This window comes from Medicago truncatula, chromosome 6 (assembly GCF_003473485.1).
Source record: "Medicago truncatula cultivar Jemalong A17 chromosome 6, MtrunA17r5.0-ANR, whole genome shotgun sequence".
Classification (NCBI taxonomy): domain Eukaryota; kingdom Viridiplantae; phylum Streptophyta; class Magnoliopsida; order Fabales; family Fabaceae; genus Medicago; species Medicago truncatula.
In genome coordinates, this window is record NC_053047.1 from 39,206,663 (window position 1) to 39,278,751 (window position 72,089).

A 72,089-nucleotide genomic window follows, 5' to 3' on the forward strand; every position below is an offset into this window, starting at 1 on the left:
GTGCAAAACATAAGCAACTATGTCATCAAAACTATCATGGAAATGAGGCGCTACTTGCAACAAATCAAGCAACGGCTCACCTAGCCAATTGTCCGACCAAAAAAGAATATTTTCTCCCGTTTCGACAACCTAAAGGGAATTGGCAGCAACCGTACCAATATGCTCCTTTATACCACACCACACCACACCGACGATTTAACATAGTGTTGAATAGGTTTGCCATTAGATAAATACCTCTTTTGAAGCAACTGTGACCACAGAGAGTTTTCCGACATGAGCTTCCAAGCTAATTGTAACATGAGAGACTCATTTATAATGCGTGTAGACTTAAGATCAAGACCACCTACTGCCCAAGATCGACACATATTAGTGGTTAGATTCACACATATTACGTGTGAACGGGGAATCCGAAATTCAAACATCAATCCCTATATAAGATATCCATGGTACAACTTTCGTATAAATATTAGTGGCTAGATTCGCACATATTATATATGAAGGGGGAATCCGAAATTCAAACTTTAATCCTTATATAATTGTTTTTGTCGAGTTAAGTGACTAATTATAACGGTATAACTTGATGGATAGAGCAATTAGATTGAAGTTAGACATTTTTCCGAAGCTTTTGGTGTTCGTAAATTTGGGATCCCAATTTTAGGAACACTTAAAATTTTTGGATCCAAATAATGATTTACTCATTAATTTTACATGCACTATAATGTAAAGTTATTTTACACAACTTCTAAGTTTTAATAATGTGTTATACATAAAAAAAAAATAAAAAAAATTCAAATAATGTGTTGTCACGTCTCATATAATATGGTTGAAAATATTTAACTTGTCATATTCATTTTTCCATTTATAGGACTAAACGTGCTATGGGTGTGCGTATGTTGGAGAGAAAACATGAAGGGCTAAAATGGATAAGGCTTAAATTACATGGACTTTTAGGTTATGTTTGATTTGGAGAAGAAAGTTAAAGGAAATAAAGATAAATGATATATAGTAAAAGGAAAGATAAATAGAAGAAAGTGAGATAATTTTTTTTCATTATTTGGTATAAAAGAAAGTGAATAAATTGTAAGAGGAAAGAAAGATATGTATATTTGCAAAATGACAATTATAACCTTAAAAGATTTTCGATAAATATGTTTATTTTAAATTAATTACGTTACCTACACATTTAAATATATTTTATTAATAAATTTTAATTTACTTAACATTTGTCAAATTTTTTGTTAATGATTTTTTTTCCTTCAAAATATCACGCGGAGAGAAAAAATTGCGGAACATGTGTCGAAAACAGAATTTTTCTTACGGATGATGCTTGTTCAACATGGTAATTAATAATTATCGAAAGGGTATTTATGACTTTTATCAAAAAGTTGATGTTTCTTTATGTTTCCGTCCAAAGCAGCGAGGAAAGGTTTTGAGCGTGGGTCCCACCTCAAACTTTCTTTCCTCTTCCGTTTTGAAGTGATGCCAAAGGGCGGAAAGCTAATTTTTCCACGCACAATCTTTCTGCTTCTTTCTTTCCTTTATCTTTCTCCGGATCCAAACACAACATTAATGTTTGCATGCTAGCTAGACCATGACTTCATGTGAATTCAAGGATGGTTAGTGTTGATGTGAATTGGGTAGAAACGTATTAAATCGGAAATAGGGAAAATAGGCTGGTTATTTACATTAGCTCAAAAGACACTTTCTAACACAAAATTGTATGTGAGCCATTATCCACCTAATTTATAAAAAATTGGTGCGAAATATTAAATAAAATATTTTTTTTGAAGGATATTTTTTTAATAAGAATAAATTTATTGCATTTTATTCATAATAATAGCAGAGATACAAGATGAAATCCTAATATAGATATGAAAACTAGAATGATGTGAAGCCGTCATAGCAAATTTATGAGTAACTTCGTTAGCTTGTCTTCAAATAAACCTAACATCAGAGGTTACTAGATCAAAAGCTAACATATGTCTACAGTCTTGAATCACTGCACTAAAATTAGAGATGTCACATTTACCACCATAAAGACTATCCACTACAGTTTTTAAATCAAACTCAAAGTTCACAACACTCAGATGTAGATCATGAACCCAAAACACTGCAGATAATAAACATAAAGTCTCACTCAAATTACATCAAGGAACAAACTCTTTCATTAAAATATTACAAAAACTGATGCAAATTAAACTGAGATTTTAAATGAAGTTTTTCTTTTCGTCTTAAAAATATAATAAAACGGACATGTTACACCGATATTGACCATAATTCATTGAATATAAAGAAACTATAATTTATGAGAATTTTTATTATGATAAGTTTTTAAATTTTATAAAATGTGAATTACATTGAACCAAACCAAACAACATAAACAACCATATTTTTCATCGGTTTAATTTAGTTCAATTTCCGTACGAAAATATTTCAAAAATAAAATAAAACTAAATTGCATATTACAAGAAATTGAATTTTGACGTGGACTATGAGAAATTTGAAACATACAACAACAATTACGAAAATGTGAGATATCACGAAAGCAGGGTCTATTTGGTGCAATAAGATATAATCAAATAAAAAATTGAATAAGGATATGTCATGATTGTTGAAGTATAATTCATATTCTAATATTAGTAATTGTGGATAAATTCAACTATGTTTGTTGGTTAGTTAGTTATTTAGTAACTAACTAGTTAGTTTGTTTGTTAGTGGCTTGTAGTGCAAGTTACTCAATTTAGTCTTAGGGTGTGTTTGGATTGAGGGTTTAGGAGGATAAGAGAGGAGATGACTCGCTTTTATTTTTTAAATTACGAGCAATGTAAAATGTTTTTTTTTTTTAATAAAAAAAATGTTTTTGAAGTATTATATGATCATTTATCATGTTGTTAATTCAATTTTTAAAAAATTATTTTATAATATCCGTAATTTAAAAAAGAAAAGTAAACTCTCCCCTGACCCTCCCTTTCCCTCTTAAACTCTTCATCCAAACACACCCTAAAATACTTAGTGTTTGTATTCCGTTTATATCTCATATCTCTAATATCATTATATCTCTCACATTCAACAATAAAGAGTATTATTGTTCAATTGTAGTTTCCTCTCTAAAGTGTGATTGTGCGGAGATCATTCTAATCTCAGTACAGTACAGAACGTTCTAAAGTATCCCGAACATTCTAATTTTTCTCTCAACTTTGTATGTTCATGTTCTATCAATGCTAAGGATAGGATAGACACTTATCATATCATATGTTTTATGCACATATGATAAGAAATATGATAGTATTATTTTATCAAGATTATAAGAAATATGATTACATGATAATAGTAGTTTTAATTTTACAAGATTGCACAATTACTTTCAAAAACTATCCGGTAGGTAATTGACTAATTCACTTAAATAAATCAAACACAATTATATCGAATAGAGACAAAGAAATTGAAATTGAGAGACAGGATTGAAAAATCCATTGAATATAATCAGTGTGATGGAGATTTATTTTTAATCAATAGTTTTTTTCCCTATCAAAATCCTTAATTGGGTGTAATTAGGTTTCATCTTTAGTTTAATCGATGACTTTTTTTATTGAATAGTTTTTTCTTCTTCTTTCAATTGAAGCCTTAATTGAGATTGTATACATTTTTGAATAACCATGTGGTTTTTTTCAATCAATAGTTTAATATGGAGATGAAGCATGAGACACGAGAGAGAAGAGATTTTTAGGAGAGGTATACACGATGAAGATAAGAAGTTGTCAATAATCCACCAAAAGTTAAGAATTAGAAAAATAAAAGCGTGAGACAGGATTAGAAATAGTTTAATTTATTATTTTTTATTGATGCATCAAATAACAAATTGAATTAAGATAATATAATTTTATCACATCTTATCTTCTTATATTGTGCATCAAACGGACTCTAGAGGCTTTAGGGTGGATAAATTTGACATATTTAATTCACCATATGTGGAGATTGAGGTAAATAAAGAATTGATTCCCCTACTTTAAAGTTAGTGTTTGGTTTGAAAGTTCCTTGTCAAAGAGACATTAAATATTGATTCAATAAAGATTTTGAAAAGTTAAATAAGAAAGAAAGTAGCGGTGGGACGTTCAATTGTGGTCCTATTGAAAACGAGTTTAGCTTTTCTCCATTTATTTTCTACATTTAATATCCATTTACGATTACGAGAGAAATAGATACATGTGTAGATTAGTGATTAAGTAGAACTCACCAGTGGATCCACAAAGATAGACACTAAATCGAAGAAAGTAAATGGAGAAATGTCAAATCATTGAAAACAATTGGTATGTAGACATAATGACATATGTGATGTACGAAACTAATAATCAACTAATTCTTAGTGATTATTATGTTAAAAGGAAATTAATAATAAGACATAGATATTTTTTTTAATGAATTAAATTGTTTTATGATGAACAAAATAACAAGTGTATTATATCGTCATCAAGTAGTAAAATTTATAAAGTTTGTATCAACATAGATTACATTATTTCAACTAAACTAAGGGGGGTTGCACATGGCAAACTGATTGATAATTTCCTTAAGAAAGAAAGAGAAAAGTAATTACGTCGTGTTAGATTCTCTTTCCTGAAATATTAATGTAACTGCAAACTATGACTATACTGTCGACTGATTGCTAGATTTTAAGACTTTTGATCAAGTTAGTTAGGCGAAGGTCATGGTTTCTCATTATCTTCAATGATCACTATTCCCTAGTGTCTTAGGTGAACACGTAACAATTGAAGGTTTAAGTATGTCAAAATAAGTACACAATTATCAAGTTACGTGATTCAATAATCAAAGAAAGTTCCTCTTTCATGACCTGATCTAGAGAGGTTTAGCTACTCATGATGTCTAAACATATATTAATACATATGAATAAAAAAATGTAAGAAAAGAAATACCAGTTGATGAAGCAAAATTCATTGATTGAATTTGCACTTGATCAAAACTAATCTTTAAACTCGAAGCAAATAAACATCGTTTTAAGACGAGAAATAAAAAACACACCGCCCAAAGATGAAAAATCAAAATTAATAAAGTCGTGCTAGACGACGAAATCACAACAACAAACAAAAGAAAACTGAAAATATGTGAAATTCACTTATAGAGAAAGAAAAATAATTCGGAGGGGTAGCTACTCATGATGTCTAAACATATATTAATACATATGAATAAAAAAATGTAAGAAAAGAAATACCAGTTGATGAAGCAAAATTCATTGATTGAATTTGCACTTGATCAAAACTAATCTTTAAACTCGAAGCAAATAAACACCGCTTTAAGACGAGAAATAAAAAACACACCGCCCAAAGACGAAAAATCAAAATAAATAAAATCGTGCTAGACGACGAAATCACAACAACAAACAAAAGAAAACTGAAAATATGTGAAATTCACTTATAGAGAAAGAAAATTAATTCGGAGGGGTAGCTACTCATGATGTCTAAACATATATTAATACATATGAATAAAAAAATGTAAGAAAAGAAATACCAGTTGATGAAGCAAAATTCATTGATTGAATTTGCACTTGATCAAAACTAATCTTTAAACTCGAAGCAAATAAACACCGCTTTAAGACGAGAAATTAAAAACACACCGCCCAAAGACGAAAAATCAAAATAAATAAAGTCGTGCTAGACGACGAAATCACAACAACAAACAAAAGAAAACTGAAAATATGTGAAATTCACTTATAGAGAAAGAAAATTAATTCGGAGGGGTAGCTACTCATGATGTCTAAACATATATTAATACATATGAATAAAAAAATGTAAGAAAAGAAATACCAGTTGATGAAGCAAAATTCATTGATTGAATTTGCACTTGATCAAAACTAATCTTTAAACTCGAAGCAAATAAACACCGCTTTAAGACGATAAATAAAAAACACACCGCCCAAATACGAAAAATCAAAATAAATAAAGTCGTGCTAGACGACGAAATCACAACAACAAACAAAAGAAAACTGAAAATATGTGAAATATTTCTAGTCAAATTGAGAGAGAGAGAGAGAGAGAGAGAGAGAGAGAGAGAAGAGAGAGAGAGAGAGAGAGAGAGAGAGAGATGTAACTGAACTAGGCAACCAGTTAAACTTATGAAAAAAATGAGTAAACTTGAGGAAGTTTGTAAGTTTAATTTGATTGCACATAAGTGATGAGTTCGTGGGAATTTTACGTCCCTCTAACTATCAAGTTGCACTTGCTGATCACACTAAGGTTTTACGTCCCTCTTAAATCTAAAAGGGTATGTATGCCTACGTAAGGTTGTTAGAGTCGGGTCTCACTCTTTAAGAAGTAATTGAAATATAAAAGAATGAGTATTCCTAAATTATCATCAAAAGGCTTCAATTTCGTTTATGAATCTTAGAAGTACGTCATATAAACGTAGTGAACAACTAAGTAAATTTATATTTATTATGTCACCTTAATGACAAGAGGTTGTTTCATTTTCGTAGTGATATACACCTGAAAAATCTGTATCTAATAGCAAACAAGTCCTCTCCCATCAGAGCCAGTTATGTAACCAAGCTCGTCATGCTCGAACTGGTTGAGTTGGCCTTTTGACAACTCTACACACTCTTTGTGGCTTTAGAGGGTGTTGACTGTAAGTTGATTGAATAAAAATATCAAACTAATAAAATAAAAAAATTGCACAAAATTTAATTTTGTTGAATATATATATTAAATAGTAAATGTTAGGATGTTAATTGTTATTCCTTCAATAAAAAAAAAGTATGTTATCCCCGTGAGCTTAACTCAGTTGGTAGGGATATTGCATATTATATGCAGGAGCCGGGGTTCGAACCCCGGACACTCCACTTCTCCACAATTAAATTGTGTGAGCTCTAGCCACTAGACTACTTGACCAAAAAAAAAAAAAGTATGTTAATTGTTATGTTAATATTCCTTTTTTTGATATGATTCGATCAATGAATCTTTAACTCTTTTAATCCCTTAACTCAATAAAGAGATATGTCCATCTACCCAATTTATTGAATCTATTGAGATATTATTTAGTAAAAAATGTTCGACACATGTCATATATTAAACCAAAATGAATATTAAATATAAATAATTATTTATCAATATTATCATTGATATGAAAAACTATCTTGTGTGAGTAATTTTACAATATTAAGAATGTATTCACAAATGAAGTATTTTAAATAACATTATACGATATTAAAAATGTAATTATCTTTTCGTATAATTGAAAAATTATTTTGATCAATATATACAATTTCGACCACCAATTTCCCACGAACTCTAAAATGGACAAACACTCACCAGTCACCAACAAAGTTAGGTATTGATACGGAATAGGGACTTTACAAGTGATGAACTACTGGTCAAAAAAAGAAAAGAACTACAACCCTATTTTAGGTGGAAGTAGAACCCAACTAGGGTTGGGAATAGACCAGACCGGTCTATAGGGGCCTATGGCCTGATCTGTTTAAGTCTGGCCTGACCTAACCTGTTTATTAAAAAGGCTAAGTTTAGGCTTTTTAAAAAGTCTATTTAAGTAAATAGGTCAGACTTAAGCTATCAAAAAAGCTTATGAAGCCTAATAGGCCGGCCTGTTTATATATGTTAGGCTTCATAGTGGACTTTTTAAATATGCTTTAAAGCTTTAGAGTGAAATAAGCTTTTAAGGCCTAATAGTAGTGATAGACAAGTCTTACACTGAAATAGGCTTTGAGGCCTATTAAACCTATTTAAAAGTATATAAAATGGAATGTTTAGTGACTTTAATAGTAAGTAGGCCTGTAAATAGGCTTTCAGGCCAGGTTAGGCTTTTAAATAGGCCAGACAAGACCAAAAAAATAGGCCTATGAAAGGCCATAGGCCAGGCTCAGACCTGCAAATTTTTTCGTAGGTCAGGCTCAAGTCTATCAAAGCCTGACCTGGTCTGACCTATTCCCAACCTTAAACCCAACCCAACTACATACACCTCAAATAAGATTTCATGCAACAATAGAATGACAAAATATATGCATATGCACTCGGGTGCTAAAATAATTACACAAAAGGCAAATCAAATCCTCTAGTAATCTTGTTAAAAAAAAAAATCTTTGTAGCCCATATATAAATAAGCAACAAAAATAAAAATTTCTCTTTAATATAGTTATAAATGAGTGAGTCGTAGGGACATTATGTATTATATGCATATGTCGGGGTTCAAATTTTGGACATTCTATTTATTCATCTTTAAATGATAATTTTTTTTTTGGTCAAGTAGTCTAGTGGCTAGAGCTCACACAATTTAATTGTGGAGAAGTGAGGTGTCCAGGGTTCGAATCCCGGCCCCTACATATAAATATGCAATATCCCTACCAACTGAGCTAAACTATTTAAAAAAGAAAAGGAAATGTGTGAGTCAAACTCACCTCAACTTAACTCGATATCAATTGATTTATCTCACTCTCAAAACTCGACTCGCGTTTAATAAAAGCTTTTTTTTTTTTATCTTAAACTTGAATCGTTTCAAATTTACAAACAACTTGATTAAGCTGGAATTAAACAATTCAAAAGTTTTTTTTCTTTCTTTTTTACACTTTTGAATTAATTTTTCATTAACAACATAAATATTATATTAAAATAAAGGAGTAATAATCATTTTGGTCACTGTATGTGTAAATAGCCATTTAATGTATCAAAATTTTAAAATAATTTTTGATTGTTCATTTCGTTAGTCAAAACAGTCCCTGATGTTAAAATATTTAACTAATTTTGTCATGTCAGTCTGAAGTGACTATTACCAATTGTAACGAACACAAAAATTGCAAAATATTCAAAAAATAAATAAATAAATAAATCATATATAATTGAATCAACTCAGGAAAAAAGAAAAACAAGGTGAGATTTAATATATCTTTTGAATAGCTCTCTTCCCATTCTCGCTTGTGAGTCATCACAAAAACCATAGTTTTTTCTCCTTTATCCACTAAAGAGGGGTGATTTAGGATCAATTTGATTCAAAATCTTTTCGTTTTATTGAAATAAGTGATTTTCACATCTATTTCGTTTTTTCTTTCGTGATTTCGTCGTCTTAGTGCGACATTGTTTGTCTTTCTTGTTTCGCTCAAGTATTTGCTCAATTCAGATTGTCAGATCAGATTCGATCTAGTGCAGATCAAATGAATGACTTTGGAACCGTCAACGTTGCAGATTCGAAAACATGAGTATTTCAGAGACTTAAATATAATCATGTAGACTTTAGTACTTTGCCGTTTTATGCTATTAACATGGATGCTGTGAGTTTCTTCACATATTTATATCTTTTTTCTAGCGAATTTTTATTATATCGATGTACTCTATCAATTTAAATGAATAAATATCGTTTATTTTTGTAAAAAGTAAAATAAAAAATAAACCATACAGTCAAATTTATAAATCAAATTTAACTCATTTAATTTCATATCAAATTCAACTTAGTTGATTTATGAATCAAATTCAAAAAATTAATCATAAAATCAACATTTTAAACTACGACAAAGTTGATTGGGTTCATCTTATTATTAGTCGCCAATAATGGTGAGCACGACTAAACGAGGCACCGCGTTACCAACTGACCAAGCAACTAGATAGATCAACTTTCTTTCCACTCCCCACTTTCAACTCAAACACAAAAGCACTTCTTCATTCTTACACCCCCCACGATCTTCAAACAAACCCCTCTATCATTTTTCATCTCCAACCTCAAAAAACTTCCCCAGATTCCTCAAAAAACTCATCACCATGATGCAATCTTCTCACAGGGTACCCAAACTGGGTTCCTTCCGTCACAGTTTCCTTGAAAAAAAGGAAAAACTCATGTCAATGAAAGGTGGCGGTGGCGGTGGGTATTCACAAATCGGCATCCCTTTACCGGAATCCGACGATGATGATGACTACATTCAACGACGACGGTGGTGTTCGTTTCGAGGATTCTCAGATGGGATCGTAGAGTTTTGGAAGAAATCAAAGCGTGTGGCGGGTAGAGCATGGGAGATGGGTGTGTCTGATCCAAGGAAGTTTGTGTTTTCAGCTAAGATGGGTTTAGCTTTGATTTTGATTTCGTTGTTGATTTTTCTTAAACAACCGTTTCCGGATGTTGGGAAGTACTCTGTTTGGGCTATTCTTACTGTTGTTGTCGTCTTTGAGTTCAGTATAGGTAAATAATACTAATCTTTTACTACTTCACTTTAGCACCGATACTTCTGATCGAATGTCTATGTGTTCTCGTCTGACACTGTCGATTATAATGATTACATTCAATTATGTCATTTTATCATATTATTACACCGGTCAAATTATTTCAACCAACGACATTGTAGTGTCTTGTTCGATATACATGTAACCGTGTTTGTGTTGCTGCTTCGTAGGGACATTATATAATATAGGTAGGGGCGGAATTTGACAAAAAAAAAAAAAATTCAACAAAGTTGATGTATTAGATTAATAATTTAAATTTGATGCATCGACTAGAGGATCACTACTCCATACCAAATAGAGAAACATTCACAATCATTTTTTGTTTAGTTGTTTTATTTATATAAAGTCGTGTGTAATTTTGAATCTTTGATTTTAAAATAATTTGTGAGTCAATTTTACTGTAGTAAAGTTGTTGAAATTAGAAAATATATCCATGAACCGAAATTTGTTTCTATTTTTAGTAATTTTATGACAACACTAGATAGACAGTTTTCAAAATATAGAGTACCAAACAAACTAACTGACACAAGATATAGAGTACCAAACAATGGTCTAAGTCAAACTGACGAGTTATTTGTCAAAGTTGTTTTTGTTTTTTTCTATCAGCGATTATTTTTTAGTTTTCAAAATTACAAGTGGCAATTTTTTTATATAAAAATTGGGAAGGAGAAACTTTGTGGTTATAATAATGATCATTTTACAATCAAAATCATTGAGAATGATGTTTTTTTTTTATCCAATTGTAAGAATGATGGTGATGATATGATATCATTAAAACATGTGATTGTATAAAAGCAAATTTGAAACTTGTAATTTTATGAATAAATAAAGTAAATAAAGGAGTGTTAATTAGCACTCTAGTAAATAAATAAATAAGTAAAGGAGTGTTAATTAGCACTTCAGTAGATAAATAAATAAATAAATAAATAAATAAAGGAGTGTTAATTAGCAAATTTTCTGAAGAAATTTGATTACAAAATTTGACCATGGTCATGGGATATAGAATTGTTCATACCTATGTAAATGTTGTTAAATTTAGCAGAATTTCGCTGGTTATCCTAGAACCACTTGGTTGAAAATTTTCTCTTCTACCTTGGTGACCTAGGTTTGATACTATGGCACACCGAAGATAATTTAGCAGTATTTAAATTTAATAGTATTCAATTTGTGATAATGAAACCACATGTTATAAACATTTCTGCTGCATGTTCCAAAGTCACTGTTTTGCTTATTCAAGTCAATTGTATAATGTTCATAAACTCTCTGTTATTAAATTGAAATACAGTTGACTTAAGTACACTTTATAAATAAAAATCCATGTCCTGCGTTGACTATGGATATGACTTAAGTAGAACTCGTATAGCTTAGACAATCCTCACCTTACAAGTCGATTGTAAAGCTTAGACAGTCCTCAATTTACAAATCGATTTTGTAGACTTTAGTTTGACCTTAAACTTGAAATGGTATTATAATATATGCTAGATCTGTTGTTGAGCCACGATATGACAAGTCCGACATATGGCTTGAATAGATCTTATAAAATTTATACAACGCTTCAATATAAAGCGTTAGAAGTTCACACATTACATACTAGTTTTATTTTATTAGGTTGAGTTAGGTCCAAAACCTAAAAACCTATCATCGAGCTTTCCATTGGGTCAACAAGACAAGCATAAGTATAAACTTTTCACTTATGAACAATAATTAGTCACAATATATTTGTGCAGGAGCAACTCTTAGCAAAGGTCTAAACAGAGGATTAGGGACTTTATCAGCTGGAGGACTTGCTTTAGCATTGGGAATGCTATCAAAATTGGCTGGACCTGGACAGTGGGAAGAAATTGTAATCATGATTAGCATCTTCATTGTAGGTCTGATTTTTTAATCACTTTCATCTAATCTCCTTTTTCCTTAGCTTATACCTTGTTTTTCTGATAGTATGCTATGTGATTTGTAGGATTTTGTGCCACATATGCAAAACTATATCCAACAATGAAGGCTTATGAATATGGATTCCGTGTGTTCTTGATCACCTATTGTTACGTTATTGTATCTGGATATCGAACCGGAGACTTTCTTCATACAGCAACAAACAGATTTTTGCTCATTGCTCTTGGTGCTGCTGTATCTGTTGGCGTAAATGTGTGCATATATCCAATATGGGCCGGTGAAGATCTACATTATCTTGTCGCGAAAAATTTCACAGGCGTAGCAACATCATTAGAAGGTTGAACCCAATATACTTTTCTTGCTTATTAAAATTTACAACATTTAAGGCCCGTTTGGATACTGGCATAAACACTTGTGAGATTGGTTAGGCGAGCTTATGAAAACGACTTATGACATGGCCATTAACTATTTTCAGCTTATTGCCACAAGCTCACCAGGATAGCTTATGAAAACAGCTCTTATAATTTATATGAAACATTTTGACTTTATTTTATTTTTTGTTCTAGAAAGAGCTTATGCATATATACCATAAGCACTTAATTAAGTTGTTTATCCAAACAGAAGCTTAATTTGTAATAAACATCTACTCTAACATTTAGTTTTGCTGCTTCATAACCTTATTTCTTCTGTTGAATAACTTTTAAGTTTCTTTTCAGGTGTTGTAAATAACTACCTTAACTGTGTCGAATACGATAGGGTGCCATCGAAAATTCTTACGTATCAAGCTTCTGATGATGTGGTTTACAGCGGTTACAGATCAGCTGTTGAATCTACAAGCACAGAAGATGCATTGGTATTACCTTTTTCTACTTAAGTTCTCAGTCTATTTTATGAAGAAAAAATTGTTCATCTTTCTGACTTATCGTTGCGTTTGTGTGTTGTTGATTGGGAAGATGAGTTTTGCTATTTGGGAGCCACCTCATGGTCGTTACAAAATGTTTAGATATCCATGGAAAAATTATGTTAAAGTAAGTGGAGCACTCAGGCATTGTGCATTTATGGTGATGGCTATGCATGGATGTATACTTTCTGAAATACAGGTACTTATCTAGCAACTTTTTCTATGTAGCAACTTTTTCTGTTTGATATTAGCCTTTACTTCAGTTTTTTTGTGTCGGTGTCTGACACATACATGTGTCGAATACCAGACACAGCTTTAATATGAAGCGTCGGCGCTACATAGTTGATACATGTTTCCAGAAATGACTATTTGTTCAATTGTTGCGTTTGATTCTTGGAATGTAAGAGATGTTTCATCTAAACTGATATGAACCACAAAACTTAACCATTTTGCTTTATAGGAAAAACTTCCCAGTTCCCACTGATTGTAAAGTACAAATTTGTATTATAAACTATTTTGTCATTGTTGAACTCTCAAGTTTCCTCTTTCTGTTATCCTCTACCCCTTCATATCAAATTCAAGAATATTCTTATTGTTCCTAACTAGAGATGTTGCATGAGTCTTAGTCTTAATGGTTTCCTGTATAGGATTATGATAGTAGTTTGTAAGAAGACTCTCAATTATATCATTGTGGTATAAGTTAGCTTAATTATGTCCATATATGCTAATTGTTGCTTCTACATGTGTGTGATGTTATGGTTTCTTAATCATAATAAGTAACTAGAATACTGCTAGGTGGCGCCCTCTGCACAATGTTATCAATCACAGATCGCAGAAAATAGGTGTTTGTTCAAATTCTACTATGCCGCAGTCACTATTTGACAACGCTTGGTACTAACTCATGTATGGTGCAACAACAATAGCGCTTTGATTAAATTCCTCTACGCTATAGCGCTGATATATCTGCTATTTGACAACACTCCTCTGCACCACTTGATTAGCATTTAAATTTGTTCTTTTTCAACCTACTAAACCTCCTTTTTGTGAAATAGGCTCCAGCGGAGAAGAGACAAGTTTTCCGCAAAGAGCTTAAGAAGGTAAGTTCTGAAGCGACTAAAGTTCTACGTGAACTCGGTAACAAAGTTAAAAAGATGGAGAAACTAGGCGAAGAAGACATTCTTTTTGAAGTACATGAAGCAGTAGAAGAATTACAACAAAAGATCGACAAAAAATCTTTCATTCTTGTAAATGCCGAGCTGTGGGAAATCGGTAACAGGCCAAGAAACGAGAATGTTTCTCAAGACCTCTTACAAATGGATGAAGAAAGACATTTCTTGGAGTACAAGTCACTAAGTGAAGCTGTGCTTGATTTAAGATCAGTTAGAGTTCCAAAAAGTTGGGAAGAAAATCTTGTTACACCCGACAACATCATTAAACCTGCTAATGTTGTTACCGACGAAAACATGTTTAGGAAACCAGGAACTTTGTCTGCACATCTTTCATTTCAAGAAGATCCAACAACAAAAGTGGAAGAATCAAAAACCTATGAAAGTGCTAGTTCGTTAACTTTGGCAACATTCTCATCACTTCTGATTGAATTTGTGGCTAGGCTACAAAACCTTGTTGATTCTTTTGAAGAATTAGGTGAGAAAGCGAAGTTTAAGGACCCTCTTGAACAACAAGAACTTGTAACATCTGGTTGGACTAGGTTGTTTAATTGTTTCAAATCTAAGGATTGACATATACACTTACACTTTGTAACATGTATCAAGGAAAGATCTAAATGTTGGAGTAAAACAATTTTACACTCACATAATAAAGTTGCATCATTTTGCCACATCACTCCGCTTTTGTAAAAATAATTTGGGAGAGCATGATTTGGGAGTGCATTATAATGATATAACCCAATAACTTTGAATGAAAAAAAAATTGAAAGTATTAAGAAAAAAAATACACTTACTAATTTGAAATATCCAATCACAATTTTCTATCTTACATTATTCGGCAGAGCATGATAATGATGTAACCCAATAACTTTGAATGAAAATTCTCTCAATCTATAGTTGATTGTAAACTATTTTTCTTTTCTCGTATTAGTTTCATGTTTAAAAATAGGCAAGTACTAAGAAATACTCTAAAAACTTAAAGAACTAAATATAGAAATAATATTTTGAAAGGGGTGTATTCAACACTTAAAAAAGTTAAATTATAAATAAAATACTTAAAAATCCAATTTTTTTTTAATATTACATTTATACTTTTTAATTCCTTAACATGCAAGTCCCTTAAAATTAATCAATCAAGATAATTTTTTTGGTGATGTATGGGATTCGAATTCCGAACTTTACATATTTTAATGCATTGTCTTTACTAACTCTAACTGAACTAATTAAATAAGTGACCGGATTTAAAACAATAATTTTACAAAAATTATTTAAGTGAAAAAATCTTCTTCCGGGTCGGATCCACTCATTCCAGATCCAAAAAACCCAATTAAAAAAATCTCCACCCAAATAACAAATCAAACCAACTTTTACACCTTCAAGAAAATGGTGATTTTCTCGAGAAAATTCTAACAACACCAAAATTTTCTCTCCATTTCCAAACACATCAGATCCAATCCAATCCAAATTCCTCTCCACTCTTCAATCTCCTTCAGGTTCATCATCACTCCTTCATCCTCTTCCTCTTCCTTTTCCAATTTTTCCATTTTTTAAATAATTGTTCTTTAAATTCATTCTAATCACGCTATTTTTCTTCATAATTACAGATCAAGCATCGCATTGCAGATTCCAAGAATTTTCAATTTTTTCTTTAAATTTTTCACCAATCGAAAATCGTAGATTCCGTTAAATTCTGTTCGAATCCGTTAGATTCAGATCGAAATGGCGATGGTAGATCAACCTCTATATCCAATCGCGGTTCTAATCGACGAACTAAAGAACGAAGACATTCAACTCCGCTTAAACTCGATCCGTCGTCTTTCAACAATCGCACGCGCTCTCGGCGAAGAAAGAACAAGAAAGGAGTTGATTCCATTTCTGAGCGAGAATAACGACGATGATGATGAAGTGCTTCTTGCGACGGCGGAGGAATTAGGAGTTTTTGTGCCGTATGTTGGTGGTGTTGAACATGCTAGTGTTTTGCTTCCGCCGTTGGAGACTCTTTGCACTGTTGAGGAGACTTGTGTTAGGGATAAGTCGGTTGAGTCGCTTTGTAGAATTGGTGCTCAGATGAGGGAGCAAGATTTGGTTGAGCATTTCATTCCTTTGGTTAAGGTAGTATATAGTAGAATTGCATTATTACATTTTTAGTGTATTGTATTTTATTAGTGTTATTCGGCGTCTGTTTGGATTGACATATTTGAGTTTATCTACCGGCACCAGACACCAGACAAACACTGACACAATACACAACACTGATACGGACACGTTGACACCGCTGATACTTTTAGAAAATGAATTAACCGAATGCAATCACATGTGTCGATTTTACCTAGTGTCTGTTTGGATTGACACATTTGAGTTTATATGCTTTCATAAGCATTTGTGAGACCGTTTGAAAGCAACTTATTTTCTATGCAACACTGACACTCAGACATGACAATGACATTGACACATTGATACTAGTGATAATTTGAAAGAATGAATAAATTGAATGTGATCACATGTGTCAGTGTTGGAAACTAGTACATGTCGGACACTGGACATGCCTTTGATCAGAGGTGTCAGTGCTACAAAGCTTATTTTCATAAGCTCTCCAAGATAGCTTATGAAAACAACTTATATCTTATACAATAACAAATGAATTTTAATCTTTTGTTGTAGAAATAACTCATAAGTGCTTATCATGATAAGTGGGTATGTATAAGCTGCAAATTAAGTTGTATATCCATTTGGCCATAGCGTATGTTTGGTTTCACTTTTGGAGTAAGCAAAATTCATTATAGAGGTCTAGAATTGATTTTGACATGTTTGGTTGTAGTCGAGTAGAATTTATTTTGTATGTAGAATTGATTCTGACTTGAAGCTAGAATCTGTAGTTTCTCTAGATTTGATTTTTAGCATTGGATTTATTATTCAACTTAGTTTCACATGAGTTTATCCAAATATAATGTACTTAACCTTCAATTTCTATTAGCTAAAATCAATTTTACAGGATCAATTAATTCAAAATCAATTTTGTTGCATTTTATTTTTTATTGTATTATGTTTTGTCACTGTTCTCTAAGTTTTAAGTTGCAATTGCTATTAGGTTAGTTAAGATTGATCCATGATGCTATAGAAAATGGAAAATTTAGGTTTTAAGTTACAGTTGCTATTAGGTTAGATTGGATCGATCCATAATGCTATAGAAAATAGAAAATTGTAGACAAATGTAACTTTTGTAGGGATTCAACTTCCCTGCAGTCGGATTACACACATTCGGGACATCAGTAGTTTGATCAAGAATTGGCGTTGGTATTTTAGTTATATAATAAAAAATAAAATTTGCATTTTTTGGACTGTTGGATCAATGTCAGATGGTCGCCTATGTCTCGAATGTGTGCTCCCCTTGACCACAGGGAATCAAATTTCCTCTTGCAGCCACCCTCATGGTCCCGATTCGGTTATTGGGAAGTCAACAACGTTCTACATTGATTGAAGCAATGATTGTAGTTGCAGACTAATTTAAAACTAGTGTTGTAAAATAGAGGCTACAGCGTAGTTAAATTTGAACAAATTCTCATTGTTCCACAACACTCTATTTATTACCTAGTCCTTGTTTGGATAAATGACTTGTTTGCAGCTTATAGCATAAGCGCTTATGGATATGTTATTTATATTGCAAAGATAAAATAAAGTTAATTTTTTTCAGCATAAGTTAAAAGTATCTTCCATAAGCTATCTTGGAGAACATATGAAAATAAGCTGAAAACGGCTTATGAACAATCTCATAAGCAATTTTCATAAGTTCTCCCAAATAGTCTCACAAAACTTATGCCAGTAAATAAGCCAATTTTAAACAGGCCCCAACTATTGTCAACTAGAGGCTATAGCAACAATATAGTACTATACCATACTGGAATTTAAACAGACCATTATTTTATGCAATCCGTGATTGACATCACTATTTAAAACCATGGGTGTTAATAATTAGTTTAATCCTGATTTGATCGTGATTCATTGCACTTACAAATTATTTTTTGTTGTGATATCAACTATGTAGAGGCTGGCTTCTGGTGAGTGGTTCACAGCCCGGGTTTCTTCATGTGGCTTGTTTCATATTGCCTACCCTAGTGCACCGGAGGCGTTGAAAACTGAACTGAGGGCCATATATGGGCAGCTGTGCCAAGATGATATGCCTATGGTTAGGAGATCTGCTGCTACCAACCTGGGAAAATTTGCTGCAACTGTTGAAGCTGCTCACTTGAAATCTGACATCATGTCTGTGTTTGATGATCTCACACAGGATGGTATGTGAAGTTGATATAGTAATTTTTTCACCACTTTGTAGATCTGTTAAACAAAAGTAGGAAAAACATAATGATTACTTGATGTTTGTAGTTCAATAATTTTGACATAGGTAGGTGATATTCTATGGCTGTGAATGATGTTCTAAAATGTCTTTTTCATCTAGGGCTTTATGCAATTCAGATAACGAAATTCTAATATTTGACGTGACCACTTCATGTAGGTAGGGAATTAGGTCTATTTAAGTTCAGAAAATTGACAAGGGAACCTAGAGAGAACAAGAAGATTGGAATCTCATTAAAAATTTAAATATTTTTGGAGTCGTAGATAACTTTCACCCAGGTTGCGTATAATGTGAGTTTGATTGTTATTCACCAAAATACCTAAAATACAAGAATTCATCTTCACCAAAGTACCTAAATCATCAGCATCAAATAGGCTTCAACTGTTCATATTTAATCTCTGTTGATCTTAGTTTCCTCAACAACATTTTCATTTGTGCAGACTTTGTCTGATGATCTTACTCTGTTATCGATCGTTTTTTTATAAGGGAAATACTGCACATATATTTAATCCCAGTGAGGCAAATGAATGCAACTGTAACTAAATGAAAGAAATTCTCAAGGGTGCATTTACATTACTGTTGCATATAATCTTATTCAAGAAATTGACATTCTGATAAATTTTATCTGTTCAATGATTTATAGATTGTGTTGCCTTGAAAGCTACACATCATTTGTGGTTCAGATGAAAGTTTTAAGTTTCTTATAATCTTGAAGTTTACTTATTTTCCTTATCAGAAACTGAAGACATTGCCAATTTATCAGTGTGTTTCACTAACCAATTTGTTGTGACTATAGTTTTTGTTTTGTCATTGCTCATTTATTGAATAATACAATGTTTTTTTATGTAATCCACCAGATGCGTGTGTGTATATTCATATATAAATAATCACCTTCTGACTCTTGTTCTTGTAGATCAAGATTCTGTTCGTCTTCTTGCTGTTGAGGGTTGTGCAGCTCTTGGAAAATTGTTGGAGCCTCAAGATTGTGTGGCACATATTCTTCCTGTTATAGTTAACTTTTCTCAGGTATATTGAGCAATAATAATATTATGTGGGAAGATATGTATTTTGTACTGTAGGACTTGCTGATTAGCTAACATTTAATATACCAAAATCGAATAAAACATCTTTGTTCAACAATTATAAGAAGTCCACACTTGAGCTACATCTCTTTCAAGTTTTCATGCCGGTGACTCTGCTAGTATAGATTTAGGCACCCTTTCACATGAACATATGTATGGGATTTGTGTTTTTACGTGCTGAGATGTATCTTTCTAGTATAGCTTCTGACAATGCTTTATGGTATGTTGGGTCAGAGAGTGCCAACTAGAGCATAAGCTAAATTTTGCATAGCTGAGAGAATATTGTGTGATAAGTGGACATAGACGAACAGTTAAGATTAGGAAAAAACGTGTTAAGAGTGTGAAATAAGAGAGAACTGTAACCAATATGGGTAAAACTTCGAATGAGTAATTACTTCATTCATTTGCTTAATACACTACTCAGTAAATTCCTCGTCATGTTCAGTAAAATCACCCTCAAGCACATGTTAATCATGCTTAAGTTGGGATGAGTGAGACTACTGCATTTGAAGCTATTCAATAATTGAGTGAATTTAAACCTTGGCTGTAGGTCTGTTTGAAAGTGTATTCTCTTCCAGTGTCACTTTAGTTGGTTCTCACGATGACACCATTGTCTTCATATTCATATTAGCATCTTCTTTTCATTTTAGATTTAGGAAATCTAAGTGTTCTTAATAAGAAAAACAAAAATGTTTTTGATGGCTTGTGTTGTTGTAGAATGATGTTCTACATGCTTTATTACATATTTGAATTACTTATTGTGCAGGATAAGTCATGGCGTGTTCGTTACATGGTTGCCAATCAACTCTATGAGCTCTGTGAAGCTGTTGGTCCTGATTCCACCAAGTAATCTCTCTTATCCGTTTATAATATTAATAATTAGACATTCTTCAGCTAGTCAAAAACCTCATGCTTCTTGATCAAATCTATAAAAGTTATAACTGCGTATTAATTTGTTCAAGATCAATGGCATGATTTAAAAATGTACTTGTTTCTCAGATTCTAATTTACTGTTTATAATGATGATGTATATTTAGGACGGAATTGGTACCTGCATATGTTCGGCTGCTGCGTGATAATGAGGCTGAAGTACGTATTGCTGCTGCTGGGAAAGTGACCAAGTTCTCCCGCATATTAAGTCCTGAACTAGCCATTCAGCATATTCTACCATGTGTAAAGGTATGGATTACCAATTTACCGTAAAAAACTTGTTATTCTCCCAGGTTAACATTTTTGGTACTTTTGATCTGTATAGATTATTAAATTGTTATGACTGATCAAGTTTACTTATTTAGGAATTATCGACAGATTCATCTCAACATGTTCGCTCTGCACTGGCTTCAGTTATAATGGGAATGGCACCAGTCTTGGGGAAGGTATGGACCTCCATCTAAGCACATAAGTTGTACTGGCATTAATTAACACATTTGAAAACGTATCTGCGTAAATAAAGGAGAGGATGCATGTGTGATCTTGCTTTTAATATATTTTTGTGGTTGTTGCAGGATGCGACAATTGAGCAACTTCTCCCTATTTTCCTCTCTCTTTTGAAAGACGAGTTTCCTGATGTCAGGCTAAATATCATCAGCAAGCTTGATCAAGTGAACCAGGTTTGTAAAATTGAAAATTCTTTCAGATTGGCAATGTACATCTCAAACGCTATTACTCTTCATACATTCCCTCTATTGAGGCTATGGTAATGTATATGCATGTGTTCATTGCAGGTTATTGGTATTGATCTGTTATCTCAGTCGCTATTACCAGCTATTGTTGAGCTCGCTGAGGATCGGCACTGGAGAGTTAGACTTGCAATCATAGAATATATACCCTTGTTAGCAAGTCAGTTAGGTGTAGGCTTTTTTGATGATAAGCTTGGAGCTCTTTGCATGCAATGGCTTAAGGACAAGGTTTGCGAAGCTAAACTTTTAATAAAAAATGAATTCTACTTCTTTCCACTCTTATTTTGTAAGTCTATTTAATTTGGAGACTTGCTTTATACTAAAGCTGTAATGAACTTAATATTTTTTAATTGCTATAACACTCAACAAGAACACAAACGTGCACTATTTGGAGGGACAAACACTGCCCGCTAAAAACAATTCAAAGATCTAAAAACAAAGCAAAAAGCCCAGCAGCTCCAACCAAGGAGAGAACAGAAAACTCCCAAAAAACTGATACCTCCTAAAGTTAGGAACGTGCAATCCGAAACTACAAACACCCGGAGCTTTAATGAACTTATGATTATTGTAATATAAAGTATTCCCATTTTCCATCGTAGATTCTCCATGCTGATCTTTTGTTTACTGTGGTGTGGTGTCTGCTTGGTTTCTCTGTGTTGCTTAAAATATGGTTCTTTGGCTAATTGGAAGCAGAAAAGAAGAAAATATGTAGTAGACTTTCACTCATTTTTAATTCAATGATTGTTTGAATTAAGTTTGTTAAGTTTACTGATTGCTTGGTTTTAATTCAAATATTATATGAAGGCCTTAGGATTGTGGTCTTATCATAATGACAAATACTAAACATTCCCTATCTATTTCTCTATTTTATGTTAAACTCACTTCTAAAGACAGGGTATTCTTTTGTATTTCATGTTTCCTTTCAAAATTCATGTGTATCTCAATAATAATCAAGCCTATTCTCATGGTTGATTATCATTGAGACCCTTTAAGTATAAATCTTATTTTGTCTCAAGATTAACAAAACTATTCTCATGTTTTGCTTATCTTCTCTAATCTCATTTGTTCTAATATCAAACTTCACCTTTCGGTCCTTCGTTTGATATTTGATATATAGCTTTAAAATGATAAGATTAGATTAGAAAATGAATTTTATAAAATAGAGTCTCGACTTGGGTTGAATAGGATTAGATCATTCCAACAATCCCAAGACTAAACAAGTCTACTCACCTACGACATTGTAGATGAAGGATTAAAATTAAAAGACATAAAAATAAAATGCATAAAAGTAAATGACTGAATATAAAGTGATGGAATTATAAAGAACAGAAAAGTAAAGAGCAAGAACAATATATTGCAGGAAAATAAGAACAAAATAAACTTAGAACAAATGTAGAACTTTGATTTCAATATAGTAAGTTTACAAGCATTCCAAATTTGAAATAAAATGTTGAATGGCATAGTTATTTTACTGCTTAATATGCATTTTTGTTATGTCCTTTTAAAAAAATGCAGTTCGATATTTTTATTGGTTATTTAGGCTGTGAAATGAAGTTTCATAGCGTAATATAAAGCTTACAAGTCATTATAATTCTCCGATTACTAGTTGTAAAAAATGTTTTAAAACTTCTATTGCTATGTATGTTGCTATTCGGTTTTGATGTTATTTACATTGAAGACGTCATATTGACTTCAACTATATTGGTTATGGTTGTAGGTATACTCAATCCGCGATGCAGCTGCTACTAATATTAAACGCTTAGCAGAAGAATTTGGACCAGAATGGGCAATGCAACACATTATTCCCCAGGTATTTTTATCATATCTATTTACTTTTTGATGTACATTGGCATTTTATCAACATGAGAATAAAATAAGTGTAGCAGAGATGAGAATGTTGCATTGGATATGTGTTAAGATTAGATGAGATAAGATTAGAAATGAAATTATTAGAGTCGGGGTAGCACCTATAGTACAAAAAATGGTGGAAAATAGACTTAGGTGGTTTTGCATGATGAGAGAAGACCTGTTGATTCTGCAGTAAGGAAAGTAGATCATATGGAGGGTAGTGAGATCACTAAAGGTAGGAGAAGACCTAGAAAAACTATAAGAGAAACTATTAGGAAAGGTTTGGAGATTAATGAGTTGGATCAAAGTATGGTTTATGATAGAACATTATGTCGTAATTTGATCCATGTAGCCGACCCCACTTAGCGGGAAAAAGCTTGGTTGTTGTTGTACATGGGCATTTCACCTTAAGGCTTAAACTACCTGAAAAAGATCTTAATAAAAGGGATATCATGGAACATCGTCTAACCAATGCTTTGAAAATGTTTTCTTAAACTTGTATGGCCTTGATCTCCCAATTTTTATTTGCCCCTGCCATGAAAAATAATCGAAGAAAAATTCAACATATAATGCAAGAAGGGTTTAGAGGTCAATGAGTTGGATCCAAATTTGGTGTATGATAGAACACTATGGCGTCATTTGATCCATGTAGCCGACCCCACTTAGTGGGATAATGCTTGGTTGTGGTTGTTGTATAATGCAAGAAGGGTTTGGGTTTCTTGATGCGTTTCATAATTCTAATAATTTAGCCTTTGGAATCTTTTCTTAGGTATGACGTTCATAATTGACTATTACCTAATGCATAGAAACAAAATAATTATAAAAGGATGGTAATTTTGGAAAGAAAAAAGGAAAGAAAAAGAATGTAAATGGAAAGAAATGACTTGAAATGAAATATGGGAAGGGGTCGTAATTTGCCAAAGTTGTTAAGGCTGAAACTTGAAGAAAACGAAATAAGGCATGTGCTGAAACTTGAAGAAAACGAAATAAAATGTATCAATTTGAATAATCTTTCCGGAAGATTTTCTTGTGTTAAAGTAGACACTTCTCTAACTAGGTATTTCCAAATATTCCCCAATGCTTATGTTACATATGATTGGTGTGCTGTTCACTATCAAGCTAAGCAAGTATCTTTGCAGGTTTTGGACATGGTTAATGATCCACATTATCTGTATCGAATGACGATTCTTCATGCAATTTCTCTGTTAGCTCCTGTTCTGGGATCAGAAATTACTACTACAAACCTGCTGCCTCTAGTCGTTAATGCAGCAAAAGATAGGTAAAATTGCATAGTCCTCACTTTGCATGTCTTTATTTGAGCCAGTGCTGATAGCATGTCTGTTGGGTACCCAATATCAAATTCATTGTTGCTAAAGTATTGCAGTTTCTTATTCCAATTGTTGACGAGTTTGTATGTCTTGCAGGGTACCCAATATCAAATTCAATGTTGCTAAAGTATTGCAGTCTCTCATTCCAATTGTTGATGAATCTGTAAGTTACTTCCATTTAAGATTTCATCTTTGACGCACTTCTTACATTTGCTCAAATTTTCTTTGAACTTATTTAAGTAGTCTTATCAGAAATTTAGATCTTGCTTCATGTGGATCGGAATTCATTTTAGAGGAGTGCTAGTAACACTCTTCGAACACACTCTTGTTGGGTGAAATTTTAACAAGTCCCACCATTTTGGGAATGTGTCCACATAAAATAGTGGGCCCTACATGGAATTTAGTCAATAAGAAATGTTAAAGTGAGTGTTGCTAGCACTTTTCTTCATCTTATGCTACTTGAGTTGGTTGTTTGTTCAAATCTTCTCTAAAAGGAGTGTGGTAAAACCTCAATTCACTTACTTAGTTTGCCTAACAAAACCAGCTAATTAGATACTAAGTTGGTTGTTTGATAATGATTTCACTTGGAAAACTTTGTCGCAGCACTTGTCACCAGACTTGTTTGTTGAAATCATTATTATTTGATAGAATTAGGTCATCGGAATGCAACATTTTTTACTGTCTCACAATTCAATGCATTTGAACAATGAAGGTTGTGGAGAGCACCATCAAACCATGTCTGGTTGAGCTCAGTGAGGATCCAGATGTTGATGTGAGGTTTTTCGCCTCTCAAGCGCTACAATCTAGTGATCAAGTGAAGATGTCCAGCTAGATCAATCTGCATATTGTCTTTAGTCATATTTTTTTTGTAATATTTGCAATTTCTTATGTAATTGGCCTCAAGCCAACTTGCTCAATCCTTTGTATTACATACCGTTGTTGAGATCCTGCTTTGCTTTCTTTCTATCTGATATATCTATGCCACTCAGGTCCTTTTGTAGTTATAAAAACATTATCCGGAAGTGGGATGATTTTTGACGTACAATCACTAATTCTATGATTAACAATTGTGAACATTTTGTTTTATAGTTTGCTTTAGCTAAAAGAAAGAATTTGTAAGCCTTGTTTGTGCAACTAGAGATATCCATGCAGACAGATCTGAAAGATTGTAATCAAAGATATATGTTGCGTTACCTTTGGGAACAAAATGAAATGAAGCAAGTGATACAATATAAGTGCTTAAATATAAATGCAAAAGTTTATTTTTATTTTTGAAGGAATACTAAAGTTCGTCCTTTTGTTAATGTGGTGACATGTCTCGTTAAGTGTATGTAATAATAGCAACTAAAATGGACTGCTACTTTGTAGTACGTTCTCAATTTTGGTAAAAACATTTTTCAATTTCATCATCCTCTTGTGAATGTATTTTACTAAACATTGTAGATGGTGATGATCTAGCCATTAAGCCGTGCCTGACCAAGAAATTCTAAGAGGCAGACATAAATCATTGCCAAAGAAACTCTGTAAGAACAAGATCTGAGCTTTTCAATTTCAATTGGAGATTTTTATTTGCAGGATTAACAACTAAAATGAAGCACTCCACATGCCCATCCTGCTTGCAAAATAATATTCAAATGAAAGCTAAGGAATTTGGCATCGAGACATAAGATGAGACTGCATCATCCAATAATAAAATTGTGATTATATGTATATGGATGATTATTTTTATAGCACCACATCAGCATTTTTTATTGATTTAACGGTTTTGTTAACGTCAAAAATCAAAATGACCAACAGAATGAAGAATGAGAGATTTAATTGGGTTTTTGTTTGAGTCACTGACCAATTTGACAACGCCTTTCAACCAAAATGATGGTTTGCCTATTTTTTTATGTAACATCCCATATGACTTTAAGCATTGCCGACTGACCATACAAACCAACACGAGTCTTCCTTATGGAATGAGCTACCAAAAAAAAGATGCATCTTGTTGATATAGTTAGTACCAAATAATTCTTATAAGCATTCCTTCAACCATGTAGTCTCATACCTACATGGCCTCATGATCCCTCTCATTCCGATGTGATTCGGTTTCTCTAGAAGCTGTCGGAGCCGCCCTCGTCAGCCTTGAGTGTACATTTTAAATAAGAAATTCTTACGTGAACTCTCACCTAACACGTCATTCTTACACTCAACTAATTAAAACCCAACACCTCATTAAAATAATTAAAAAAATAAATTAAGATCATATTTTTTTTTCCTTATTATATATGTTTCTCCTCTCTCCACTTTCTTTAATTGATCATCACCAGTTCACCACCACCCCTAACTGATTTTAATTTAATTTTTTAATTATTTTAATGAAGTGTTGGGTTTTAATTGATCGGATGTAAGAATGACGTGTTAGGTGAGAATTCACGTAAGAATTACTCTTTTTAAATATGTATTAGCAAATTTGTCTCTTTCATTATTACGTGCATTGTGGACGGTCGTAATAATAGAGAGAAGAAAACAATATCTTATTTTAGAAGGAAGAAGAATACAATATCTAAAACTATAAAAATGAAATGAAAGGTGTATAGTAAGCATCATCATATATATGTATGTTTTCACTACTTCAAAGTCAACAACGAAAAAACAATGATTTTCTTGCACACGTCTTAGACAAGAGGATAAAGTGTAAGCAAAAAGAAGGGAAAATACACAACACTTATGGCACATAATTGTCATTTGTATTTTACAATTTCAAATGTTATGCATTCTTCTTTCTGTGACTAGGATTGCCAACAATATACTACATGAATCGCATAATCTGGAACTAAATTGAAGGGAATGCTACAATGTCATGGATAATTTTGGTTGTTATCATCACACTTGACATACATGTCATCACCATTAACGACATTTAATAACCGACAATTTGGTTGCATCTATCATCGCATTTGGTTGCTATCATCACACTTAACATACATGTCATCACCATTAACAACGTTTAATAACTGACATTTATCGAAAGATAAACTTGAAAAACGTTTGAGTCAATGATCTAGTTGAAACATTTGTATTGAGAGCACGTTTACTCTCTCTTCATTCTCTGAAAATATATACACTCCTTCATAATGCATTTGATAGATGATTTCAACAAATTTCTCAAGGAGTAATTCATTTTTTTTTTTTTTTTTGTTGATAAAGTTTTAATAAACAAAGTTAGGACTAAACATTTCTACAGTCAAATGTTAATCAGAAAACAATATAATACAGCAGTGACAAATCAATTAGTTCAGTATAGAATATCATTACAAAAAAAGTATGGATAATCAATAAGAAAAATTGCCAACAGTGAGGAGAAAAAAAATGTCATACACTAATTAGGTTTAGTTGAAAATTAAAATACAGTTAACTGGGGCCAGTAGGTTCTATTCTTCCATGATACAACTATCCTTCCCATGGACAAGACCATTTTCTGCTTCATTAAGCTGAGGTCTCAACAACTTTATGTTGGCAATAAGAGATTCAGCAGTGCTACTTAAACCTTTCTTCCCAACTAAACTGACCCCAAAATCATGATTTAACATTCTCATCCGATTTTCGTCTCCTTCGATCTGACTCAACTGAATGACCTGCTTCTTCGAAAGCAATGCATAAAGATAAAGACTAGGGGAATTTGATACAGCTCCTCCAATTTTAACCCTAAGTATTGAACTAGAATCAAGATCATTCGGGTTTGGATTAAACAATGCAGAGAAGCTCCCAAAACTCAGGTCAGGTTTCACAAATAGGTTGTCTAAATCGTCATTCTCCTCATCAATGTTTGTTGTTGCGTTGAATGGCACTGAACTTTGAGACTTCCTCTTTGTAACTCTTAAAATGTTTGCAGCTTCTCTCATTCCACTCATGAATGCTCCATGCATTGTTGCAGGGTACTGTTTGCTAGTTGCCTCTCCAGCAAAGAACACCCTCCCATCTCCAATACTTTCTGAAAGTATATCGTAATCATCTCCGGAAGATCCAACAGCAACATAAGAATAAGATCCATAAGCGAATTCATCTTTCCCCCATCGAGTACAGACTGCCTGAACGGGCTCCGGAACAACAATCCCCTTCGGATGAAAAATATCCTTCAAAACTTCCAACACCCTTTTGACAGACTCCAACGGCGACATCATCTCAAATCTAAGAGCAGCTTCTCCGGCAACAAGAGCCACGAGAAGCGGTCCTCCAGACACAGAAGCGTAGCTATAGAACAGAAAAAACTCACCCCTCATGCTCAAGTCCTCGGTCAAATGACCAAACGTATCGATATTCCCACCCCAAAAATTAGTCGGAAACAGCATCACAACCTTATTCAGCAACCCAAATCCTAACCTATGAATTGCATCCTTCTTACTCTGAGGAAGATCAGGGACAAACTTAATCGATTCTTTCTTAAGAACCCCTAAAGGCACAGTACAAAGCGCCATGTCCGCACGAAACTGCTGCCCATCGGTACACACCAACACACCATCACTTCCATACTTAATACACTCCACAGTCCTCCCATAGAAAATTGGAAGACCCTCAGCCAAAGCACGCACGAACGTCTCATTCCCTCCCGGAATGAAACAATGATCACCACCCATCTCATAAGGATCATCCTGATCCCAATAAGCCATAGACAAATTCGACATAAGAGTAGCATTTGCATACTCCAAATTAGCAAGATGCCAATTCAACAACATCCTCTCTTCTTTATCCTCGGCAACCTTATAAACCCTACGAAACGCCTCCAACGCTGTCCCTAAAGGAACATCAACACTCTTAACCTCATCAATCATAGCTTGCCTAAGCTTACATACCCTCTCTAACAACTTATTAAACAAAACCTCAACCCTAGAATCAACCTCAGAATCAACACATTTTCCATCCGGCATATAAAGTGGACAAATATCCCTAACCTTGTGAAGCGGCAAATCTAACTGTCTAGCAAGAACACCAAGTGGATTCCCATTAACACCGGTAAGAACACTACCACCCAAATCCGCCGCAGCCACAAGACCATCCCCATCCCCACCACCACCACCATCAAACATCCTCTTCGTCTTAACCCTCCCACCCGGTCGATCCCTACCTTCCAAAATACAAACTTTAAACCCTAAAAACACTAATTGTCGCGCGGCAACCAACCCCGCCAACCCGGCACCAATAACAATCACACTCCCTCTCTCAATTCCATCAAAAGAACTATTTTTCTTCGCTTTAATCTCCGGTGAAACACCGAAATTAATATAACCATGCTCAATCAAAAACCTATAAGCAACATCAACCAAACCCTTATGTTCGGATCGAATCGACTTCACCGCCTTATCATAAGTCAACCAAACATTCACATCCGATCGCCAACGTGCAAGAATATGATTCCTAACAATAATGTAATTCGATTGCTCCGACCCACCAATTGTTTTCACCACATTCGCTTCAATTTCTTCCTCCGTTAAAGAATCTACAGGAAACCCTACTGAAATTGCAATTAGGGCTTCGTCGTCACAGTCTTTAGCGACGTCGTTTTTGCGGGTTTTGGAGAGGGAAGTTGTTGCGGTTAATTCTGTGAAGAATTTCTTCCGACGACGTCGTTTTCGTGGTAGGGTAGGGTTAGGGTTTGGATCTTGTTCTTGTTGTTGTTGCTGTTGTTGGGAGGATGAATCAGAGGAGTTTTGAGGTTGGTTTTCAGGGGAGATTGTTATGTTGTCGTTTTGGAGTTGTGGTGGTTCTGACGGTGGTTGTGAAGGTGGTTGTGACGGTGGCTCCGATGAGGGTTCTGACATTTGTGTATCCATGGGTTGTTCTGAGTTTAGCTCAGTCTTGTGAGGTGAGTGCATGGTTTTGTTGTTGATAGTGTGTTTATGGTTTATGTCATTTATATGGCTCTTTTTTTAAGAGTAGGAATAGCACTTCACACTAACCATTTGCGCTAAACTTATGTCGTAATTTTAGAAATGTGTCACACAATTACATCTTTCAACTATTCGATTTAATTTGATGATTTTAAAAACGTGTCACACAAGTAAGACTCTTTTTTTTTTTTTTTTTTTTGAAGGAAAGTAGGACTCTTAACTATTCGATTTAGTTTGGTGATTCTAAAAATGTGCCACCGAGTTACAACTCTCAACAATTAGATTTAGTTTGATGGCCGAAATTATTTCCATGTATGGAATGATTGTGTGAAATAGATAAAGGGGTTGTGGATGCGATCACAATTGTTAGCATCGCATGTGTTGTAATGTATAAAACTAGGGTTTCTTTGAATATTTTTTTTTAAAGTAGGGTTTTTCGAATATTATAATTAACTATATTTTTTTAGATATAACCTACTTAATTTTTTTTTGAAAAAAAAATATCTTACTTAATATCTTATAATTTAAACAAATATATCATATTTTCTCAATATAATATCAATTTTTTGAAGAAGCTATACAAAATATAATAAAGGGTTAATGGTGCTTTACCCCCTGTAATATAGGTGATTTTTGGTTTTCTCCCTGTAAAATATTTTTTTTGATTTACCCCCTGTAATTTACGAAAAAATTCTTCAAAAAAAAAATAAAGTCGTTTTTTATGACCTATTAGGGGGGTATTCCAAAAAAAAATATATTTTACGGGGGTAAATAAAAAAAAATATTTTACAGGGGAAAAACAAAAAATGACCTATATTACAGGGGGGTAAAACACCATTAACCCTATAATAAAAACCCAACATAAGTTTCTCTAACACAAGGTGTATGTGGTGTTGAAAAATAAAAGGAAGCTAAAGTATCCAAAAATTACAATAAGACGATCCACATGCTACCACAAGGTAGACAAGAAAAATAAAATTACTTTACAACCCGAAAACATAATAAAAGATTTAACCTCCAAACCGAATACTCAAAATCAAAAACAGCATAATGAGATTTAAACCACCAAAAGGATTGGAGTTTAATCTTTTCCAATAAAGTAAGCAACTGTTCCAATTTATTGTGAAAATGTCTCATATTCCGGTCCTTCCATATCATAAAAAGAGTTGAAATTCAAATAATATTAAAAGTCAAATAAGACTTGTTGGAAAAACCACCAAGACCTTCAAACCGAAGAAAATGCTCAAATAAGGAACCATAGTGAGTTGTTGAGATGCCTAACCATCCCAATATTAAAAGTCAAAGATGACCATAAAAAGCACAAGAAAAGATCAAATGATTCTGATCTTCAACCAATCCGCAAGCGGCCGAACAAAAAGATTCATTATAATCCAAAATATTTCTCCTAAACATATTCATCTTAGTTGCTAATCTATTCTGGAACAAATGCCAAACAAAAAGAGTTATAGCCATCAAATGATGTGTGGGTCGTGATCCGTATACTGAGCTCATCATCTTATTGTTTTGAATGAACGAACATTATAAAAGTAGGAAGGACCAGATAAGAAAACAATGAAACCGATATCAAATCCTTAGTTTTCTTTACTAGAAATCCCAATTTGTTTTCCTGTTATAGGTTAAAGTTGTGAAAAGCAAAAGTAATAAAAAACACCAGCAGTTAATTTCTTAGGCTGAGTTCATGGTTGATGAGTTTTTTTTTTTTTTTTTTTGAAATAAGGTTGATGGGTCTATTGAATGTCCTTGTACAAATATTTTACATTCTTAACATATTTACAAATTAAACTAAAATAAAAAGTTCAAATTTTGTTTTGTTGTCATATTTTTTTACTATTGCATAATTGAATCCACTCAAGGGTAAGTTTAAATTGTTTATAATAACAAAATGCACATTACTTCTCTGTTTTGGTGGTTTGTGCTAACTAATTCAAAAGGATTAGCTCTTAATGTAAAGCAAGTAGAGATGACTCGTGATCATTGATAAGTGCAGAGCTCATATGATAAAAGTTTGTTATGACGTTTGATATGCAGGGGTAAGAGTTCAAATCCACAATACACCCCTTCTTTGCACGAAACGCACATTGAGTTTCGCCACTAGGCTCTTAGAAATAAAAAATAAGATAACATAATGCCATATTAATTCATTATTCCTCCAAATTCCTACATTATGGCAGTACCTATACATAGACTATTTTACATTGACTGACATCTAAGATTCTGGTGTGAGTGAATCATAACATACTATCACTTAAGAAATTGTGAGTCTTCTTCAATATTTTGCTTGGCATGCCACATTTTGTTCTCTCCCAACCAATATTCTTGTTTACATTGTCATACACAACCAAATGTCCTCGCAGTGAAATGTCTGCAAAATAAAAAAATTATAAGAAAAATCTAGCTTGTTGTGAAATAAAAATTTGAATAATTATGAATCCTCCTAACAATAATAATTCAAATTACTAAATGAAGAAAAGAAAGTATCAAGTGTTTTCAAAATGTTCAGTGCATCCACATTTTCATTTAGAATTCTCTTTACTATGTTAGTACATAGGTATATATTGTTTTTTTGTCTTAACCATTTAGCTGGAAGATAAATAAAGTTTGACCAACGATTGCTCCGGTCAACATTTGGAGATAGGAAAAGTTGGTATACTAATATAAATGAATCAAGAGTTAGGTGTATTTAGAGAATATAGATAGAAAAGTTAGTAACACTAATATATATGAATAAAAAAGTCATAGAAGTTCCAAAGCTTAATGTAAAATAGCAAGTGACAGAACCTCAATAACACTTAATGGTCTAATCCTAGCTGAGTTATTTATCAACAACACACCAAAAAAGAATGTATAAAGCATATTATCTTTTTGAAATCCATTCATCAACATAGAAAAAACCTTGGATAACAATCAGAAATCAGAATAACATTATAAAGTTTTACTTGAGGGTGTGAAAGTACCTCCAAGTATAATGGAGGATCCATCATGTACATTGCTACCATCAAGGATAGCTAAGCAAACATTGCCTTTGTTCTGCAGCATAGAAGTTTATTAGAAGGCCTTCCAAGAACAAAAATCATTTGGAAATGGAAATAAAAGTTGTATTAGAAAAAGATGATTACACTAATGATCAAGTAACCCTCCGGCGGTATCCGAAACAATGTGGACAAAATCCACCATTTGTTTCCAAAACGAAGTGTTAATGTCTTGAAGTAATCCTTGACATCTTTGACAGATCTGCATGCATATAACATGGATTTTAGACCAGTTTTTCTCTGTTTCTATAAACAACTTAATTAAGCGCTTATAGCGTAAACACTTATCATATAATTGCTTACGCATAAGCTGTTTCTATATCAAAAAATAAAATCAAACTATTTTCATATAAGTTATAAGCTGTTTTCGTAGGCGATCCTAGAAAAATTTATAGATATAAGCTGAAAACAGCCAGCATTACAAAAAACAAAGACTGAATTTCACCTCCAGCGATTTCCGTTACCTGATTGGGAAATTAGCCTGCCAACAAATTGGCAAAGTTGTATCTGAATCATCTTGAATGAGTCCCAATCCAGAAACTTCTTTAAGCTGCACCATTGCATGCATAATGAATTCATATTCAACATTGGACTAAAAACAAGTACAAAATTTTCCTTAGACATAAAAACTCACAGAAGCAACAAGATCCAAGTACGCCTCTTTCGGAAAATACGTATAAGAACTGCCACTATCAAAAACCACCTTTCCAACTTTGCTGTTTCCATCAAAACTGAGTAGACGATTTCCGTAGTTTATTCCAAGAATCTCAGTTTGGTATAAATCTCTGTATAGAGCAGAGAATATGTCACATATAAATTATAGATGAATCAGAAGAAACCTCAGAAACAACAAATAACAAGTGCTCCAAACAGAATGTTGGCATTCACAAAAATTTAACAGTAGATTTGCAAAAAACATTTAAAAACGAAAATTCTCAAACAAAAACAATATACAACAATAGTTTTAAGAATCAATGTTGGTATTCTCAAATTCGAGCTTCAGGTCCGATTACTTCATCTGTTTCCTGTATTCATTTCCACTGATATAAGAAAAATTACAAAACTTTCTAAAAATGCATTTTAAAAATAGATCGACTATTTCTGAAAAATTCTTATAAACAGTAGTTTCCACTGATATAATCCTTGTTTTCATCTAATTATTTTCAGAAATGATTCTCTCTATTTAGCTTTCTTCTACTATGCATCACAAGCTCACAACTAAAAAGAAAAAAAACTCATAACCCAATGTCATTCTAGCCATTGACATACAAAGTAAAAATTGAAAAAGAAAACCAAAAAATGTTTTTAGAAAATAAACAGACCGATATATTGTAGATTTCTCAAACAAAGAAACAAAGTCACTTCATGAAGAGTAAATAAGCACATTGTTGAGAAAATCCTACTTACGTAGTTTGGGCCATAGGTACCCAAGTCATACCCCAAGAAGGCACAAAATCATCACCTAAGAACATGTATCCACCGCCAACTCCATCATTTCCTAAGCAATGACCAACAACATTCTTAATAAGCCCCTTACTTGCCAACTGATAAGGTAGGCCTACTTTCGCTCTGCTCAGTCCCATGATTCCATCTGTTTTTGCCAATGTGTTCAAAAGCATGCCCTCTTGATCGTATCCACACCTTACGACATACACATTGTGTAGAATGGATCAGCACATTTGTAGAAAATATTGCCTTATGAGAAAAGAGACAGCACAATGATGATTCTTACCCGAAAACAAAATTTAACTTGGTTTTGGATCCATTAGTAGTCATAAGATGAAGCTCATCCTTAATAAGAACTCCTAAAGAAGAACTATGGTCTGCATATTGAATTTCATAGTCACACTGTTGGAAGTTTTCATCATATCCATTCTTCTCATATTTCTGAACTTCCAAGCATAGAGAGTCTACGGACGGCACTATGTTGGATAGTGTTGGCTTATATATGGCATTTGCTCCCTATATCAATTATATCCCGAGTCAACATAGTTTTTCAATCTCATAAAATTCACTTACATGGAAAAAAAAAAAATAGTCAGCATATATTTACAGTGCATCTAGCTAAGAGGCATTTTCTAATATTCATTTTATGATTACACAATAATGTGTGAAGTGCAGTGCAGCCTGGTTCTATAAAGCTATAGTAATGTGCGGAATCACATGATAATGACTCACTGTTAAGCCAAAGGTCCACTTACCCTTACACAAAAATATATATAATTTTAAAAAATATAAGTAGTAAAAGCATAATGAGTAATGGTTTCTGGTATTATAATCCATCTCAACATGCAGAGGTAACAGTAGTCAGATACTACCTTTGCACAACTTCTGCACGGAGCATCACACTGAATCCAAGTTAAGTCACTCCCTGTATCCACATCAACAAAATACCGTTTCGGAGGGTTTCCGACACGTAAATGCGTGTAATACAACCTGCACGGAAGAACATGTTGCTAAGCCAACATAACGATGCATATGTAATAAAGGAAATTGGAATAGCACAAATCAATAGTTCCTATATTATATAGTTGGAGTATCTTAGTTCTAGGACCAATTTAAACATGGACTCCAGCTCCACAACAAGACCACTCACTGCACAAATCCTCAAATTTGAGGAAATGCACCTCCTAATAGGTAATGAAGACATTGTTGGGTAAAAAAATGGTTAAAAGTTGTGGTCGCAGTCATAGTGTGATTACAGAAATTATGAATCATTGTGAAAAGATACCGCTGATATGGCTGCAATTAACATTTTATGCCCCTGTAAAGCCAAATTTCTACATCAAAGAATTCAAAACAAAAACTTGTATTTGAACCTATGAGTATGACCTCAATACTGGAGTTATAAAACTTGTATTGATATTGATGCACTACTGTGTAGGTAGCTGCATAAATGAACAATGTCACTCTACAGAAAAACTTACTTACTACCTAGTCCTTAAATATAAGACCCTCGTGAAAAAAATTCTGGTTCCCCCTTTTATAAGACACCCTTCAAATTTTCATTTGCATTGATACTCCTAATTACAGTACAGTTTTTGAGTTTAATAGAGATATATAGCCGATGTAAAACAGTTTTACACCGACATCCAATGAGAATTCATGATAATGCCACATAAGCCCATTTGTATCTGACAATGCATATGCCCCCTCTCTCATAGTTTTCATATAGCCGATAGAACAACAAAAACAACCAACCTTATCTCACTAAGTAGGGTCGACTGCATGAATCAAATTCCCCTACAATGTTCTATCATAAAACCATGTTTGGATCCAACTCAGTAATCTCTAGATCTTTCTTAATAGTTTCTCTGATAGTTTTTCTAGGCTTTCCTCTATTTCTGATGATCTGACTATCCTCCATCTGATCTACTCTACTTGCTATATAATCTCCGGACCTTCTCTCTACATGTCCAAACCACTTAAGCCTAATACCCACCATCTATTTTACTATAGGTGCTACCTTAATTGTCTCTTGAATGTTGTCATTTCTAATCTTAGCCCGTCTAGAAACAATATATACTATGAAAGGGTAAACTTGAATAAGCAACAATTAGTCAACGTGATCCTATGACAACAAAAAAGTGAAAAGTTCAAAACTTTCAACCTTTTCCTTGATCCAAATAAGCAAAAAGCAACAATTTTTAACATACCCATCTGGATAAACATTGCCACTGATTGGAAAAACAGCAGATGAAGAGTCAACAGCTACAACCTTAGAGTTAGAAGCAATAACGTTCCTTTTTTTAACATCAACAATCTTCCCCAATTTAAGCTTCAAATCTCTCTGACCAAGAACACCATGTTTCTTAAAAAGTGGAAGCAGAAAGCTACTTGGTTCATCATCACCATCATTGTTCTTGACACCACGTAGTTCAAGTATTGTTGTAGTTGAAAAAAGAGAACCATAGAGAAAAAGGGCAAAGAGAAAAATGCCAAAGAATGTGAAAAGTTTTAATGGGGTGATGTGAAAGAGTCTTCTGAATGAAAACTGAAGCTGAGGATTTGATGGGTAGGATTGGATTGGTGGATCATTGTTTTGAGGTTGTTGTTGTTGTTGTTGTTGATGATGATGTTGATGTTGATGTTGATGAAGTTGTCGTTGAGAAAAAGGGTTAAAGAAAGTAAAAGCGGTTATGGTTTTACCTAAAGAAGGGTTATTTGAAGGTGGAAGAGAAATTATAACAACACTCTTGAGTTGTGGTGATTCATCATCTTCCATATCTCAGTAAAATTGTTACTAAAAGTGGAAGATGAAGAAGAAGAGTGAAGAGAGGGAAGAAGAATGAGGATGATGATAACTTGGCCACCAAGTGTGGCAGAAAGTCTTACTAAAGACTGGACTTGGTCAACAAGAAAGGAAGGATCGTAGCAACTACCATTGAGTCATGTTTGAAAAAAAATGGCGACTTTTAGTGGATTTGATGTGTAAAAGGTCACATCAAATACGGTACAATTGAAGTTCTCATGTTTCATCTCCTATAGTTATACTAAAAACAAAAAGTGCTATAATTTCGCTCGAAATAAGTTTGATAGGGTTTAATGCTTATTTAATGAATCGCAAGTGAATATTTTTTTTTTTTTTTTTTTTGCTTAATTGCACTTTTGGACCCCTATCTTTTCAAAAGTTGCGGTTATGAACTCCTAACTAATTGAAATACAAAACAACTCCCTATGTTTTGATTCTTTGGCAGTTTTGAACCCCCAGTCCAGTGTTGATTCGGTCAACGCTGACGTGGCACCCAAAGTGAGGTGCCACGTGTCAAATTTTTTATTTTTATTTTGCATTGGGGGACCAAAACTGCCAAAGAATCAAAACATAGGGGCTGTTTTGTATTTAAATTAGTTAGGGGTCCATAACCGCAATTTTTGGAAAGATAGGGGTCCAAAAGTGCAATTAAGCCTTTTTTTTTTTTACTCTCTCCCTTCCTCAATACTTGACCTACTTGACCATTTTACACAAATTAAGAAAAGTGTAAAGATGAAAGAAAAATAATGATATTTTTACTAAATTGCCCTTATTATTTTGAAACCTTCATTTTTAAGTAATGATTATTTTCTTTGTTCCACTACAAAAAGTATTTTTAAGGGATAAATTTGTCAAATTATGCTTAAAAATCTGAGAAGGTCAAGTATCGTGGGACAAATATTTTTTTCAAATAGATCAAGTATTGAGGGACGAATGAGTAAGTAATTACAAGCGGATATTTATCGATGTCAATTTGCCCAAATTCGCAACATTTAGTGCTAAAAGCGTCACCATAACTAGGGGTGTTCATGGGTTGGGTCAACCCAAAAAACCCATCAAATCCACCTAAAAAAACCCTAAAAAATGGATTGGGTTGGGTGATTGGGTGGATATGGTTTTAAAAAATGATAAACCCATAAAAAATAATGGGTTTTGGGTAAAACCAGACCCAGACCCAATAAACCCACTTATCCAATAATGTCATATTTTTATTTTCATTTTCATAGGGAGGAAGGAGAATAACAAAGGTTTTGATTATAATCTTTCTTTAAAAAAAAAATTGGTTATAAATCAAGTCTAATTTCAACAATTGACATAACAAATTCTCTATATTGAAAATCAAAACATTATAGTTACAAATTATGATGTTGCACTTTAGTTATTTTGATGTTAAAACAATTTTAGGTCATCTAACTTTAGTTTGTTGCAAATATTTTATGATGAAATTTTTTATTTAATATTATAACTTATTATTTTATAACGCTAAAATATAGTGAAATAGGTTACACAATTTTTTTTAAGAAAATAAAAATTTGTGTAATTTTTATGAGAAAAATACGAGGATGCGTCATTTAATATTAACAAACAAAAAATATAATTTGGGTAACCCACAACCCAACCGAAGCTAAACCGGAAACTAGTGGGTTTGCCCAAACTCATCCATTAATTTAACGGATGGACATTTTACCTCATCCAAATCGGAGTATCCTATATGATTCGAGTCTTAAGTTTGACCAAACCCAATTCAAACCTACCCACGAACACCCCTAACCATAACTCTTGGAATGTGGAAAATCAAATGCTTAAGGCAGTAGGGGCTAAGGCCACCCGTAACGAAGGGTTACAGTTGTAGCCAATCCCAACACTTAATTTTGTTGTTTTTCTTGTGTATTTCAATAGTCTTGTGTAATTAAGTGCACTTAAGTCTAGTGGTTACTAAATATCATGAATTTAGGGACCCTTGTACATGTAAATAGGCTTGTAATCTTGGCATTTGGTATCACTACTCAATTTAAACACTTAGAAATTTCATTACAGATTTGGGTCTTAGCACTTAGAAAAATCATTTGATTGCGAATATTGTAAGTAGAGACCTGATGTGAAGTTTTAGGTTATTTGTTGTAATTTTGTCTAATATATTATCAAATTTTTGTAACGTTGAACTTTTGTTGAATTTAAATCGTTTGTGTAATTCCTTAAAAAAAAAAAAAATTGTTTATGTAATGTTAGATTGGTGTAATGTTATTGAATTAAGAATGATTAAATGTTAGTTCTTATGAACGAGTATTGTTGCTGAATTTGTTGTACTGCTTATGGAATTGTGTTTATGAGTTATGAATGTTTAGACAAGCCTTTTTGTGTCCTGGTTTCAAAAACAAGTATTCTTGACCGCCTAAAAGAGCGCAACAACAATTAACTTCCATAGGAATCAACGAAACTTAATTGTCATTTTAGGGATGACAATTAACTATCGTTGGGTATTGAATGAAAGTTAACCGCCGCCAATGAAATTTTGGTCTTTTTGGGGTTGTTGGGAGAAAAAGAGAAGCCTAAAGAGCAATTTTTGCTTGTGTCTACCTATTGCATGAAACTTACCTAAGCCCAAGCCCATGTACTAACCCTAAATCCACATCTCTTTTCTCGTTAATTGTTCTATATAAAGGTCGTCGCCTCCTCATTCTATCTTATACTTCTCCATTGTGCTTTTTCTTTGTTTCTCCTCGTGTTCTCTGTTTCTCCATTGTTCTTTTTCTTTGTTTCTCATCGTCTTCTCAGTTTCTTTGTTTTTTTATATCTTCAAAATATATTTTCTTTCTTTCTAGTGTCTTGTGGATCTGTTTATAAATAATTTTTGTAAAACTTCACTGCCTCTTTGATTACATTGATGATTTCTTATGTGATTCATCCAACTTCAATTTGATGAAGTCAACACTTGTCTAGAATTTCAGATCGAGTAGTTTGATCAACTTAAATAGCGTGAATATGTTCTCGATGTTTGATCCAATTGGTCTAACTAGCCGATCCGATCTAGGTTTGATAACAATAGATGAATGTGAAGATGACGATGAAGATGATCTTGTGAAAATAATAATCACTCTCAAAAATCAAATCGACGAAATACCAAAGGTATATCATCAATACCAAATTCTCAAGTTGATTTATATTCATTTTTTGTTATCATATATACCAATAAACACATCATCATTTTTCCTTATTATGGATCATATATGTTAGACCAATGAATTTTACTCTAATTGATATATGAACATATATTTCTTAGATCTATATTATTATTTTTATTTATTTTAAAAATTCAATTTTTTTCGTCTCTCAACACATATCTTCATTTTGTATAGATCTAATTAGCTAGTGATCATCTTCTCTACTCAATACCCTTCTCCACTATCTCTCTCATTACTATTAATCTAGCCTCATCTTTCTTTTATCTTCTCACTGAGAGAATTGTACTTTTCACCCTTTCAATTCTGATTTTTTTAAGCTTATTCCTTTTATCATATTAATTTCAGGGAAGCTTCTAGTGGATATCTAACATTAGCTTCTTTTTTTGTTTGTTTGTGCAGAATATAACACATGTGAAGAAGGCTCTGATTGTATATAAGAATGTGGTGAGTCTTGAACACTTTTACTCAATTTTTTGTTGTTTGTATTGTCTTGGTGGAACCATGTTCATGTATTGATTTAAGTAGAATTAGTGCATCTATATTGAGTATACAATTGAGTATGCGCTTCTTGTACTTAAATAAATGAATTAAGACATGAACATGGTCCCTAATAGATATAATTTTGGCATGTTTCTGATATTTTTTAATATAATATAAATATATAAAAGTTAAACATAATAAACGAATATAATATGTATACAATTTGAACATAAAAATGTTATAATCTTGACATTCATTTAAGGATTAATTTTTTTTTTATTTTTTTAATGAAGGTGAAAACATTCAATTTAATTTTTAGGGGCTAAAATCAAAATTCGCTATATTTATAAGAACGTAAAACTTATTTAACCATCCTAACTTTCGTTACTTTATTTAGTAGTAACAAATTTCATTTTTACACCATTAAATAACTTTGATGGCTAGTTATATTTTTTTTTATTAAAATTTGTTTTCTAATCAACGAAACTTGTTGCAGTTTATCACAAGAATCAGAGAAAAATTAAGGAAGAGCAATTTCTGAGAGAGTCTTGTGTTGGCAATGGAAGCACTTCACGTCGCAGAAGACGAAGTTCTCCTTATGAATTATGAAAAGCTCGTGAGAGAGGGAGTTCATCAAAATCAACACCCGATTCTTGAACCTGGTATACATTGGGTGACTTTAATTCGATGATAAACTTTCTCTGTTGCTTTGTGTTTTAATTAAGCTAGCATTTGGTTGTAGCTCATGTTTATATTGTTGTAAATTCTTCTTCCACTTCTTGTACTTGTTAAGTTTTAATAGTATTTTTGCTCAAACAAAGTTGTAATAGTATTAATCTCCTCTGAAAAAAATTAATATTAATCTCTTTTATAACATGCTGCTGATATACGCATGTAACATCACTTAATTTTGAACTTAAAATAAATATATTTGCAAACGTAGTTCACGAAGTGATCTCACAAATTTCACATTAGTTGTGACATTTGGCGAGCGAAATTGTTTAATACCATACAATAGATAAAAAAATCAACCGTAATTTTCACCAAAGTATTCATGTGCTACTTCGAAGAACACTGGACTAAGTTCTGCTGGAATATTTAACTGAAATCCCAAATTTCATATATACAAATTATAACATAGTGTATTCTTGAAATACATGTAAATATATGTATATGGAGGATTAATTTGATATGACCATGTTGTTTGTAGTAATTACAAGATCCCTTATTGTAACAACGAGAAACATGTTCAAATTGTTTGCTTTAAAAATGTTGATGGACAAGAATTTAGACGAGGTTCAGCTGATGTCCTCAATTGTGATTCAATTTTTTCAAGTGGTTAGCCTTAAATTAGCAGGAGCTATGTCCCTTCGTTGGGGTTCCTTAACTCATTTTGATAATTATAAATTCAAAAACAATTTTGGGCTAAATTATCCGAACAGTATAAATTAATAAGAATCAATTTTACATAAATGTATTAAAAAAAAAAAAAATTTACATTAATCCACTTTTAATTAAAATTTATTATATCAAACTCAGTTCTTGTCATCGCAGAACCAAAGACACACTTATATAAATTTTATAAGTTATTTTCATAAGTTATTTTTAGAGGAAGATCTTATAGAAATAAGTTGAAAAAACTTATAAACATGACATTCTTTAAAAAAAACTTATAGATATGTTATAAGTTGTTATCATAAACTCTCCCAAACTCCACAAATACTTATAGTTATTAGTTAATTCAACTCAAATAAGCATGTCTAAATAGGCTTTATTGCTCCACAATGTAATTCGTCAAAGCAACACAAGAAAAACAATGGACTTATTTTATTTCACCACATGAAGGGGCAAAAAAGAAAAACTCCCTCTTCACATTTGATATGATAAGTTAGATACATAAGTTCATGGTTGTCAAACTCGCAAGAGTTTAGAAGAGAAAAACGAGTCGAATCGCGTATAGAATCATTTTTGAGGTAGACTGTGAAGACTCGTACAACCTCGCATAGACTCGTGAGTCTATGACGAGCTTATGAATAACACTTACGATAAGTTATTCAACAACCTTAAAAAGTTTTTTTTTTCTTATATAACTATATACAGTGTCATTACAACTTGGATAATTGAGCTCGTTATTATCTTGACAGGTTTACATAATACTTATTTATAAGCAAAATTTGGTCAATGAAAGTTGATGCATCCAATTTAAATTTTTGAAAATGTCACATCAGATGCCACATGACCATTTACGTACAGTCAGCGTGCGCCACGTCAGCATCAAAATTGACATTTGGCTGCTTCAATGGGCCCAAGGGCTTTTTTAAAAAACAAAAAAATTTACGAGGATGAAAAACTGATGTTTTTTTTTACAAGGACCAAAATCCAACCAAGGCATATTTGAATGGACCTTTGTCATATTTTAGCCCACATTCAAAAACAATTTTGGGTTAGATTATTCAAACAACATAAATTAAAAAGAATCAATTTTACATAAATGTATTAAAAATTAAATAAATTTACATTAACCCACTTTTAATCAAAATTTATTATATAAAACTAAATTATCGTCATCGCAGAACCAAACACACACTTATATAAATTATAAGTTGTTTTGATAAGTTATTTTAGAGGAAGATCTTATAGAAATAAGTTGAAAAAACTTATAGACATGACGTTCTTTAAAAAAAAAACTTATAGATATGTCATAAGTTGTTATCATAAACTCTCACAAACACTTATAGTTATTAGTTAATTCAGCTCAAATAAGCCTGTCTAAATAGGCTTTATTGCTCCACAATGTAATTAGTCAAAGCAGCACAAGAAAAACAATGGACTTATTTAATTTCTCCCAACAAGTGTTGATGACCGCCTAAAAGAGCGCAACGACAATTAACTTTTATAGGAGTCAATGACACTTAATTGTCATTTTAGGGATGACAATTAACTATCGTTGGGTACTGAATGAAAGTTAACTGCCATCAGAGGAATTTTGGTCTTTGTGGGGTTGTTGGGAGAAAAAAAGAAGCATAAAGAGCAATTTTTGGGGTTGTTGGGAGAAAAAGAAAGCCTAAAGATCAATTTTCGCTTGTGTCTACCTATTGGATGAAATTTACGTAGGCCCAAGCCCATCTCTTAATCCTAAATCCACATCTCTTTTCTCGTCACTTGTTCTATATAAAGGTCGTTGCCTTTTCATTCCATCTTATATTTTTCCACTGTGCTTTTTCTTTGTTTCTCCTCGTCTTCTCTGTTTCTTTGTTTTTTTATATCTTCAAAATATCTTTTTTTTCTTTCTGGTGTCCTGTGTATCTTTGTTTACAAATAATTTTTGTAAAACTTCACTGCCTCTTTGAATACATTAATGATTTCTTATGTGATTCATCCAACTTCAATTTGACGAAGTCAACACTTGTCTAGAATTTCAGATCGGGTAGTTTGATCAACTTAAATAGTGTTAATATGTTCTCAATGTTTGATCCAATTGGTCTAACTAACCGATCCGATCTAGGTTTGATAACAATAGATGAATGTGAAGATGACGATGAAGATGCTCTTGTAAAAATAATCATCACTCTCAAAAATCAAATCGACGAAATACCAAAGGTATATCATCAATACCAAATCCTCAAATTGATTTACATTCATTTTTTTTTTTTTTTTATCATATATACCAATAAACATATCTTCATTTTTCCTTATTATGGATCATATATGTTAGACCAATGAATTTTACTCAAATTGATATATGAACATATATTTCTTAGATCTATATTATTATTTTTATTTATTTTAAAAATTCATTCTTTTTCGTCTCTCAACACATATCTTCACTTTATATGGATCTAATTAGTTAGTGATCATCTTCTCTACTCAATACCCTTTTCCACCTATCTCTCTCATTACTACTAATCTGGCCTCATCTTTCTTTTAAACTTATTCCTTTTATCATATTAATTTGAGAGAAGCTTCTAGTATATATATAACATTATCTTCTTTTTTTGTTTGTTTGTGGAGAATATAACTCATGTAAAAAACGCTTTGATTGTATAAGAATGTAGTGGGTCTTGAACACTTTTACTCAATTTTTTGTTGTTTGTATTGTCTTGCGGGAACCATGTTCATTTCTTAATTCATTTATTTAAGTACAAGTAGCACGTCTATATTGAGTATAGATACAATTGAGTATGCGCTCCTTCTACTTAAATAAATGAATTACGACATGAACATGGTCCCTAATAGATATAATTTTGACATGTTTTTTTTTTGTTTTTTTTTTATAATATTTTTAATACAATTTTTAATATAATATAAATATATAAATGTTAAACATAATAAACGAACATAATATATATACAATTTCAACATAAAAATGTTATAATCTTGATCGTTAGTTATTTAACCATTCTAATTTTCGTTACTTTATTTAGTAGTAACAAATTTTATTTTTACGCCATTAAATAACTTTGATCGCTAGTTATATTTTTTCTTATTAAGATTTGTTTTCTAATCAACGAAACTTGTTGCAGTCTTCTCTTCAATTATCACAAGAATCAGAAAGCAATCAAGGAAGAGCAATTTCTGATAGAGTCTTGTGTCAATGGAAGCACTTCACGTCGCAGAAGACGAAGTTCTCCTTATGAATTACGAAAAGCTCGTGAGAGAGGGAGTTCATCAAAATCAACACCCGATTCTTGAACCTGGTATTGGGTGACTTTAATTCGATGATAAACTTTCTCTGTTGCTTTGTGTTTTAATTAAGCTAGCATTTGGTTGTAGCTCATGTTTATATTGTTGTAAATTCTTCTTCCACTTCTTGTACTTGTTAAGTTTTAATAGTATTTTTGCTCAAACAAAGTTTTAATAATATTAATCTCCTCTGAAAAAACTTAATATTAATCTCTTTTGCTTTGAAAAAAAAAACCATTATCATGTCTTTTATAACATGCTACTGATACGCATAAACATCACTTAATTTTGAACTTAATTTACATATATTTGCAAACGTATATGGAGGATTAATTTGATACTCAGAGAAGGCTTGACAGGAGTTAGGGTTGACAACTTTTATAGAGATGAGAGACTATTTCTGATCTAATTGTATAACGGAAATGCTTTATCAAGCGAAAAAAAAAGTTCACGACAAATACATAAATTGTTTTTTTTTTTAACCATTAGGCACAATAAGATGCTCCAACCACTCTCTATCACAGTGAAGAAAAGGTTTGAGTAACATTAATCAACACGATTTGCCGTAAAAAATAAATAAAACAATATAGATAGTTTCAAAAGTTGGGCATTTTTGTTTGCCTAATACATAGTAGGAGGTGGCATCTAGATTTTCTACGCAAACGATTAAAACAAAAGTGGATAGTATGGAAGAATCTTACTTAGTTAGATGGTAACTGATTTTAAGTTTAATAGTAATTTAATAATTGAAGATTATGTCATATTTTGGTGATTCAGGCAATTTTCTTGATGAATTTTGTTGTTATATATAGCAATGCTGATATTTCTTTGATCTAAATTATCATTTTTATTTATTTTAAGAGATTCAATTTCGTTTCTTAGCACATATCTTCACTTTAGATGGATGTCACGCGTTAATAATCCTCTCTCTCTCTCTCTCACCTCATCTTTATTTTGATCTCACCTCATCTTTCTCGTCTTTTCACAAAATAAACCGTACTTTTCACCATATCAATTTGTATTTTTTAGTCTTATGTTTTTTTATCATATCACTTTTGAGAGAATTTCTTTTGTATATATCTAACGTATAAAACACATGTGAAGGATTGAATGATTGTAAGTGAACGCCATATGAAGTAGGTTGGGTCTATAAGATAACGATCGTACCCTCGAAATTTATTTTAGGGTTAATAAAGTAAATTGTCCTTATAAATATTTAGAATTTTGTTTTTAGTCCCTACAAAATAAAATCGCACTTTTTAGTCCCTATAAAATTTTCTATCAACATTTTTAGTCCCTGTCAAAAATTTTCATCAACATTTTTGGTCTCTAAAATACTTAAGGAAAATGTCACAGAGATTAAAAAATGTGATTTTATTTTGTAGGGACTAAAAACAAAACTGTGAATATTTATAGGGACTAAAAACTAAATTAACTCTTTATTTTATTAAGTAAAAAAATTCATAAAAACTCCTTTTCTCAAATTTTAGTTTATTTTCTTTTTCTTGATATTTATGAAAAAGATGCATGATTGTCTAAAGAAATTCATTTAAATTTAATTGTTATTAGTGATCACTATATTAGTTAGATTTAAATAGAATTTAAATAACATCTTTTTTTGAAGGAATCTTTTATTACCGATTCACCATGCTTAGAGTACTTTTTTGTTTTGTTTTCATGTCTGAGTTAAGACATAGGTTTAAGAAGGAGAATCCAAACAAACAATCTGTTTTCATGTCTCAATTATATTTTACCAAAGCATCACAAGCCATGCACATTCACCAAAACGCTAATTATATTGTCAATAATGCATTTCATAAGAAAAATAAATGGGTAACTCACGAAGAATTCTCTAAGTTTATTCTCCAAAATAAGACAACCTTTGGAAAATATCATCAAAGGGATCTTATCATAAACTGGCTCCTTGATTTCATTCCTTATATCACTGTCATCATCATCATCATCATCACCAACAAGAGTAACAAAACAGGTATTTGCAACATAAATATCATCCAAATTTAGGTTTATCAAAGTTTATTTTATATCAGCTTTAATTGGGTGCACACAAGTTTCAAGAGTATTATTAGTAACAGTTTCGAATTTGTTAACTATTGACACAAATTTTTTTTGGGCTCCATTTGTATAACATTATGAGAAAAATACATCGCTTGTGGTAGCATGTAAGTAGGAGTATTATAAGCTCCATATATATTTGCAAGATATAACTCTTGCATCTTTACAACCTTATCATAATGCATTTGTTCATTTAATGTTCATAAAAGCCCGAACACACATATTTTTGATGAATTTGGTTAAATCTGAGATCACTTAGAAGTGTGTTTCTTGGAAAAAACTCAAGCATCAAATTCCAATTCAAGATATGTAGAATCAAAGGTAAATACGTATCGCTTACAAAAGCGTTAATGCAGTGATAACTTGATGAACTTCAAGATGACAACAACCTCATCAGTAAGGCTGCTTAGTATAACATCCAGACAGTGTTGAAGAATCTTCAATAGTAAATTAAATTATTTGCTTTTCCTCTCAATCCATATGAAGAATACATTACATTTATCGCACTAGAAAATAGAGATTGCATGCATGATTGCAAGGCCTTGATAGTGCGATAAATGCAATGGCCTTCTTTATGTGGATTGAGAGGAAAAGTAAGAATTTAATTCAGTATCAAATATTCATCAACGTGAGATGAACCATATGATAAGCAACTTTACTTTTGTTGTTGTCATCCTTAATTTCACCAAGAGTTCTCACGATCTTAACGCTTTTGTAAGCGAAAAGAATCTACCTTTGATCCAACATGTCTTGAGTCGCAATTTGATGCTAATTTTTCCATGAAAAAGGTCTCGAAGTGATATCAAATGTCATTATATTCATCGATATTAATGTGTGTTAGAGTCTTTATAAATATTATTGAACAAGAACATTATGAACAAGCAAGAGTTATATCTTTCAAATATTTATAGGATCCTAATACTCCTACTACAAGAAATCATAAGAGGTTTATTTTGCTCCTAATGTTGTATTAATTGTGTTACAATAATTTGTTGTGCCATGAGTTAACAAATTGGAATATACAAATAATAATGCTCTTGAAAATTGTGATGTTCCATGTCTAATTAAACCCGATATAACTAAAATAGAGGTTGATTTAATTTTGGAATGATGATGATAAAAGGAGGCAGATCAAGGAACCAATTGATGATAGGAACTTCTTTTTTATATTTTTCAAAGGTTATCATATATCAGAGAATAAACTTAGAGAATTTTTCATAATGTACCCATTTATTGTTAAAACGAAATGCAATGTTGAAAATATAATATAATTAGTGTTATGATGAATCCGCATGAATTATGGTACCTGAGAAAAACCGTTAACAAACATTGGATGTATCATGGTAGAATGATTTGCATGCACATGTACTTCCTTTGATTCCAACTTCATGAGATGCATTATCACTGAAATTGAAAAGTAAAATATGAGTTAATTGATAACATGTTGATGTCAAAATATTTTATAGTTATGTTGGTTTTGGATTCTGATTTATTATCATTCAGAATTGAAATTTTCCACTCTTTATAGCATCTAAATTAACATTGTTGGTATTATTGGGACCAAAATGAGTAGATACATCATCTCTATTCCATCTCTTTGTTGTTGCATCATATGTCATAGTTGCATCCACATTAATGTCTAATTAATTGTTGCAATAAACAATAAATTACACAGATACAAACAAAGTACAAAACAATATAGTGACTACAAAGTTGTCGGACCTATAAGTAACATACAACCACACCAATTTTGATTTAAATATATTCAACGATTCTACAACTCCTTCACTAAGACTGAACTGTCTGCAACAATTGTATGGTGTAACTAGCCTTTTACAAATTTATTTTCTTAAGAGAGAAATAATTCTCCTAACAACTCTGCAGTAAATTGCAACATGAAGATTCAATACAATATCAACTTTATACTACATACACACAACCATGCATTTTAACTTAATGTATACACATATATTGCCTTTTTACTATTAGTGATTTGTCAAATATATATTCATATAGTTGATTTGATTGTAAGTTCTCCCAAATAAATATTTAAAATTAAACATTGATGTTATCCAGCACTCATTTTAAAAAGTTGTTGAATACAAATATAATATGTAGAAACAAAAGGTGTTATTCAAATTCTTTTTGATTCTAACTCATATAGTGATCACTAAAGACAATGAAAATGTGATATTTTGTTGAGACAATCTTGTATGTCCTGCATAAATATCAAAGAAAAATATATAGTAAAACATGAGAAAGAGAGTTTTTTTTTTTTTTATTTTATGAATTTATACTTAATAAATTAAACTTATAAAGTATAATCGTTATCTTAGAGACTTAACCTGATTTATATGAAACTATCTTACAATCATTACATTCTTCATACATGTTCTCTTCTGCACAAACAAACAAAAATTTCTAATGTTAGATATACACTATAAAATTCTTGCATAATTAATATAATAAAATGTGATAGATTGAACAAAATTAAATATGAATTGAGAAGGTGAAAACTATAATATCATGAGTGGAAAGACAAAATAAATATGTGGTGAGATTGATAGTAACTAAGACATATAATGAGTGAGAGAAGGGTGGTCAAATAAAGAAGATTACAATATCATAAGATCGATCTAAAGTGAAGATATGTGCAAAAAAAAATTGAATCACTTAAAATAAATAACAACAATAGATTAAATCTAAGAAACACACACACACACACAAAATACACTGTTCTAACAAAAGTTAACCATAGTAAGGATAAATTAAAATATGCATATTAATTTCACCGATTTGATTTTTTGAAATATATGATTGTTTGCATAAGAGAATCCTCATCATCATCTTCGTTATAAAATGATTTTTGAAATATGCATATATGAATTTTAAAATATATTCATGGTATACATTTGTTACTTCATCCAATGTTATAAAATGTAGACCAAATCTATTGGTCAGACCAATTGGATCATTTATTGAGCACATATTCAAGCTAATCAAGATGATCGAGATAATAGATCAAGAGTTACATTAGACAAGTGTTGCCATCATTAAAAATTGAAATTGGATTGAATCAACACAATTGAACTTGTTGGATGAATCAAATAAATAATCATGAATGAGCTTAAAAGAGGTAGTTAGATTTTTACAAAAATCATTTATAAATTGAGATCCACATAAACTCAAGAAAGTAACAAAAAATCATATTATTAAGAAGATATAAGCAAAACACGAATATGGAGAACACAAGAAAAAGTAAAGTAACGACGCTATAGAGAAGAAGATATGAAGGAGACACTAAGAGGCGAGGGCATTTATACAGGACAACTAATAAAAAAGGAGATGCGGGTTTAGGGTTAGAGCATGGGCCTGGGCCTAGGTAAATTAGAAGCAATAGATACACAAGTGTAAACCAAAAACCACCTTAATTATGTATAGGTACATACTAGCAATGATATTGTAGTTCAACAAGTGGTCATTTTTTTTTCAACAACTTACTTAAGAATTTTAATATGCAAAACAACTTACAAGATGTTTTAAGACAAATCAAAATAGAGGAATGATTTTACGTAAACATAATTATTGGAAATTTTTTAAAAATAATGAAAGGAAATCATTTACATTAAAACTAGGGTTAAATATATTTTTTGTCCTTTAAATATTTCAACTTTTTATTTTTGTCCCCCACTTTTTTTTAGAAGAAGTTAAACTAGCCCATCAAGATTCGCATCAGGGAGAATCGAATTTGAGACCTTGAGGAGTAACACACTCTAAGGTTCCAAGCCAATACAACCAGGTCAACCCAAGTGAGTTATTTTTGTCCCCTTTTAATCATTTACATCAAAGAAATCATTACTTTTGGTCTCTTCTTTTAAGTCAAATTATGATAATCATTCAAAAGTATGATTTTTTTTTTTTTCACAATCATGTTTAGGACATTATAAAAATTTCTAGTTTTTGTTTTAACAAGGGATGAAATAAATATTAATTTTAATGCTTTTGGCGCTTAAAAGTTCGTATTCAACTCAATTTTTTTGACAAACTATATATGATTTTGGTATAGTGAGGATGGTATTGTCCACACATCATGAATCCAACATCTTTCTCTTAGGTTATTGGAACTTGATTTTGAAGGTATTACCAAAAACATAATAATTGTTTTCAGATTTCCTACTTGTAAGCTCAACATTTCAACTCCATTTAAGAGAGTAGTTTTGACATTGAAATCAATCACTATCATATTTCTAGAATTGTGAATATAAATAAAGGAATTAAACCATTTTATTTATTCATAATTTTGAAAAGAGAAATATGTTCGTTATACATTTATGTTTTGTAATACCATGTTGAATCACTAAACAACTGAGGAGTTTTCACAGGAAGCATAATCCAACCATTATCTCAAACCATAAGTTTAAGGGTCAATATCTTTACTAACCTTTGTAATTTGGACGATGTTTGAAAATAACTTTTGTAAAAACAAAGGCATATGTACCCGTGCAATTTTGAATTTTTCATATTTTACCATGACCTTGTTGATAAGTATCAAATTCCTGATAAATTATGCAACACTTATTAACCTATGTTGAAATTAATCCAGGTAAAAAAAACCCCAATTTAATGTAATTACCTAATATTTATAGTTTTAGACCAGCTAAGTTATTTTTACCTATTTCCTTTCATATTGTAGGCTTTTATATTTTTTAACAAATCAAAATGGAATAAATGCTCAAAAGCAAAGTGATTCACCCCGCACAAGGTGTGCTAAAAGTGATGAATCACCCAAAGTCAGTTACAAACCACAAGCACCTAAAGAAGGTGCCACCAGAAAAAATGAAATATAAAATTACATGACACCCATACAAAGGAGTGAGTGTCTCCACCAATCATGAAAACCAAACATTAAAGGAATAAAATTCGAAGAAAGCCATAAGAATGAATTCAACTTCACACTTTCAACAATATTGAGGGGATCAATAACCTCATTATGAAAAGCATAGTTATTTCTCTCCTTCCAAATTGCCCAAATACACGCAAGCCAAACAACCTTTAGATAATTATGAGAAGATCGCAATAAACACGTCATGTGAGTAAACTGAGAGTAATGATCTGTAACCGAGCCAGAAAAGACGCATGGGATACCAATCCACTGACAAACTGAGTACCAAACACTCTCAAACAAATCACAACCAATGAAAAGATGATTCGCCGTCTCAGAGAAACCGCATCCACCTACACAAACATTGTTGATAGGTTGGAGAACATGTCTACGAACCAAATTTGATCGAGTTGGTGTTCTATCTTGAAAGAGACGCCAAGCAAACAAAGACACCTTTGTAGGAACTAATTTGTGCCACACATCATTACATAATCCAGCAGCCACCTAATCATCTGAATTAGTTAGGAAACGATAAATCCCACTGACCGTATAGCCGTGAATCGGATTAAGCATCCACCGCCACCGATCCTGAATGTTTTCCTGCAAAACAACGTTATTTAACAGAGAAGCACACTCCCTCACACTATCCTCTTCCCACGCCTTCCCACGCCAACAACCTACGCCTCCACACCCACCCATAACCGCCAACCTCCCACTCCAATCCTTATTGTAGGTTTTTATATTGATGACCAAGAATTAATAAAGAACAAAGGATTCTTAGGTAGAACACATCAGCTGAGCGTGTTAGAAGCAATGAGTTCCAAAGAGTTTTCGAGGGAGATGAAAAAGCAGAGTCTCTAGGTGAGGGGGATCAATTCTCTTAGAGTGTGTTAGGATTGAGGGTTTAAGAGGGGAAGGGAGGGGAGGGTTTAGTTTTCTTTTTTAAACTACAGACTATATAACATATTTTTCTAAAATAAATCAAGTGTGATTGAAGTATTATATTATTGTTTATCACGTTAATATGTTAATTTTTTAAAAGACATTTTATAGTGTCCGTAATTTAAAAATGAAAAGTGAACCCTCCCCTCCTGAACTCTCCATCTAAACACACCCTTAGGGAGTCAGATGGTTTAGTGACATGATTACAAGAGCTTTCACTTCCCTTCATGTGAAGAAAGTCCATATTCATTAGGGGGAGGGAGGGAGGGAGGGAGGGAGGGAGGGAGGGAGGGAGGGAGGGAGAGAGAGAGAGAGAGAGAGAGAGAGAGAGAGAGAGAGAGAGAGAGAGAGAGAGAGAGAGAGAGAGAGAGAGAGAGAGAGAGAGAGATCTGGCTGAGATATATATAAATTATAATCACTCCGGTCATATTTATAAGAGACATATGGGTCAACAAAAGTTGATGTATTTTGTACGAATCTTAACCAGATAAATCACCTTTTGTTGACCTAAATGTTTATTATAAGTAGAAGCGGAGGGAGTGGGAGTATTTCATTATATCGATGTTTCTATTTCCGTTCTTCACACTTTTTCCAACTTACAATCTGAAAATAAATTTTTGACATAGGAAGTGTTATACTTAGACTTTCTATGTAAGGGACATGGAAAGAAGCATTTATGGATTCTAGTTGCAAGACATCCAAATGAGATTACAATCACATACACTATCATATCACATGTCATCAGAAGTTAATTGATTCAATGGATTTCACGTCATTTGCCAAAAATGGAAACATACGATGAAGGTCATGTGAAGGTATACCTTAGATAGGAGGAGTATATAATCGACTCAAGAAAGTCATTAGACGATGATTTAATGAAGATTAATCTAGGCAATACAATATCTCTGTTCTTTTTTAATTACTTACATTGCACAAACTAAAAGACATGTTTAAAGAATCCAACTTTCCGTACTCAACAATTTTATTTTTTGAACTTCTTTGATATCGACGAGTTCTTGTGGATATGCTACTTTGAATAATTATTTTTGATGCCTCTAAACGCAACTCATCAAATATGTCGTTGTTGGGGACTTATGCTTAAGATATTAGAGCATTGCAAAAAAATTCTATTGTTTATAGTATTTGTACATATTTGTTTATATTGTATAGTGTTTGTATTTCTTACTAATCCTTCTTTGCTAGCCAAAGACAAATCTTCTTGTTATTTATTTCCTTTCCAAATTCTGCATAAAGAGATAAAACCATGACTGATCATGGTTACAACAACTTCTATACTCAATATGAGTATCAATTATATCGAAAGTTACAATCAATTCCTCCTTAGGCCGAAAGACTATTAACCATTGACGATATTTTGAAACAATTTATGCAACAGTCCATGATAAACATGCAAAGAAACAATGAAAGAATAAACAAGTTGGCATGTATGATATAATTAGGACGTATGAGTTTACAACTAGCTAGCTTGTGCATCATAAAGCATGCACGTTCAAAGCAATACTCATACCATTCTTGACAAAAAAGATCGTCTTACAAGTAAAGATGAGGAAAATGGAGAGAATGTTGAAGGGGATGTTGAGGAAGATGGAAATGAGGAAGAAATGGAAGAAACGGAGATGCCATGCATAGTTGAAATAAAGACGTATAATAAACAAGCATCTCAGTAAAATTTGCATTTGAGGGGCAATACTATTGATAAATAAGAAGAAACCATTGCTCCTTAATATTGGGATTAATTTGTGTGTATAAATGATGGATGACCTGATCAATAGATACTGATTCCATCTAGAAATTACTCTATAATTTGAGAGTATTTTAATTCAATTAGAAGGGTACTCCTTTTCATAGAAGAGAATACAACTAATCAACTCTTCAAATTAAGGAGTGACATAGAAAAATAAACACCCATTAAAATAAAATAACAATAATGATAATAAAATGAAATTATATATATTTCAACACACTTTCTTTTACTTTAAACAACTCATCAAAACAACCCTTCACAGCATTGTTCTTACCCGTGTCATTTATTACCCTTACTCCATTAGCATCCTCAAAGAGCATATATTTTAGGCTTAAATATACTTCCTCCTATTTTTATGAAACTTACGATTTTGGTCCCTTAAAAAAAAAAAAAAACAACTTTGCCCTCTATATTTAACTTCTTTTAAAAAAATATAAACTTTTGGCCCCTTATAAAAAATACTCTTAGGAACGTTACCTAAACAAAATCGAAATCGAGGATTGTTATTATTTTATTTTTTGGAATTTTATTTTTTTTCCCGATCAATTTCATGACATGCTTATATTTGTTGGAATCAAGTCTTTTTTCATTTTTTGAAAAATATTTTTTTAGGGGATTTTTTTGAAAAGTTTCTTACAACTTTTATGTCATATAAATATATTTAAAAAAAATAAATCTAAATTACGTATTTAATGAGTTTAATAAAACTTTTCACATAAAAATTAAGTTCATTTTTTTTGACAAAAACAAAATAATATTCATTCATTCAAATTGATAGAATACATCAGATGCAATAACAAGATCAACATCGCTAAAAACATAAAAGGGTTAATAGGTCTTTATCCCCTGTAATATAGGTCATTTTCGGTTTTCCCCCCTGTAAATTTTTTTTTTTTGATTTACCCCCCTGTAATTATTTTTTGTTTTGATTTACCCCCTAATAGGCCAAACAAAAACGAAAAATTCTTAAAAAATAAAATAAAATTGGTTTTTGTTTGGCCTATTAGGAGGGTAAATCAAAACAAAAAAAAATTACAGGGGGGTAAATAAAAAAAATATTTTACAGGGGGAAAACCGAAAATGACCTATATTACAGGGGGGTAAAGACCTATTAACCAACATAAAATGATGAATCTGCAAACAAACTCACATCACTTGATTAATAGCATACAACAACAAAATGTCTATAAATAATATGATAAAATTTAAATCACCAGAATACTCATGCTTCCGGATCTGCAACTTTGACGTTCAAATCATTGATTTAATCTGTGGTTGACTGAAGTTGATCTTTCAATATAAACCACCAGAACAAGACGCGGAATAAAACAACGTTGTTCAAGACGACGAACAACACAACGTCGCACTCAGACGACGAAATCACAAAAAACTTGATACATGTTGAAATCACTTGTTTAGATCTATAAAGTAAGAGGGAAAAGATGCAGATGGGTGATTTTAGGCTAAACAATAACCTAAAACCACCCCTCCTTGATGAGTAAATGAGAAAGAGAGCTTAAAGAGAAGTTAAAGTTTATCTCATTACAAAAAAAAAGGCCGACTATACACGTCTTTAAGTTTATCTTTCAACGAATATTTTTAAATATATACTAACTGTAGAAGTAGAGTAAATAACTAATCTCCATTATCTTGTTTTTTCTTCTCAAAAACAAGATTATAGTGTAAAGACATTGTATAATAAGAAAGACATCACAATATTAGCACCCCAACTGCACCATCAGTCATCTCCAACATTAACAAGAGAGTACACCTTTGGGGGCAAGGACAATACCCTAGGAATAAAATTGGGATGCAACCGCCTCATGTCTTGCCTAAAAGTTGCATAAAACCCTATCTAGAAAAACGAGTGCAATAACAAACAAAAACATTAACAGAAACAATAATCAATAATTGAATTTATTTCTTAAAGTATCTTGTTATAATTATGAAGTAACATTTTTTTTTATAATAGCTTGGATAAGTAAAAAGATAATAATAATAATAAAAAAAAGTAAAAGGATAATAATACTTACATACATACTAATACACTTTAGAGCTTTTCATTAAATTATAGGCTTAATTAGAGGTAAATAATTCTTTTTAAACTTGATTATTGTTCTTCACATTAAACCGACAAAAACCATCAATACATTTTCCATCATAAGGACAATCTGCGTCAGTAATGCATGTAGCGGTATCTGTATTGTCAAATAAGAAAAAAAATTGTTACTAAGATGATAAAATAATGTGCATAAAACAATTATAATTTTTTTCTTCATCCACTAATTAAATAAAAATGAAGTTATAAAATTTGAAAATGCTATGAAAAATGATATAGTATACTTGTTTCAACAAGAAATAGAGAAAGGACGATGATCAAAGCATAAATAAATTTGAAAACTTGAGCCATATTGTTCCTTCTTGCATGTAATAAACAATTTATTTTTATCACTTTATATGTAAAAATATCTCCTCCAAAAAAAAAAATATGTAAAAATGTCATGCTTTGTCAACCCCAATTAAATAGTTTTTAGAACTTAGAAATTGCAAAGAGTTCATTTAAATTTTTTTATTATGTTAAATGTTTCAAATCAATATGTCGCATGCATCCCTTTAGTTTATTCAATGATCACTTTTTTTGAAACATCCTTGCTAAATATCTCACATGAAAAATCTTGATCATAATGGTTGACAAAAAACAAAAACTTGAACATCATCAAAGCTCAATTTTTTGGCCTCATTAAACTTCATTGTATATTTTTTTTATAATATTTTTAGACTTTTAAAATATTCAAGGGACAAATCCCAAATGAGAAACGGAAGTAATTACTGATTAAAAAGTTAATAGTTTCAGATTAAAGAATGGAAGAGGTGCAAACATTTTTTAATAAATTAAAGGTACCATTTTTTTTCTTAGACAAATATTTTATATCAAAGTGAATTGATATTAAACATTGACATTGTATGAGTTGAAAAAATATTTCTTTATCATGAACAAGTAAATAAGAGAATTAATTAATTATTTACAGGATGCAGTACTGTCATTGTATTAATATAAAAAATTGGGCTTGGATTTAAAAAGTTTTGTTTATTTAGGCCATTTTATGTGTAAAACTTTTTTTTTTTTTTTTTTTGGAATTTCAGTCATAGATATATAAATATTTTAATTTAATTTTTTTTTTGGAAAGAATTTAATTTATTTATTGAAGTGTACTCAAGTCCCACTTAGTGATAATAGGCTTAGACTAAGTCTATAACATTATATATAATGGTATTATGTTTTTTCAAAGGCTTGACTAGTATTGTCCTCAATTATTAGGCTACAAAATTAATTTAAGTTTGTAATTTTCAAATTTAAGTTTGACACTTCTACATTTACTCAGATTGATGTAACACCACATATTTTATATACATTATATATATGTCTCCCTCGAAATACTTTCTTGATTTAATATTCACTCAACAACTAATTATTTTATGTGTGAAAGTTTGAGAAAATTGTAGCACCTTTCTTTTAATTAAATTATAGTCATTTAGAGTTACTACCTCCTATCTTTTTTAACTGTCATCTTTTGATATTTTACACAAATTAAGACATTTAATAAATGTTACTTTTTCGTATACAAAAATTTATACCTTTACTATAATAGCCTTAGTCATTTAATATCTTATTTCATATATTTATCTCTCTTTGCAATAAATAACTAAGGGTAATGTTGGTAAAATAACATTTATTGTTGCATTGAACTTTGAAAGTGACAATTAAATAAAAACAAAATTTTTCTCCAAAAGTAACACTTAAAAAGGAACGGAGGGAGTATTGTTTATAGGGTCTTATTAACGAGTGCCCCCGAGACACTCTTTAAGCATCTCAAATTTAGTAATTACTCCCTCCGTCCCTAAATAAATGACCCAGTTGACTCTGATACACATACCAATGCATATGTTTTATCTTTGATATCTTCAATTCTCTATTATAAAAAATTATAAAAATTTAATATTTTAAAAATACTCATCGAGACGAATCCAACAACATCTTACATGATATTATTTATCTTTGTGAATTAATATAAAAGTGTGGTCAAAGTATGTCAAGTCAATAACGTATATTGTCAACTGAGTCATTTATTAAGGGACGGAGGGAGTATTATTTTAAAAAGTCAACTATTACAATTTCCAATGCATTCAATATACAATTTTTCATTAAAAACTTACTATTTAAAGTGCTTAAAGAGTATCCCGAATACATATGTTAACATTTCCCTTGTTTATATACATATTGTTCCCTATTATTTGTAGGAAGTAGTGAAAAACTAATATTAAAAGGAAAAGTGAAAGTGAAAGTACGCGATTAAGCTTATGCTGTCCCTCTGTTTTAAAAAAAAGAATACAATTGTTCCTCTATAAATTTAGATTAAATATTAAAGTCTTTTTGAGAGGATAGAAGAAGGAAATTATCCAAAACAATCATTCACATTTCACACTCCAAACGAGCAATACAAAATGATCATTTGTTTGACTAAAAAGTCTATATAAAGTTAAAAGGACAAAAATATTGATAGAAAAAAAAATTAGAGAAGGGATCTACTAATCATCATCCATTTCTACTATGGTACGAGTGCTTGATACCTTAGAGCACCTTCAACGGTGCAACTCAATAAGAGTATTTTAAGTGGGTTCACAATACCACATCACTTTGAACAAACTCATTTATTTTTGAGTAAACTCTCATTTGAATCTTTGAAAGTGTCTCTCGCTATCAGACCAGTTCCTGAATCAATTTAATGAATCAAAAACTCCCCTAATGTATGTTATGTTAGTCAAATGTATCCAAAACATTAATTTGGTGTTAACGGTGCTGATGTGTCTATTACACTTGCCACTTCAACCGCATTGTTGACCTTCCATGCTGGTAGAGACGTAATTGCATGGGATACCAAACATTACAAAAGTAATTTGTGTCCTCCTTTATTCTCACTCTTCTTCTTATCTCCCTCATCAAAGTCATCTGTGTCCCTCCTTTATTCTCACTCTTCTTCTTATCTCCCTCATCAAACAAACAACTGTAACCTTAATTTCAAACCCTAAAACCCCATTTTCAATTTCAATTTCTCCTCTCTCATTTTCAAAGTTAATGCCCAAATTGAATTGAGTTTTGAATATTGTGGAAGGTTTGGAAATTCATAGAAACACTATGGACAACAACAAATCACCTTATAAGATATTGGAGTTTGATGACAATCAGGAACATGATTTGGAGATCAATTTGTGTCTATTCTTTCTTCCTTTTCCCCTTCACAGCAAAAATTTATTTAATTTGCAACAACATCACAAGATGAGATGAGTTGCTTGGCATAAGCCACACTTGCATAGGAACAAAGAAACAGAGGCAAGACACAAACAAAACAAACGCTAAGCCCCATTATCACAACCACCAGTACATACAAAACTACCCAAAGCATCACAGTAACAGAAAACATCACTTGCGGCCTCTACCCTCCAATAACATAACAACAAAATTAAAAGCTAAAATCTTCTTTTATCACCAAATTCATCATAGATTCTCAACCCAAAATTCTTATCAACATAAATATTTAAAATCATTCATTCAGTCCCATTTCTAATAGACCGAGGAAAAAAATTGGGTTATTTAAAAAAGAAGAAAATTTAATTAAAATTTGTTGTTGTTGATATTGTTTGTTGTGATGAAGTTTCACTCAGTGTTGTTCTTGTTGTTGATCTTTGCTTGATTGATAAACGAAGGTGATGAAAACTTATTTAAAAATTTGTTGTTGTTGCTCTCTCAACTTCATGATTTTGTAGAGTTTTTTTTTTTTTTTTTTCATTTAGAATTTTGGGTTTTTTATTATTATATGATTTAGTTTTAGATCAATTAATTAATGATTTTGAAAAGGAAAGAAATATAAAAGTATAGATTTTGAGTGTTTGGGCGTACAATTTGGGATTTTGTTTTTGTTGGGTATGTTGATGTTTGATGAAGGTTTTAGAGAGGGATGAAGAAGAACATGAAGATTGAAGTTTGTTCATCTTTTTCTAGAAGATGATAAAGTTATAGGGTTCATTTTGGTCCCCGTCTATGTGGACATTCCAGCAAGCATCTGATGTGGCAACAAATATGGACACATCATCAGACTTAACACTCACTTAACGTTTCAGATTAAATTAACTAACAAAATTAACATTGATGGAGTTTTTAATAGTTTCTATTGATTCACGGTCTGATCTGATAGTAAGTGACACTTTCAGGGACTCAAATGAGGATTTACTCTTTATTTTTTGCTCCAATGATTTAATTTTAAAGAACTCATGTTATCCCACAACTTTTATCAACATATGAATATTTTAACTAGGTTTAATTTTATGTGCATTTGTTAAATAAAAAACAAAGCAAATCTAATAATTTTTTATTGTAAAAGTAGATTGCTTTGTGTTAGATAGGGTTACTTCCTGAAGAAACGGTTCTGCCAAGCTGTAGTTCTCTTGCTGAACTCTAATTAAAATTTTGATGAAAAACCCATGTTTGTGTAATTACACGTGAACGAACTCAATTTGAAAACCACTAATGAGATGAAACTCTATGATTTGAAGATTCTCTTGCCACACAAGCAGCTGTGTGATTGAGTTTATGGGGACAAAAATAAGAAAAATCTCAAATTTTAGAGATAAAATATATGTTGTTTTTTATTACGGAGACATTTTTTCATACTCCATGTATTTATAAGGGCAATTTAAACAATTAACTATAAAAAGAACTTACGAGCTACCAAATCAACCGGTGTGGTAAAATCCACAAGAAATATCTAAGCAACCCACAAACAACCAAAGTCACATAAAAGGTTGTGGAGACGAAATAACTCATCCATCACCATGGTGTGTGGCTACATCGAGGTGATGGACGTTTGAGATGTAAGGGGAAGAGGAAGATATGGTGGTGGTGGAAGGTTATGAGAAAGTGAGATTGTAGAAGCAGAGAGAAGTGAAGGCCTTTCCAAGATAGAAAAATTATTGAGTTTCGATTGAATGCATTTCTGAAAATAAAATCTGAAAATATGTTTTGACATTTTTCAAATTTTAGAGAAATATTCAATCTTTTTAATAAAATATTTAATAAACCATTTAAAAATGGTTTTCAAATTTTAGAGAAATATTCAATCTTTTTAAAAAAATATTCAGTAAACCATTTAAGGATGGACTTGCTTTATGGGTGTAATTTGATAATCCCTCCGTCCCAAATTATATGTCGAGTTTGGAAATTTTTTTGTCCCTAATTATATGTCGAGTTTGGAAATTTTTTTGTCCCAAATTATATATCGTATTAAAATATCAATGAAATATTAATGTTATTTTTTTTATTATATCCTTAACTATTTATTACTACCTCTTCATTCAATTATTTAATTTATCTTTCTCATATCATCTATTAAGGATAGTTTTTTAAAGCAACATATAATATCTCTTATTCATACAAAATTAATTGCATTTCTTAATAGAAAATTGCTTTTTTGACATGAGAAACTTCACATTGACACAAGTAATTTACGTAAGGGCCCCTGGCGGTAGTTAACTACCGTTGGGAAAACCGCCGGCAGTTTAACTGCCGCTGGTCCCAACGATAGTTAACTACTGCTGCATTCTTTCCCCCCAAAACCAAAAAACCCTACCTCATATTCACTCATCACCTTACATCACCATACCATTCCTAAAATAAAATAAAAAAAAATCCCCATTTCAAAAATCATTTGTCAAAATCTTGGTTCCAAATCATTGTTGATCGGTTGTTAGGACGTTTGTACACACAATATGCATCAAAGAATAGGTATTACACCGTTAAAATCCATTACATTTGATTGATTTTTCTGGTTTTTTTTTTTTTTTTGTACTGTCACGAGAACGAGCGGCAATTAACTCCCGCTGGATGTGAGCGACTGTTAACTGCCGCTGGTAACTTAGAAATTTTTTCAAAACTTCATTTGGCAGTGCTACTGCCAATTTCTTTTTTTCACAATTTTTTTTTTTGTTTTTTTGGTTTGTTTATGTTATTATAAGATATATAGATACATGTTTATTAATTAGTTTAGTAATTGTATGTAGTTTATTTATAGATAAGGTTGAGAATGCGGGTGATGATCCGGGTGATCGAAAACCTAGAGTTGTCGATTCCATTAAGGTTGAAGCTCCCGCTAAGGTCGAAGCTTCTGTTAAAGTTGCGGCTTCAAGCGTCAATTACGATGTGTGGAAACTTCGTGACAACGAAGTGGACACGACTCATTTATTTTTGACCCGAGACACATGGAAAGATAAAGACGAATTTCTCGGTTGGGTCCGTCGACAAGCAAATAGGGCTGGATTTACGATTATCATTAGAAGATCTTGTGAAGGTAGAAATGCTATGTTGGAGTTGGTTTGTGAACGGAGCGGCGAGCACAAAGTACCGTAGACAAAAGTGAAGCATGAAACAACGGGATCAAGAAAATGTGGGTGTTTGTTCAAGGTGCGTGGATATGTCGTTAGGGAATAAAATACTTGGAAATTGACTATTCTTAATGGCGTTCACAACCATGAGATGGTGCCGTATGTAGCAGGGCACCTTCTTGCCGGAATGGAGGACGGCAAGAAGATTGTACATGACTTGACCGATTCTTCGGTGAAACCAAAAACTATTTTGACAAATTTGAAGAAGAAAAGGAAAGAGTCCATGACAAATATCAAGAAAGCGAGCGCCGTTACAACTACATCTTGGATGGATTTTATCCTCCCAAAATGCTAGTAGTTTTGCACCTCCTGACAAATGGTTGACATTGCCGGATATGTGACACATCGTTGCATCATGTTACAATAGGCCGGTGTTAGAGATGACTACCCACTTAGACTACATCTCCGAGACTTTTTTACCACTTAGAGGTCGGCCTCCGGTTAACCCGAAAAGCAACATGATTTGCCTTGGTCTAATCCCAAATCAATTTGTCCTTCTTTCTTTGAAAGATGGTTGCCCACTACCTCCATCATCCACGGAGTGGAAGCTACACAGGAGCGAAGAGGCGGCAACATGGGAGGATGAATTATTTGATCAACACGATCGTTTCCGAACACTCATGGACATTGAGCTAAATGAGAGACCGGTTCCACCAAAAAAACAAACAAATCAAGACAATCCAATTATGTTTGATGACACTCCGGTTAAAGCAAACACCGAATTTGAAGATGTTCTGGAACATTTAGATGATTTTATTTTATTAGATGAAATATGACACTTTTTGGTCGGTGTTAATCTGTTTTTTTTGTTGATACGCGCCGACGTATTATTTGGGTTATATAATTTATTGACCAATTTTTGGGGTGATATGTAACTAACCTTTAACTATATATATATATATATATATATATATATATATATATATATATATATATTTGAGTTTCACATTTATTAGTAATTAATGTACATTACGTGTAATGTGTTGCATAATGTGGAAAATTTGACGAATTTCAAACAATTGTGAAACGTTAACGCATTATCTGTTTTGTGTAATGTTACCGAATAATTGATAAACTATGAAATATTGATGATTGTGATTGTTGGATGTTGTTGTTTCGGTTTGATTTCCTCCGAAATTGCCGTTTGAAATTATAGGTAAAACAAGACAAATTTCCTGGAAAAAACCAATGCAGACTGCACTGGTTCTGTTAACTGGTGTGAACGGCAGTTAACTGCCTCTAGGTTCCAACGGTTGTTAACTGCCGGAGTATTATTGAGCGGTTGTTAACTGCCGCTGGGGGCAATTATGTCATTTACTTGTGTCATTGTGAAGTTTTCTATGTCAGAAAAGCAATTTTCTTATTAATATATATATGCAGGCCCGACCTTGAGGGAATGCAAGGTGCTCAATCAAGCCGGACCTCGAAAAGCTATGGGCCTAAAAAAAAAAATTAACTCTAATACCCACCCCCACCTAAATAAAAAATATATATGTTACTTCTTTACACGTTTGAGGTTTTTCTAGACTTTAGTTCTTCTATCTGGACATAAATCTGGTATATCAAACCACCCCAATTTGTATAATTACTTAATCAGTCAATTTGAAAAGCTATTTCATTGAAAGAATCACAACAATCAAACCATTCGTTTTTCCCTTTCCCACAACGGATAAGTGACAAATTCAAACAACGTCGTTAGTAAATTCTATCTCTCTTTCACTTAATTTTTTGTATTTCGTTTTATGTTTAGAAGCTCTTCTAATTCTATTTTTTTTAATAAAGCTTAACTACACAAAAAAATTGCGTTTTTTATTCTATTGGGGGCCTATTTTAAATAGAGAGTCGAGCCTCCTATTTCATAGGGACGGCCCTGTATATATGAAATGTCTAAAACGTCATATAATTTGGAACGGATGAAGTATTTCTTTATATCATTAAAAATACTCCCTCATTCCTTTTTAAGTGTCATTTGAGTGCAAATTTAACGTTTCTATTTAATTGTCGTTTTGTAAGTTTAAGAGTACAATCCATCAATTATATCATTTTTAAATTACTCTTATTTACTCTTTTTTAATAAAACAAATCAATGTTATCTCTTTAGAAAACTCAAGTTTGTTTTTTAAACAAAATTTGTTTTATGTTATTTGTGAATTTAAACAATACTTTGATATCTATACCATATATAAAGAAAATAATATTTTCGGCTCGTTTAGGCTCCCTTTTTCTCTTTTCAAAAATATCATCAATTTTCAATACAACTAACACATACAACATATAGATAAGAATAAATTTAAATATTAAAAAAATGTAACAAACGCTATATGAATTTATGTCTGTTTTTTTTTTTTTTTATCATTCAAAAAGTGTAACAAATTAGATGAAATATATTTATACTTATTTTTTCATGATCCCAATTATACCCTTAAACAACTTTTTCTATAATAAAGATCGTTTTTGGTGTCATTAAAAAAAGAATTTAGATTATATATATTTTTTATATTGTTGGTGTCATTGAAATATATAATCATGGTTAATTTAATTTGTTATAACTTGAAAGCAACAAACATTTATATTTTTAGTTTTAATCAAAATCAAAATTTCATAAAAAAAACACCGTTTATAATTTTTAAATGTTGACGCAAATAAAAATGCGGAAAGACGGACACACTTAAAAAAATAATGAATAGAGTATTAGTTAAATATGTAGATGCGTCGATTTTACCTTAAAATATGTTAATATTGTAACCAACATTTTTGACATGCATATCGACAAATAAAATATAATTTTCACTTCAAAGCATAAATGATATGTTATTAGTTTTAAAGTCAATGATTTCCTTTCATCCTATTGTAAAATTTTAAAAATAAATAAATTATTATGGCTAAATTTTTTACTCCACTCTCTTTGTCATCAATCTCTCGAACGAGAGTTTTGTCATCCATTATGATCCTATCAATATCAAAAGATTAATTTTTATAGTTCCACACATAAGATGCTTGGTTCACATAAAAAAAAGCATATTATGAGTTGTTTTGTATATTAAAACTTGAATGTAAATTGTTGAAAAAATAGTTTACATTATGAACTACAATAATATTTAAATAATTATGTTTATATGCACGTACCTATGGATAAGTTGAAGGAGATTCTTCCCTAAAAAAATAAAATTAAGGGACTCTATGTTTCTGCAATATTTTAATAATTATGCTTATATGCACGTACCTATGGATAAGTTGAAGGAGACTCTTCCCTAAAAAAAAAAAATTAAGGGTCTCGATGTTTGGGCTTTTGTCTACTATAACATCTAACTTACCTAGACCCGACCCATTTCCTAACCCTAAATCCACACCTCCTTTCTTGTCACTTGTTCTATTAAAGTCGCCGCCTTGCCGTTTCGTCCTCATTTCATCTTATACTTCTCTATTGTACTTCTTCTTTTATTACTCTTTGTGTTCTCCATCTTTGCCTTATATCTGCATACTATTTTTTTTTTCCTTTCTTGTGTTCTTGGGGATCTAAGTTTACTAATCATTTTTGTAAAATTTCACTACCTCTTAGACTTAGAGTCCATTGATAATTAGTTATGTGGTTCCTCCATCAAATTCAATTGAGCCGATTCAATCCAATTTCAATTTTCTGACCTCAACTCTTATCTAATATAATTCTAGATCTGATAGCTTGATCCTCATAAGTAGCTTGAATATGTGCTCAATATATGATTCAATTGGTCTGACCAACCGATTTGGCCTATGTTTTGTAGCATCGAGTGAATGTGAAGATGATGAAAACAATCATATATCTCAAAATTATCAAATCGGTGAAGTACCAAAGGTATCCCATCAATATAAATCTACAGCTTTGATTTACATTCATTTTTTTTATTATATACTAATATTCAGTTCTTAATTTATCCTTAGCATGAATCCTTTATGGTAGAACAATGTATTTATTCTTGTTTACATACGAACATATATATTTCATGGATTAAAACTATAATTTTTTTATTTATTTTAAGGGATTCAATTTTTTTTCTGAACACATATCTTCACTTTAGATTGATCTCACGAGTTAGTAATCTTCTCCGTTTAATCACCCTTCTCCTCACTCCCTAGTTACTTTTGATCTCATCTCATCTCATCTCATCTTTCTTTTGTCTTTTCACAAAATATACCGTACTTTTCACCATTTCGATTTGTATGTTTTAATCTTATATTTTTTATTATATAATTTTTAAGAGAAGTTTCTTGTGTATATCTAAATTGTGGAACACATGTGAAGAATGTGGTGATTGTAAAAGAATGCCATATGAAGTAGATTGGATCTATTAGATAACGATTATACTCTACAAGTTAAAGTTATTAAGTAAAAATTTCAAAAAAGTTGTCTTTCTCGAGTTTCGATTAGTTTATTTATTATTTATTTTTCTTTGATATATATTCATGAAAAATATGAATGATTGTCTCAACAAATCCTCCAGAGGAAGAAGGGTGTGATAAGTCAAAGTCTGAAGTCAGCGATGATGATGAAGATCATGATGACAGAGATGACGACGATGACGATGATGGTGATGATGTTGATGATGACGAAGATCATGATGACAACAACGACATCAATGATGATGTTGGTGATGAAGAAGATGATGATGATGATTAATGTTGGTGGTGATGAAGGAAGAAGTGATTAATTGCAATAGAATTAGTTTCTTTAAATGTAATTTGGAGAACTTTTTATCTACAAGAGTTTGTGATTAACAAGTAGTTCTCAATGCTTAGATGTATATTAGCCCACAATTTGAGCTTAATGATATGTACCTAAATCCATATTTATATTAACACTAACTCAGTTTGCTAAAAAAAAACAATCCTTTTTATTTATACAAATTATTTAATATTATTTGTATACAAGCAACTGTTCTAAGAGTTTTGAACAATATCAACGGTTGAATTTGCTTATTTCTTTTAGACAATTTAAAATCGAAATAAACTATAAGAATAAGTAATTTGAAAAATTGATGAGCTTCCTTGCTACACTTATTTTAGATAAGTAATTAATACATATGATGTACATATTAAATGAATCTGTTAGGTGGTATTTGAGTAGTCTAAAGTTGATCCTCTACCAAGGATGCATGGTGCAACCTACTGTAAAGTGGTTGGATTAAGAGAGAATTATTTATGTCTTAAGAAAATAAATTTCAATCAAGAGTGGTTGCAGAACCGTTGGATATATTTCAATCACAATTGCAATTAGAGCTTCATCGTCATAGTCTTTAGCGCTTTTGCGGGTTTTTGAGAGAATCGAGAGTGATGTTGTTGTGGTCAGTTCTATGAAGAAATTCTTTTGATGATGTCGTTTTCGATGTTGGGTAAGGTTTTGTTGGCGTAGTTGTTGTTGAAATCAGGTTTTGTTGTTCCGAGGAAATTTTTTGAGACATTGTAACGACTTCCTTTTGGTCTTTTCAGGAATTTGAGGGTTTTCAGGATAGATTTTTACGACATCCTTTTGGAGTTGTGGTGGTTATATCATTTTGTATCCATGGGTTGTGATGATATATAATAGAAAAATGCTTATGTGCACGAACCCCACTCGTAAAAATTCTACGAATGACATCAGTAATATATTAAACTCTAATTTGATCTACTCTTAGAAGTTATTTTGCACGCCACGACCAAACTCACTTCCTCGTTTATCTATAATTCTGCTAGGAAGTAACAGTCACCGACGATTATGTCAGGTTTGTATACCCCATCGTCGTTGCTAGTGATTGCAATGCTGATGCACAGAGCCAGAGAACCGTGAGAGATCATGGACAGAGGTAGTCGTGACTTGTGATGCTATATGTACAGCGAAAACCGTGGCGGCCAGAGGTAACAATAGAGACAAAGGCGGCAAGCGACAACAACGGAGATGGCAACGACAGAGGCAACAACGGAGAAATGTCTTTTTTTTTTTTGAAAAAACGGAGAAATGTCTTGTTCACATATTGTAATACACAACTAAATATCCTCGCAATGAAATGTCTGCAAAAATCAAATATATTCGTAATCAATTAAGAAGAAAAAAATGTTCATCAACCAAGCTTAGCAGATGAGTAGAAAAGACAGGATGACAGACTAGAGTGTGGTTAAATTCATTACTTACATGTTAGTATATGAAAGAAATCATAAACGAAGTTCCAAAGCTAAATCTGAATATTACATGTTAGTAGATCTCCATATCAATACCATTACAAACAAGAGAGACCATTATGGCCATCCGTGACACTAGGCTACAACTGCAACCGTCCTAGAACCCCCAACCATTTCAAAAAATTCGGCCCATACAAAATCCAGAGAGGGTTGCGGCCAACCGTCACACTAGGCTACTGCCGTAACCAACCCTTAACGTACCTCCTAAACCTTCAAATTTTTCACACCACATCATCCAAACCATTCATACAAAGATTCATCATGCACAAAGAAGAAAAGAAATACAATCTATGAGCTTTGTACCTAAAAAATGAAGCATTGCATCAACAATAAGGCTCACCTCTTTGATAAAAAATTGTAAGTTTTCCTTACCCTATTCTATATTTTATTTTCCAGGTTTCATACATTTAGGACAATGTCCAATTCAAATATGGCTGTACTTCATCTTCTTCGACAAAATTTACTTTTAATTTGCATTTCTTTTTATTTTCTTTATATCCATGCTAAAACCTTTTTGTTATAAAAATCTAAGACATAGATTTATGTTTTTTTTGTATGTGAGAATAGAGGGAAAATAGGCAAACATAGGGTGCATTCCATGAAACTCTCGATTTTCCTGCGGAAAATGGAGATAAATCCGCAATAAACAGGTTTCCTGCGGAGTTTGCCAGGGATATTCACTCCCAGGTAATAGCTTCGCGGGTAATTGTTTCGTGAGAATTTTAGAAACCGATGGAAACTTTCCTACGGAAATGTCCTCAGGAATGGGAGAGATTCCTCTGCCCGTGAATGTATCCTCCAACGTTCTGCATGTGATTCCGCAGCCAATTCCGCAGGTAATGCCGCAGCAAAACTGTTTCCGCAGATAATTCCTCAGGAAACTTAATCTATTAGCAGAAAAATCCACAGGATATTTACTGGTTCATCAATACAATTTGGTTCATCAGTACAATTTTTTAATTATTTTCTATTAATGAATGCCAACAGCCATATTAAAAGTCATTTTTAATTATTTGTTTGATAAAGAAGTTTATTAGAAACTATCTCGAGTCAAATTTGGGACATAGCATATGCGTTTTTTTAAAAACATGGAAAGAGGTAAAAGATCGAAAAATAGCATACACAAAAAAAAAATGGCAATAACAACTTGTTCTTTATAACAAAAAAAAAAATACATCTTACTGAAAAATAAACTTTGACATACAAAACACTCACATGAATCATTACGTGCTAAAATCAATTTTTTGGCCGGATATCCTTGATTTGCAGGGAACCCAAACCCGACTAAACAGCCAGACGGTAGGTTGGCAGAGCTAGCAAGGGTTGACTTCTCGGTATTGTGAGTTCAAATTTTTCTAACATATCTAACTCATTATAGAACATACAATTCGGAAGCTCCCAATTGAAGCAATGCAGTAACTGGGCCACAACAAGTTTAACAGAAGTAATTCCCATTTGCAATCCAGGACAACCTCTTCGACCAGAACCAAACGGCAAGAGTTGAAAATCATGTCCACAAATGTCTACATTACTATCTTCAAAGTGGATACACGTGGATAATGAATGAGTGGGTCTCAATTCTCAATTAAATTTGATGAGACTCATACAAATTTCGTCTAATAGAAAAATATTAAAATAATACGTTAAACTATATTGCTAATAGAATTGATATCATGTATATCATATCTGAAGATCAAACGGGCGTAGCCAAGGTAGATAATCAGACAGATTAAATTTTCCAGTCAATAACATCGCCCTCG

The 72,089-nt window shown here is 31.9% G+C and overlaps 4 protein-coding genes, 2 long non-coding RNA genes and 1 pseudogene across 7 annotated transcripts; 3 read left to right on the plus strand and 4 right to left on the minus strand.

Annotated features, from left to right (window-relative positions):
* Positions 1–9,538: 9,538 nt before the first annotated feature.
* On the plus strand, positions 9,539–14,856 carry LOC25496858 (aluminum-activated malate transporter 9). Its single transcript, XM_013597567.3, has 6 exons — positions 9,539–10,182; positions 11,951–12,094; positions 12,181–12,450; positions 12,830–12,966; positions 13,067–13,213; positions 14,067–14,856. The coding sequence occupies exons 1-6, from the start codon at positions 9,768–9,770 to the stop codon at positions 14,751–14,753; spliced, it is 1,800 nt and encodes a 599-aa protein (XP_013453021.1). The 5' UTR covers positions 9,539–9,767; the 3' UTR covers positions 14,754–14,856.
* A 659-nt stretch (positions 14,857–15,515) lies between these two features.
* On the plus strand, positions 15,516–25,625 carry LOC25496859 (protein phosphatase PP2A regulatory subunit A). The gene is made up of 13 exons (XM_013597568.3): positions 15,516–15,673; positions 15,785–16,292; positions 18,223–18,469; positions 19,445–19,557; positions 20,380–20,459; positions 20,651–20,792; positions 20,909–20,989; positions 21,119–21,223; positions 21,338–21,520; positions 23,010–23,102; positions 24,280–24,419; positions 24,565–24,631; positions 25,181–25,625. The coding sequence occupies exons 2-13, from the start codon at positions 15,900–15,902 to the stop codon at positions 25,298–25,300; spliced, it is 1,764 nt and encodes a 587-aa protein (XP_013453022.1). The 5' UTR covers positions 15,516–15,673; positions 15,785–15,899; the 3' UTR covers positions 25,301–25,625.
* Positions 25,626–27,704: 2,079 nt separating this feature from the next.
* LOC25496860 (lysine-specific histone demethylase 1 homolog 1) lies at positions 27,705–30,351 on the minus strand. The gene has a single exon (XM_013597569.3). The coding sequence runs from the start codon at positions 30,321–30,323 to the stop codon at positions 27,885–27,887; it is 2,439 nt and encodes an 812-aa protein (XP_013453023.1). The 5' UTR covers positions 30,324–30,351; the 3' UTR covers positions 27,705–27,884.
* Positions 30,352–32,332: 1,981 nt separating this feature from the next.
* On the minus strand, positions 32,333–37,839 carry LOC25496861 (aspartyl protease APCB1). The gene is made up of 9 exons (XM_013597570.3): positions 37,045–37,839; positions 35,707–35,824; positions 35,121–35,350; positions 34,796–35,029; positions 34,023–34,173; positions 33,853–33,938; positions 33,476–33,590; positions 33,314–33,386; positions 32,333–32,721 (listed from the first exon to the last, which is right to left on the minus strand). Exons 1-9 carry the CDS (start codon positions 37,611–37,613, stop codon positions 32,588–32,590), a joined length of 1,710 nt encoding a protein of 569 aa, XP_013453024.1. The 5' UTR covers positions 37,614–37,839; the 3' UTR covers positions 32,333–32,587.
* Positions 37,840–44,575: 6,736 nt separating this feature from the next.
* On the plus strand, positions 44,576–46,203 carry LOC120576151 (uncharacterized). The gene is made up of 2 exons (XR_005642251.1): positions 44,576–44,902; positions 45,826–46,203. It is a non-coding gene; the product is annotated as an uncharacterized lncRNA (long non-coding RNA).
* Positions 46,204–56,772: 10,569 nt separating this feature from the next.
* Positions 56,773–58,128, minus strand: LOC25496862 (uncharacterized). 2 transcript variants are annotated; one of them, XR_003013315.2, is made up of 3 exons: positions 57,991–58,128; positions 57,681–57,845; positions 56,773–57,502 (listed from the first exon to the last, which is right to left on the minus strand). It is a non-coding gene; the product is annotated as an uncharacterized lncRNA (long non-coding RNA). The 2 variants fall into 2 exon arrangements; XR_003013314.2 differs by lacking the exon at positions 56,773–57,502 and having other exon boundaries at positions 57,544–57,845.
* Positions 58,129–72,009: 13,881 nt separating this feature from the next.
* LOC25496865 (cytochrome P450 CYP736A12-like) overlaps positions 72,010–72,089 on the minus strand; it is a 697-nt pseudogene continuing 617 nt past the window's right edge.

What these genes read in the sequence shown, in the direction of transcription:
- LOC25496858 (XM_013597567.3), top strand. Translation starts at nt 9,768, where the DNA reads ATGATGCAATCTTCTCACAGGGTACCCAAACTGGGTTCCTTCCGTCAC. An exon ending in CGTCTTTGAGTTCAGTATAG is followed by an intron (nt 10,183 to 11,950) that starts GTAAATAATACT and finishes ATATTTGTGCAG; the next exon opens with GAGCAACTCTTAGCAAAGGT. An exon ending in GTATACTTTCTGAAATACAG is followed by an intron (nt 13,214 to 14,066) that starts GTACTTATCTAG and finishes TTTGTGAAATAG; the next exon opens with GCTCCAGCGGAGAAGAGACA.
- LOC25496859 (XM_013597568.3), top strand. Translation starts at nt 15,900, where the DNA reads ATGGCGATGGTAGATCAACCTCTATATCCAATCGCGGTTCTAATCGAC. An exon ending in TGATGATCTCACACAGGATG is followed by an intron (nt 18,470 to 19,444) that starts GTATGTGAAGTT and finishes TTGTTCTTGTAG; the next exon opens with ATCAAGATTCTGTTCGTCTT. An exon ending in TGCAATGGCTTAAGGACAAG is followed by an intron (nt 21,521 to 23,009) that starts GTTTGCGAAGCT and finishes TTATGGTTGTAG; the next exon opens with GTATACTCAATCCGCGATGC.
- LOC25496860 (XM_013597569.3), bottom strand. Translation starts at nt 30,323, where the DNA reads ATGCACTCACCTCACAAGACTGAGCTAAACTCAGAACAACCCATGGAT.
- LOC25496861 (XM_013597570.3), bottom strand. Translation starts at nt 37,613, where the DNA reads ATGGAAGATGATGAATCACCACAACTCAAGAGTGTTGTTATAATTTCT. An exon ending in GTACCTATGGCCCAAACTAC is followed by an intron (nt 34,174 to 34,795) that starts GTAAGTAGGATT and finishes TGCTCTATACAG; the next exon opens with AGATTTATACCAAACTGAGA. An exon ending in AGGGTTACTTGATCATTAGT is followed by an intron (nt 33,387 to 33,475) that starts GTAATCATCTTT and finishes TCTATGCTGCAG; the next exon opens with AACAAAGGCAATGTTTGCTT.